This window comes from Oryctolagus cuniculus, chromosome 2 (genome assembly GCF_964237555.1).
Source record: "Oryctolagus cuniculus chromosome 2, mOryCun1.1, whole genome shotgun sequence".
In the NCBI taxonomy this organism is placed as follows: Eukaryota; Metazoa; Chordata; class Mammalia; order Lagomorpha; family Leporidae; genus Oryctolagus; species Oryctolagus cuniculus.
In genome coordinates, this window is record NC_091433.1 from 91,819,764 (window position 1) to 91,889,114 (window position 69,351).

Consider the following 69,351-nt stretch of genomic DNA (forward strand, 5'->3'; position numbering starts at 1 on the left):
ACAGCCAGGGCCCTGTTCTCAAGACCTGGGCGTTCCTGCTAGATTCCCACCCCAGCACCCCTCGGTCAGAGACGGCCCAAAGCATGCGACGTGGCCCACCTTTGCTATTGTGGGGAGCTGCACCTCACAGCCTGCACCTTGCAGCCCCCCAAGCCCCTGCCCTCTGGCGCATGTCCACCCGCGGCCTGGAACTTTCCTCCCTATAAAAGGAACACTGCCACTTCTGCAGAGCTACCATGTAGGGCTTGCCCAACCGCTGGGTCTGTGCCTGCCAAGGCTGATTTTTAAGTCCATCTGATGTCGCCATCGCCGGGCGGAGGGAGACAGCACACCATCTGGGGAGTGAACCAGTGGATGCAAGCTCCCTCTGGCTTCCTGTTCCCCTGCCCCGCTTTCTCTGTAACTCTTTCAAAATAAATAAAAAATAGGCCATTAAAAAAGAATTAGTAATTTTTTCCTAAACACAAGAGGTTATTCTTGCAAGATCATTCACATTTTCTGCTTGCAGAAGCCTGGGCGTGGCCTTAAGTTTGCAGTGGCACGGATCCCACTCCTGGGTGTGTCTCCCCCCTCCTTGACACCCCAACCCCCAACAGGTTGCATGTGTGAAAAGCCCCGGATGTCAGCTCCTGCCTGTTCCACCCTTGCTCAGCACAGATTCACCAGTGTCGTCCCAGCCACGACCTCGCTGGGTGTCCAGCCGTCAAGGGCTAGCCTGGGCAGTGTTGGAGCCTGGTGCTCACCATGCGAATAAGGACCCTTCCCTCACCCCACCCATAGTGCACACACCACAACTCCACCCTGGGTCCTCCTGCTTCCAGCCTTGAACAAAGCTTGGGATTGAGCCCGACTAGATGGGGGGACCACGGTTCCTCCAAGAGCACCCTGCCCCCTTGTGGCAGGTCCCAGGCTTAAATGGAGCAGCCATCACCATGGCCAGCACAACGCCTACAGACCCAGACCACTGTCCTTACCAATGCCAGGATGTGGGATAGTCCCAGCCACAGGGTCAACCATCGTTTTTCCCAGGTGAGAACCAGGGATGGTTATCGCTGCCCAACAAAAACAGCAGATGGGCCAACCAAGGTCATGAACATGGAACACCTGGCTGGAGGCGGGACATGTGGTGGGCGCCCTTGGCCCCTCGCATCTGTCACTTACCAGGTCCCAGCTTGCACGTGAGCTGTGCGACCACAAACGTGTTGGACTCCTGTACCCTGCAGGCATCCATCCCTTCTAAGCCTCTCACATGTGTATTTGGTTGAGAAAAATGGAACAGAGAGCTGGGAACCCCATCCGGTTCTCCCACATGAGTGACAGGCAACTTGAGCCATCACTTACCACCTCCCAGCATTCACAGGAAGCTGGAATCAAGAGCAGAGCTGCGACTCCAACCCAGGCACTCTGATATTAGGAACACAGACACCCCAGGCAGTGTCTTCAATGTTGTCCCAAACGCCTGCCCCATGATTTTTAAAATATTCTTAATTGATACATACATATTTATGGGGTACAGTGTGACATTTCAATCCATGTATACAAGATGCAATGATCAGATCAGGGTAATTAGGGGCCAGCGATGTGGCTTAGCAGGTAAAGCCACCGCCTGCAGTGCCGGCACCCATATGGGCGCTGGTTCGAGTCCCAGCTGTTCCACTTCTGATCCACTCTCTGCTGTGGCCTGGGAAAGCAATGGAAGATGGCCCAAGTCCTTGGACCCATGTACCCTCGTGGGAGACCCAGAAGAATCTCCTGGCTCTTGGCTTCAGATTGGTACAGTTCCAGCCGCTGTGGCCATCTGGGGAGTGAACTAGCAGATGGAATACCTCTCTCTCTCTCTCTCTCTCTCTCTGCCACTTCTTCTCTCTGTGTGTAACTCTGAATTTCAAATAAATAAGTAAATCTTTGAAAAAAAAATGGATCAGGGTGATTAGCATATCTATCACCTTAGACATTTATCATTTCTTTGTGTTGGGAACATTAAAAACCCTCTCTACTCCTTATTTTGAAATAGTCAGTTAATGGCTGTCAACTATGGTTATTCTACTGTGCTGTTCAATGTGAGAGGTTATTCCTCCCATACAACTGCACCCCTGAGTCCTTTAACCATCCTCTGTCCACACTACCCTCCTACATACACACACACACACACACACACACACACACATCACGTGGTTCCTCTGGGAACCACAACTTCATTCTCTTTTCCTTTGAGATCAACTTTCATTTCCACATGTGGATCAGAACATGTGGGCTGTGTCCTTCTGTGCCTAACCAATTTCACTTTACACGATGTCCTCCAGTTCTATCCGCATTCCTGTAAATGACAGAATTTCACTGTTTCCTGTGACTGAATAACTTCCCGTTGTGTGTATATCCCACATTTGCCTTTTCCATTCATCCACTGATAGACATGTTGGCTGTTGTGAACAGCACTACAATGAACATGTGAGTGCAGATGTCTATTTGACAGACTGATACCAATTCATTTGGGCATATATCCAGCAGTGGGACTTCTGGGTCATGTGGTAGATCTATTTCTGGGTTTTTGAGGCATCTCCATGCTGTTTTCCATAAAGACTGTTCCATTTGCATTCCCACCAACATTCCCCCTCTCTGCATCCTCACGAGTATGGAGGGTGAGTGTGCGTGTGTGTGTGTGTGTGTGTGTTTGATAAGAGACATTCTAACTGGGGTGGGATGACTCCTCCACATTCCCCTGATGATAAGTGATGCCGAATATATTTTCAGCTTTTGACATTTCTTGCAAGGCAGGTCTACTAGAAAAATCCCTCAATGTGTGTTTGTCTGAGAAAGTCTTTACTTCTCCCTCCCTTCTGAGGGACAGTTTTGCAGGGTATAGAATTCTAGGTTAGTGGGTTCTTTTCTCTCCATGCTTATTTTGCACCATTCTCTTCCCACACGGTTTCTGAGAAGACCTAAGAGGCAATATTTGCCTGTGCTCCTCTGGCTTCTTTCAGGATTTTCCTTTCTCTTTCACCTTCTGTAGTTTGATTGTGTCAGGTGTAGGTGTAGTGTTTCTGGCATTCATCCTACTTGATTTTTTTGAGATTCCCAGAACTATGATCTGATGTCCCACATTAATTGGAGAGATTCTCATCATTGTTGCTTCGAGTATTTCTTCTCTTCCTTCCTCTTCCTTTCCCATTAGTGTTCTCAAATACACATTTTTAAATACCTTGTAGCTATCACACCATTCCTGGATATTCTGTTCCATTTATTTGCTCTGCAGCTTAAGAGCATTCTGTGGAGAAGTCCTCAAGTTTATAGATCCTTTCCTCATCCGTGTCCAGTCCACCAATGAGCCCAACATTTCTGTTGCAAAGAAACATTTGATTCTTTCTTGGAAGTCCCACACGTGCCCTATCCGTGCTTGCCGGCTGTCTTACTTCACCAGTAGCTCAGGGTTCCATTAGAGCCTCAGCGTATTGATCATCACTGTTGGAAATCCCGAGTCTGGTGTTCCCAACATCCCTGCCATGGGTGTGTCTGCTTCAGATGCCTGCTCTGTCTCTTCAAACCGATGGTAGTTTTGCTTGTTTGCTTGCTTTTTTGTTGCTCTGTCTTTTGTTCTCAGTAGCCAGACACAGAGACTTGGAGAAAGTAATTGCTATACCAACAAAACAAACAACCCACTTAAGATGGGCCAAGGACTTAAGCAGACATTTTTCAAAAGAGGAAATCCAAATAGCCAACAGACACATGAAAAATGTTCAGGATCACTAGCCATCAGGGAAATGCAAATCAAAACCACAATGAGGGTTTTACCTCACCCGGTTAGAACGGCTTACATACGGAAATCAACTAACAACAGATGCTGGTGAAGATGTGGAGGAAAAGGTACCCTAGTCCACTGTTGGTGGGAATGTAAACTGGTAAAGCTACTATGGAAGACAGTTTGGAGATACCTCAGAAATCTGAATATAGACCTACCATATGATCCAGTTATCCCACTCTTGGGAATTTACCCAAGGAAAGTGAAATCAGCAAATAAAAGAGCTGTCTGCACCTCAATGTTTATTGCAGCTCAATTCACAATAGCTAAGATCTGGAATCAATCTAAATGCCCATCGACAGAAGACTGGATAAAGAAATTATGGGCTATGTGTCGCTCCCCCTCTTCATGGAGGAACGACACTAAACCCTGCCTAGACTTCCTATCCGAGTCATGGCACCATTATGTCACTCCCCCTCTTCGTGAAGGAACGACACAGGGTTTGCTGCTGGTTCTTCCCGGGTTGGCTGCCGTCCCTTCCACCTCCGTGGAAGGGCGGTTCCCCCTGGCCACTTTCCCCACTTCCACGGGGGAGTGGCATACCGCCTGCCAGCTCTCTCGGGGGCTGCACAGGTGTTCCTCTTAGATGTTCCTGGTGCATGTTGTCTCTCTCCTCCTTTATAGTCCTCTTCCACCAATCCCAACTCTGCTACCCACACGCCGAGTACGCTGCTCTCCTCCAATCAGGAGCAAGATCAGCTCCTGCAGCTCAGTCAATCAAATTGGCGAGAGGCAGCTGCGTAGAAGTTGTTACTCCCTTCTCAGCGCCATATTGTGGGAGAGCAGATGCATAGAATAAGTCTTAATTCCAGTAACTTAGTCTAGTCCGAGTTGCTCCCCACAGCTATGTACTCTATGGAATACTACACAGCAGTTAAAAAATGAAATCCGGTCATTTGCAGCAAAATGGAGGAATCATATGTTCTCCCTTATCTGTGACAACTAACTGAGCACCTAAAAGGAAACCTGTTGAAGTGAAACTGACACTATGAGAAGCAATGACTTGATCAGTCCTTGTCCTGACTGTCAAGGAACAACTTACTATTTTATTCTTTTTAGTATTTTCTTTTTCTACTTAATGCTATTGGTCAAACTCGTTACTTAACACAGAAGTATTCTTAGGTGTTTAAATCCAGTTGAAAATGTATCCCTGTAAAAAATATAAGTGGGAATAACAGAGGGAGGAGATGTACAGTTCGGCATACATTCTCACAGACTTACACTTGAGGGTAAAGCTAAAAATTTGCCATAGGACTCCAAATTCCATTAAGTTGGCAGGTACCAATGGCATCTTACATTTACAATGCAAAGTGTGTAATCTTACATATTAAGTGTGTAACTGATGGTATAGATAGAATTAAGTGTCAAAGGAATCACATAAATAAGACCAAGTATCTGGTAATAACAATAGGTAGAATTAAAAACGAGAGAATGACCCAACATGGGAAACAGGCCACACAGCAGACTCATAGAATGACAAATGCCCTAAATAGCACTCTGACCTCAGAATCAGCCCTTAAGGCATTCAGATCTGGCTGAAAAGCCAAGCATGGAAAGCCAAGACACTATGGCAAAAAATAATCTACATGAAGAATTTCTGTGAGGAGACCCACAGTGGAAAGAAGAGAGCATTAAAGAAGGATGTATTTTTCTCTGAAGGGAGGAGAGAACTGCCACTTTGCATATGGCGCAGTCTAAATACAAACAGAGTTTGTGAACTCAAGAGGCTTCCATAGCCTTGGCAGCTCATGACAAGAGCCTTGGGTGGTCACTGACATCAAAAATAAGAGTGTCAATGGTTAAATCAACAACAGGAGTCACTGTGCACTTACTCCCCATTTTGGACCTCTGTCCTTAATGAGGTATACTATGAGATTAATGGTAAAAATAGTCTTCAAACAGTACTTTATACTTTTTGTGTCTGTGTGGGTGCAAACAGTGGAAATCTCTACAAAGTATAAAGTTGGTTTTCTTTTTTTTTATTTTTTGACAGGCAGAGTGGACAGTGAGAGAGAGAGAGAGAAAGTGGGGAGCAACTGGGAGCAACTCGGACTAGACTAAGTTACTGGAATTAAGACTTATTCTATGCATCTGCTCTCCCACAATATGGCGCTGGGAGAGGGAGAAAACAGCTTCTACACAGCTGCCTCCAGTTCAACCAATAAACTGTAGGACCTGCTCCTGATTGGAGGAGAGCAGCGTACTCGGCGTGTGGGTAGCAGAGTTGGGATTGGTGGAAGAGGACTATAAAGGAGGAGAGAGACAACATGCACCAGGAACATCTAAGAGGAACACCTGTGCAGCCCCCGAGAGAGCTGGCAGGCGGTATGCCGCTCCCCCGTGGAAGTGGGGAAAGTGGCCAGGGGGAACCGCCCTTCCACGGAGGTGGAAGGGACGGCAGCCAACCCGGGAAGAACCAGCAGCAAACCCGGGGAGGGCCGAGCAGACAAAAGAACAGCGCAGGGTCCTGTGTCGTTCCTCTATGAAGAGGGGGAGCGACAGAAAGGTCTTCCTTTTTGCTGTTGTTTCACCCTCCAATGGCCGCTGCGGCCGGCGTGCTGTGGTCAGTGCACTGCGCTGATCCAATGGCAGGAGCCAGGTGCTTCTCCTGGTCTCCCATGGGGTGCAGGGCCCAAGTACCTGGGCCATCCTCCACTGCACTCCCTGGCCACAGCAGAGAGCTGGCCTGGAAGAGGGGCAACCGGGACAGAATCCAGAGCCCTGACCAGGACTAGAACCCGGTGTGCTGGCGCCTCAAGGAGGAGGATTAGCCTAGTGAGCCGCGGTGCCGGCCAAAGTTGGTTTTCTATATATAAAGATGATTAAAAACAATTCTTAATAAAAAATGGAATGGGAGAGGGAGTGGGAGGTGAGATGGGAGTGAGGGTGAGAGGATGGGAATGGGGGGAAGAAACACTATATTCCTAAAAGCTGTACATAAGAAATTTGTGTTCATTAAATAAAAACCTTTTTTAAAAAAGGAAAGTAATTGCTATAAACACGCCATTAGTATTTCAGTAGAAAGGTGTAGGGGGAAGGAGTGTTCTGTCCCATAAGAAGCTCTTGGTCTATTATTATTATCATTATTATTATTAGAAAGGCAGAGTTACAGAGAAAGAGACAGAGGGACCCTCCATCCACTGATTCACTCCCTAAATGGTCGCAACCACCAGGGCTGGTCTCCCACGTGGGTGGCAGGGATCCAAGCACTTGGGCCATCTTCTGCTGCTTTTCCAGGCCATTAGCAGGGAACTGGGTCCAAAGCAGAGCAGTGGGGACTGGAACCAGCACTCCAATATGGGATGCCGCATTGCAAGTGTTGGCTAAACTTTCTGCACCACAACATTGGCCCCAAGTCTTGGTCTTCCACTGTATGATGGAGTCTCGGGAGCTGCGTAAGTATTTCCAGATGAGCCCATGCTTAAGACTCTAAGACAGGAGAGCTGGAGAGGGCTGGACGTGGGCACCTCCATCCTCCCAGCTCAGTTAGCTTTGGATAACACTCAGCAGGTGAGGCTCTGGCTAAACAATTTCTCCTGGTGCAGACCTTGGTGAAATAGATGTTCTGCTGCCTTTCTTTTATTTTTTTAAGATTTATTTATTTATTTGAAAGGCAGAGTTACAAAGAGGCAGAGACACACAGAGTGGGAGAGAGTCTTCCATTCACTGGTTCACTCCCCAAATGGTTGCAACAGCCAGAGCTGCACCAATCTGAAGCCAGGAGCCAGGAGCTTCTTCTGGGTCTTTCACACAGGAGCAGGATCCCAAGGTCTTGGGCCGTCTTTTACTGCTTTCCCAGGCCATAGCAGGGAGCTGGATCATAAGTGGAGCAGCCGGAACTCGAACCCACGCCCATATGAGATGCTGATGTTAGAGTTGACCGCCCGAAAAACGTCACCAAGAGATATGTCTCTTATGCAAACAGCACGGGGAGGTTTTATTGATTATCCAGCATGCTGGGGCTGTCTGATCATCATGAGCGGAGCAGACCTGAATAACCAAAGGTTAGGGTTTATAAAGGCAAAAACCGCAAAATCAGGAGGGGGGGGAGAGAATACACGGTTGCTAAGTGGTTGCTAATATCTTACAATCAGCAATTATGACCTTAAGACATAGACAAATCACATCTTCATTATTAGCCCAGGTAACCCAGGTACAACCTTTCTACTTTTAAGCTTGAGCAATCATGCTAGGGGGTTTTTGTGCGTTGCCAAGGGTGATGTGGTGTACTGCTATTGTCCGACTATTTGAGATCATAGTTTCAGACCAGAGTCTCACGGTGGGGGGGTGCTTTCCCAGAATGGAGTCTCAAGTGCTCCAAAATGGAGTCCCTACTGTCAAGGTGCTACTTCACTCTGTCTTATTTTCACAGCTGCACCAGGAAGGTTTAAACCTGTAAGCTTAAGCTTAACTTTTTACACCCACACATATACAATTTTAACTCTTCATTCCCCACTCCTTGTTGTGAGGATCTCTAATCTTAGAGATTATTTCTTTTTTTTTTAAATGTGACATATTGTTGTCTTATGACCATGAGTTTAACATTTTTAACTTGTTTCCGCACGAAGGTGATGAGTCTATTTAACACACAAGGTCTTATGGTTACATTTAGGAGTAGAACAATTAAGGGTCCTGCTAGGGCTGACAGTAGGGTAGTAAGCCATAGGGACTGGCCGAACCATGACTGAAACCATTTCTGTTGAGTTTCCCTCTCCCGCTGCCGTTTTTCCAGTCATTTTCTGAGTTTGGCCATGGAGTTTCTAACCACCCCAGTTTAGTCGGCATAAAGACAACTTTTTTTTCTTTAGGGCCGCGCATACCCCCCCCCCCATGAAAATGAGATCCAACCCCCGCCTGTTCTGTAATACTGAAATGCAGATACTGGGCTGCATCTGGGAGATTGTGGAAGATTTCTCAGGCAGAAGGGGTGGGGATCTCCACCTGGCAGGTTATCAGGTAGAAGGGGGCAGGGCAGGACGCAAAGGCCAGGCTGCCCGTGAAACATTGTCAGGATGACTGAGGTGCAGATGCATATGCTGGACACATTAGGCCTTTATGTCACACACACATAAGCTCATAACTGACTTTCTGCCTAACATTTTTCCCTCAAGAGGTAATACCCAAAATTCTTCTTTGGGATTATGGGTGGAGTTCCATTTTCTGTAACTTTTTCGAAGCTGGCATGTGGGCGTCGAGGGGGATTTGGGTATTTCCTCTTGCTACCTGTCTTATGGTGTGCCACAGTGGCCTTGGAAAGACGGTGCCGCTCGGTCCAGAGGGCTGCTCAGGTCGTCCAGTGGAATGGGCTGGAAGCCTTGTCTGACGACCATTTGGAGTTAGCAGCTTTTAGTGTTTGACTGACCCTAAGCCATCCCCAGTAGCAGTGGCTGGAGCTGGAAGCCGGGCAGAGGCTGGGCAGAGCCAAAGGCTTTTTAGCTCGGGGCCACAGGGTCTGTGGTTCTGAACCAGGAGTCCTTCGACACCCAGGGCAGTTCCGTGTCCAGTGGCTGTGCTCTTGGCAGGGCTGACAGAAGGCATTTGCTATTACGACAGCTGCTTGCCCAACGCCCTGGCTCCTTATATCAGCAACAGGTGCACAGGTTTGGGGTGCACTGGCCTTGCTGGGTCTCCTTGATGGCAGATCACCATGTAAAGCAGCCACTGATTGGCCTGTTGCCCATCCCTACATTGCTCCTGCTGCTAGCTTGCTCCTCATTCCCCTGGTCTCTAATAAAGTGGACCATGGAGGCAGCCTCTGTGATGCCAGTCAAGGGGGTGCCCAACCCAACCCTGATTTTTGGAGATTTTTTAATATCAGGGTGAGCTAGAAAAATTATGGTCATGGGCAAATTTTGACACTTAGTATTTTCCTGCGAGTTAAGACCGTGCCCATGAGGAGAACTATGACCCTTTAGGTAAGATCAACTGTGGTGACCTGTTTGTATACTTTGAGGTCGTCAGTTTAACTTTTTATTTATTTTTTTAGTTTGGTTTAAAAGGGGAGTTCTGCCCATTTACCACGTACACTGAAAAATTGATCTAGTAGTTTAACCCTTTTTTGTTGTTGTTGTTATGTTGTTTGGGGCCCTATACTGTGGCCAGGCATTATTACAGAAAAGGTCAGTCATCCCTTACATAAGGTCTGGGGATCAAACCGTACGTCACAGTGGAGAGTCCTGCAGAACAGTAGTAACTTCCCTTCTGGAAGAGAAAAGAGAAGTGAGGCAGCAAGTCAGGTCTCTAGCCTGACTTTCTGGTCTTCACTGACACTGCAGGCAGCTTTACCCACTACGCCACAGCGCCGGCCCCTCTGTTGCTTTCCAAGTGGGTCCCTCTGCCTTCAGTCTGCTGGAAGCAGCAACTCACTGGGAGGCCCCGGTCGAGCTCCGGGGTGGCAGACTCCCAGAAGCGTGTACCCCCTCGCCTACTCTGGCCTCAGCAGTTTGCCCTGTGACCTCATTTCTCCTGTGACTCTTCCGCTGATTGAGCTGTTTGCTTGTAGGGACCGTGGGATGGCTCCCAAGTTTCTTTTATGCCGGACTGAAAACCGGAAGCTTCTAGTGGGAGGTTTTGCAGGAGGAGAGGAAGGGAGGGAGGCAGGGAGAGAGGGAGACCTTGCTGGATGTCTGATCTTTCCTGGGCACACCTGTGGCTCCGTGGGACCCTCCAGGCCAGGGTCTGGCCAGTGCATTGCGGTTGAGAGACAGGGAAACAAACCACAAGTTCCTCCCCTTGCAAGCTCCACCTGCTTCTTTTTGTTATTCCCAACAGCTTCCCTGTTTGTATCCCCAAGAGTACGGGTCTCTGGTCTGTGTGTTTCATGAACTTGATGCATCCTTTGGACGTTAGGAGTCAGCTCTGGGGCCTGAGGCTAAGTCAGGGTGTCTTGGTCTACACACAGTAGTCCAAGATCCCTCGCGCTCTCCCTATCCTGCCCACGTGCCCAGACCCTACCCTTGGTGATAATCTCCCCACTGGCTCCTCCCAGGTGCCACTAGAAACCAGTGCTCCATCTGGTCTACTTTTTGCGGAACAAGGTAAGATGGATCTGCTGGCCCAGATGCTTGGGTTAGTAACGGCACCCCCAAGGAGATGGATGGCCCCACCACGGAATGTGTGCAGAGCCCTGGATGCCGGCCAGGGGCTTGGGGAGCTAGGCCATTAGCCCCCGCTTCTGATCTCAGTCTCTCGGGCTCTGTCCTGGGGTGGGGAGAGATTAATTGAGCCCATGTCCTCAGGATGGGGGTGGGGGCGGCAGTGTGGGAGCAGGAAGCAGGGATGAGCTGCAGTAAATCAGACAGATGAGGTGTCGCAGGATCGGCCAGGGGGAGGCTTCTGCCCGCCCCCTTCCACAGCAATTAGCAGGGGCAGCGTGAGTCCTGAGACCCCTGCCCCCACTAAACAGGGCAGCTCATCTTGCGTCTTGTGCCAGCGCACTCAGACCCTGCCAGCAGCTCAGACTGCCTTAAGACAAGGAGAGGACCATAAAGACTGGGGATGGGATACCCCGGAGTGGGGAGGGGTGTTTTTGTCTACCTGGTGTGGTCTGGAGGGGAAAAGCCAAAGCTCACAACCAAAACATGACCAGGGAGCATTTCTAGAGGTCACAGTAATACAAGTGCATGAAGTGGGAACGCGGGTGAACTGTGAGTCGGCGGCTTGCCCCACTGAGCGCTTCCTGCGAGGAACTAGGCTAGTGGCTCTCAGCCGCGAGAGAAGAGCCATCATGGTTTTAATTCTGAGAAGCAGGGGCTGCATGGTGGCTCAGGCAGTTAAGCAGCCACCTGCAGTGCCAGCATCCCAAATGAGCACCGGTTCAAGTCCCGGCTGCTCCATTTCCGATCCAGCTCCCTGCTAATGCACCTGGGAAAGCAGCGGAAGATGGCCCAAGTGCTTGGGCCCCTGCACCCACATGGGAGACCCAGATGTGGCTTCTGCCTGGTCCATACCTGGCTGTTGTGTCCATTTGGGGAGTAAACCAGCAGATGGAAGATTGTGTGTGTGTGTGTGTGTGTGATCTTCCTCTCTCTCATTCTGCCTTTCAAATAAATAAAGACCAAACCACAAAGGTTTGGGCTCTAATCCCATATGGCACATTCCCAAATGCTACAGTCTCAAATGTTGAAATTCTGAAAAATCAAAATCCTAAAAACGTAATTCCCGGGAAAACCAATTTTAAAAAAATATTCAAGGGACAAGCATTGTGGCACATCCCATGTCAGATGACAGTTCAGGACCCAGACTCTCTGCTCGTGAGCCAGCTTGCTGCTAGTGCATATGGGGAGGCCGTGGGTGGCCCACGTATGTGGGTCCCTGCCACCCACACGGGAAACCCAGATGGAGTTCCAGGCTTCAGCCTGGCCCAACCCTGGCTGTTGCTGGCATTTGAGGAGTGAACCAGTGGATGAAAGGTTTCTTTCTCTCCCTCTCTGTCTCTCCCACTGTGTCAGTTAACATTTCAAATAAACAAATAAGTGAATATGTAAAAAAAATTTTTAAAGGGGGCCGGTGCTGTGGTGCAGTAGGTTAACGCCCTGGCCTGAAGCGCTCCACTTCTGATCCAGCTCTCTGCTGTGGCCTGGGAGAGCAGTGGAGGGTGGCCCAAGTGCTTGGGCCCTTACACACATGTTGGAGAAGCTCCTGGCTCCTGGCTTCAGATGGGCACAGTTCTCAATATTGCCGACCATCTGGGGAGTGAACCAGTGAATGGAAGATATTTCTCTCTCTCTCTCTCTCTCTCTCTCTCTCTCTGCCTTCTGTAACTCTGCCTTCCAAATAAATAAGTAAATCTTTAAAAAAAGAAAAAGAAAAAGAAGAAATGAGTGAAAAAAGGAAGAGTGAGTGCCCCCAACTTTGTCCCTGAGAGCATTTGAGATACACAGACCACCTGCGTCTTTGGACAGGATCCATCAAAAACTGCACTGGCTCAACACCACACGTGGACTGAGATGCCAGGAACTCTCACCAAGGCACGTGTACAAAAAGGACACCTCAGGGCTGGTGCTGTGGTGCATAAGTTAAGGCTCCACCTGTGGCGCTGGCATCCATATGGGCTCCAGTTCAAGTCCCGGCTACTCTACTTCCAATTCAGCTCCCTGCTAATGGCCTGGGAAAGCAGCGGAAGATAACCAAAATGCTTGGGCCCCTGCACCCATGTGGGAGACCTGGAAGAAGCCCTTGCTCCTGGTTTCAGATTGGAACGGCTCTGGCCATTGCAGCCATTTGGGGAGTGAGCCAGCGGATGGAAGACCTCTCTCTCTCTCTCTCTCTCTCTCTCTCTTTCTCTCTCTCCCTCTCACTCACTCTTTCTTTCTCTCTCTCTCTCATAACCCTGTCTTTCAAGTAAATAAATGAATCTTTAAAGAAAGAAAGAGAGAATCTATATTGATAGATTGTGGAAAACTACACACAATTAATACATAAGAGCTGAGGACTTTGGCAATCCTTAACCATATTCTGAAGACTTACCTTTCCATGAATAGCCCCTCTTTTTTATTATGATTCTCATTGGAAAACACATTCACATTGATTTTCTATGTGGCACAGCCGTTTCTGAACATTTTTCATGATTCCGTATCAACTGAGATGAGCATTCCAATTCCATTTTCCCATTGCTGTGCTGTGGCTGTTGGCAGCGTGCACAAATCCATTCCATGTGCACTCACCTCAAATACAGACCACAGCCTGGGCAGAAATACTGGTGATCACACAACACCCCACGTGCGTCTTTGTTTGGTTTTCATTGTTGTGGGTGTTGTTTGGAAAGGCAGAAAGACACAGAAGCAGAGAAGTCATCCACTTGTTGGTTCACTCCCCCCCAAATGCCCACGACACCAGGAGCTGGGCCAGGCCACAGCCAGGAGCCTGAAACTCAATCCAGGCCTCCCACATGGGTGGCAGGCACCCAAGCACTTGAGCCATCACCTGCTGCCTCCCACGATGCGCATGAGCACCAAGTTGGATGGGAAGTGGAGGCGCCAGGACTCTAACCAGGCACTCTGATACAGGATGCAGGCACCGCAAGCCCTGTGTGTCGTCTTACCCTACCTGCTGTGGGCCTAATTGTTTTCAAAGCAGTCAGCGACTTCACGATCTTCTTCAGATACAGCTCCAAGTCACTAAAATCCCCTGGACTTTGATCAGCAGCAAGGGATGTGGGCACAGACCAAGGCATTCCCCAACAGGAGCCTTTGCCGCTCCGTATCGTGTGGCCCGTCCCTCCCCCAGAACTGCTACCCCTCGTACAGGGCCTTCTGGTGTCATGGGAGCTGCAGTTTGGGGGGATTTCAGCTTTCTGGATTTCAATGTCCAGGATTTTGTCTTCTAGGATCGCGATCAGCACCAGAACCTCAAGACTTCATCCCGAAAACTGTGCGAGCAGAGGCTGAAAGTAGAGACACTGGGGGTCCTCATTGTCCAACCTGCAGCGTTGGCATACCACATGGGTGCTGGTTCAAGCCCCGGCTGCTCCACTTCCCATTCAGCTCTCTGCTGTGGCCTGGAAAAGCAGTAGAAGATGGCCCAAGTCCTTGGGCCCTGCACCCGCCTGGGAGACCCAGAAGAAGCTCCTAGCTCCTGGCTTTGGATTGGCACAGCTCTGGCTGTTGCAGCCATTTGAGGGGAGCAGCCCAGTGGATAGAAGACCCCCTTCTCTAGCCGGTGCTGTGGCTCACTAGGCTAATCCTCCACCTTGCGGCGCCAGCACACCGGGTTCTAGTCCCGGTCGGGACGCCAGATTCTGTCCCGGTTGCCCCTCTTCCAGGCCAGCTCTCTGCTGTGGCCAGGGAGTACAGTGGAGGATGGCCCAAGTGCTTGGGCTCTGCACCCCATGGGAGACCAGGAGAAGTACCTGGCTCCTGCCATCGGATCAGCGCGGTGCACCTGCCACAGCGCACCAGCCGCAGCGGTCATTGGAGGGTGAACCAACGGCAAAAGAAGACCTTTCTCTCTGTCTCTCTCTCTCACTGTTCACTCTGCCTGTCAAAAAAAAAAAAAAAAAAAAAAAAGACCCCCTTCTCTCTGTCATTCTGTCTTCCAAATAAATGAAAGAAATCTTTTTTATTAAAGAAAAGATCATAGAGACTACCGTCAGGACCAGCCGTGAGGCCAATCACTGGCTGCCTTAGTGAGTCTGTTTCCCACAGCCTGGGTTCCAGCTCTGCTGTCCCCACAGCAGCCCCCTCTCCCCGCCACCTCCAAGGAAACCCTCCTTGCCCTGCTGTCACTCAGGAGCAGCTGAAAGACAGGTTGATCCTGAAATACTTACTGGTTGACTTGCAACTCTAAAGAATCTCTCATTTTGAGACATGACGTTGAAATTGCCCTCCCTCCCCCCGAAATAGACCGTCCTGGGACAAGGCGGGGAGAGGGCGTCCCTAACATCAGCCCAGGGAAGGAGGTCACTTTCTGTTTGCACTGTGGGGATAGACCCTTGGCTCAGAGCAGTTGTCACTGCCTCCCATACGCCCTACAATGCTCCCTTAGCTTGTAGCCTAAGATTCTGCGCTTAGTATCTGCCTAAATTGGAACCACATTGGAAGGTCTGGCACTCTCGCTTTGTTTTGTTGTGTTTTTTTGTTTTAATAATAGCCTTATTGAGCTCCAGTCCACATACCACACAATCCACCCATGTAAAGTTACAATCCAATGGATTTTTTTAGTATATGCACAGAATTGCACAACCCACACCACAAGCGATTTTCAAACGTTCTCATCACTCCCAAAAGAAATTTCATACCCACTGACAGTCATTCCGCATTTCTCCCAACCTCAGTCCTAGGCAATCACCAATCTACTTTCTGTCTCTATGAATTTGCCTACTGTGGACATTGCAAACAATAAAATCATGCAGTATGTGGTCCTTTTGTGTCTGGCTTCTTTCACTCAGCACAATGTTTTCTTTAAAAAAAAAAAAGACTTATTTAATTTATTTGAAAGACAGAGTTACAGAGAGAAGTAGAGACAGAGAGCGAGGTCTTCCATCTGCTGGTTCACTCCCCAGATGGCCGCAACAGCCAGAGCTGTGCTGATCTGAAGTCAGGAGCCAGGAGCTTCTTCTGGGTCTCCCACGTGGGTACAGAGGCCCAAGGACTTGGCCCATCTTCTACTGCTTTTCCAGGCCATAGCAGAGAGATGGATCAAAGAGGAGCAGCCGGGACTCGAACCAGCGCCCATATGGGATGCTGGTGCTTCGGGCCAGGGCTTTAACCCATTGCACCACAATGCCAGCCCCAGCACAATGTTTTCAAGGTTCATCCATGCTGTTACAATTAAATAGATGGAGAGAGAGAGATGATAGATATAGCTGATAGATAGATATAGATAAATGATAGATTAGATAGATAGATATGGATAGATGATAGATATGATATATCAGTGTTATATCTATGCTTTACTTCTTTTAGTATCTAATATTGTTCTATTATATGGCTTTGACATGCATTTTTTTAAAGATTTATTTATTTATTTGAGAGTCAGAGATAGAGAAAGAGAACTAGGTCTTCCATCCAATTGTTCACTCCCCAAATGGCCACAATAGCCAGGGCAGGGTCAAGCTGAAATCAGGATCCAGGAGCTTCTCCATGTGAGTGCAGGGGCCCAAGCACTTGGGCCATCCTCCTCTGCTTTCCCAGGCCATTAGCAGGAAGTGGGATCAGAAGTGGAGCAGCAGCCAGCACTGTGGCGTAGCAGGTGGAGCCACCACCTGCAGTGCAAGCATCTCACGTGGGCACGTGTTTGGATCCTGGCAGCTCCACTTCCAGTCCAGCTCTCTGCTGTGGCCTGGGAAAGCAGTGGAGGATGGCCCAAGTGCTTGGGCCCCTGCACCCTCCTGGGAGACCCAGAGGAAGCTCTTGGCTCCTGGCTTCGGATCAGCACAACTCCAGCCATTGTGACCAGCTGGGGAGTGAACCAGCGGATGGAGGACCTATCGCTCTCTGCCTCTCCTTCTCTCTCTCTGTAACTCTGACTTTCAAATAAATAAACAAATCTTTTTTTAAAAAAAAGTGGAGCAGCCAGGACTCGAACCGGTACCCATACGGGATGCTGGCAATGCAGGCAGAGGCTCTACCCGCTACACCTTTCATGAGTTGGTGGACAGCTGAGATGTTTGCACTTTTAACTCTTATGCTGATGCTACCTACCAAGGACGTCCTCATGCAAATGTTTTCATTTTTTTGGGGGGGGTCACACCTATAAGTGGAATCACTATACCACGTGCTAAATCTAGCCTGCACTATTTGAGGACTCGTGGTGCTGCACCATTGCATGTTCCGGCCAACAGTACAAAAGATGCCGGTTCCCCCACGTCCTCACTTGCTATAGTCTATCTTCTTGACTGTAGCTATCTTAATGCAGATGAAATGTATTTCATTGTGTCTTCTGTTTGTTTTATTTGGCAGACAAAGACAGAGAGAGAGAGGGATAAAAGAGACAGAAAGGGAAGGGATTCCCCTCTGCTGGTTCACTCCCCAGTGCCCACAACAGGTGGAGCTGGGCAGGCATGCCACAGCTAGGAGACTGGGACTCAATCCTGGTCTCCCAGGGGGGTGGCAGAAACCCAATTTCTTGAGCCACCATGACTGCCTCCCAGGGTCTGCATTAGCAGGAAGTGGGTGGCAGGAGCAGAGCTGGGACTCGAACCCGGGTCCTCTGACGTGGAATGCAGGTGTCTTAACCGGCAGCCCAAGCACTTGCCCCTGTGATTTTGCTCTGCATTTCCCAGGTGGTGAACGGTGCTGGCCAGCTTCTCATGTGCATATCGGCCACTGTGTATCTTCTGTTTACCTCTTTCAAGTCCAGCTTTCTCCTTAGAGAAGACAGCAGGAGGGGCCAGCGCTGTGGCGTAGGGAAAGTCGCCGCCCGCAGTGCCAGCATCCCCTATGCAGCGTCTTCCGGGTCTCCCATGCGGGTGCAGGGCCCAAGCACTTGGGCCGTCCTCCACTGCTTTCCCAGGCCACAGCAGAGATTGGAGCAGAGGTGGAGCAGCCGGGACTCGAACTGGGGCCCATACGGGATGCCAGCACTGCAGGCGGGGGCTTTGGCGCCAGCCCCAAAATGTATTTCTTTAGATACTTCCCTAATGTGACAATGAATATCCCCATGAAACCAAAGGTTGTTTTAATAGCAAAACACAGGGGCTGGCACTGTGCACAGTGGGTGCACCACCTGTGACACTGGCATCCCATATGAACTCCAGTTCAAATCCCGGCTGTTCCACTTCCAGTCCAGCTCCCTGCTGTGGCCTGGGAAAGCAGTGGAGGATGGCCCAAGTGCCTGGGCCCCTGCACCCCATGGGAGACCTGAAAGAAGCTCTTGGCTCCTGACTTCAAATTGGCTCAGCTCTGGCCATTGCAACCACTTGGGGAGTGAGCCATGGATGGATGATGGTGTGTGTGTGTGTGTGTGTGTGTGTGTGTGTCCCTTTCTCTCTCTGTCACTCTGCTTTTCAAATAAATATATTTCTTTTAGCACAACATCAAAAAGTTCTCATTTAATTACCTCACTCTCCTACGCCTCAGTGCATGCCAGACATAACAACTTTCTTCCCAAGCATAGAGGAACACAGGGAGTGGCAACTTAGCAAACACTACCTTAGCCAGGCAACCAAGATTCACACTGTGGGTGACAAACCATGTTGATGATACATGGCCCCCATATGATATGATGACATGGAATTTCCAATTCTAGTATCTTCCCCAAAACCCATAACCAGTCTACTCATGAGAAAATATCAGGTAAATCCAAGCTGAGGGGCCGGCACTGTGGCATAGCAGGTAAAGCCACCGCCTGCAGCACCAGCATCCCAGATGGGTGCCGATTCAAATCCCAGCTGCTCCACTTCCGATCCAGCTCTCTGCTGTGGCCTGGAAAAGCACTAGAAGATGGCCCAAGTCTTGGGCCCCTGCACCCATGTGGGAGACCTGGAGGAAGCTCCTGGCTCCTGGCTGCGGATCGGTGCAGCTCTGGCTGTTGTGGTCAATTGGGGAGTGAACCAACAGATCTCTCTCTCTCTCTCTCTCTCTCTCACCCCCCCACCTCTCCTCTCTCTGCCTCTCTTCTCTCTGTGTAACTCTGACTCTGAAATAAATAAATAAATCTTAAAAACAGATGCATTTACTAAATAAATGATCAGAAACATCCTCAAAGATGTATTCATCAGTGCAGAGAACACGAACGCTTGCAAAAGTGAGACAAAACAGATAAGCAGCGATATAGAGCAGACTAATTAGACATATACTACATCCAAATACAGGAACGCCGAGCAGCCATTTCTAAATGACGTCTTGAGGGATGTTCAAGGGTGTGAATGAGGGGACGGCCTTGTGGAGCGACGGGTTAAGCCGCTGCTTGCCGTGCTGGCACCCCAAGTCAGACGGAGCACTGGTTTGAGCCCCAGCTTCTCCGCTTGCCATTCAGCCCCCTTCTGATGTGCCTGGGAGGGCAGTGGAGGATGGCCCAAGTGCCTGGGATTTGGAACGCTTTGCACCAAGTTACACACACTGGGTTCACCTGGAGAAACTGAAAACACACCCACAGCTAAGCCCCTCCCCTAGAAGCAGCAAATTTGAAGATTTCTTTAGAGTTACGGAGAGAGAGGGAGAGACAGGAAGACAGGGAGATCTTCCATCCCAGATGGCTGCAACGGCCAGGGCTGGATCAGGCCAAAGCCAGGAGCCCAGAGCTCCATCCAGGTTCCCCACGTGGGTGGCAAGGTCCCCAGCACTTGGGCCATCGTCCACTTTCCCAGGCACATTAGCAGGAAACTGGATCCAAAGTGGAGCACCCGTGACTCCAATCAGCACCCATATGGGATTCTGGCATCGTAGGTGGCGGCTTCACCTGCCATGCCCCAACACCAGCCCCAAGATTGACTTTTACTTGGCATGGGAACTAGAAGATTCCACAGGCCAGGCACCAGGAAGACTCCCACGAGAATCCACAGCCAGCACCCCAGAGCTGGCCAAGCAGCTTGGGGCTCGCAGGGCCCTGGACCCAGGGTGCCACTCTGCTCCCCGCCCCACCCACCGCAGCGCCGTGCATGGGAAAGTGCTGGAGGACAAACTTGACACAGCGCAGGCCCTCCCGGGGGCCAGGCTGGGGAGAGGCTGCTTCTCCAGCACCAGCACTTGACAGATTAAAAGCTGAAGGCGGACACTGTTTACATCCAGCCCGCTGCTCTCCTTCTGCCGCTCGGGTCTGCCGGCAGGGCACTGTCGCCTCTCAGAGGTCTCCGGGAGGCCACACCAGCACGGGTTATACTAAACAGAAGCCCGCCCGCACCCAGCAGCAGCTCCCCCGGGCCGGGCTGCTCCCTTTCATTCAGCTAAACTGTTTCTAAACAGTGTCATTAGAACCAGAGTCCATTTATCTGCAGCCTGGGGATCGTCCCAAGATGTAAACCGTCTCCAGCTGAGCCCTGCGCCTCCAGGAGAGCTGCTTCCTGTTACAGAGGCTTCCAGCTCCGGCCTGCGGGGACCGAGAAGGAGCCACAGCGGGAACAGGAAGGGGTGAGGAGGCCACCGCTAGGTCACCCGGGTCCTTCCCCGTGCCTGCAACACCGGAAGATGGAAATGCAGGCTCTCGGGCTCCACCCCAGGCCTGCTGACTCAGCATCTGCACTCACAGACCCAATCCACCTGCACGCACGTTGAAAAGCACGGTGTCACACTCCGAGTGCAAATTGGAACCCCCAGAAGACTTTTTTTCTTCCCAAAGTTACAAATGTTTCCACCCCACCCAAACAGATTCTGGCTTCGTTGGTGAGATGTGGCCTGAACAGAAGATGTTTAAATTTTAGTGTAGGGATCAGGGCTGTGGTGTAGCAGATAAAGGTGCACTTGTGGTGCCAGCATCTCATATGGTGCTGGTTCGAGTCCCGGCTGCTCCACTTCTGATCCAGCTCCCTGCTGTGGCCTGGGAAAGCAGTGGAAGATGGCCCGAGTCCTTGAGCCCCTGCACCCACATGGGAGATCCAGAAGAAGCTCCTGGCTTCGGATCAGCTCAGCTCCGGATGATGTGGCCATCTAGGGAATGAACTAAAGACACCCTTCTCCCTCTCCCTCTCCCTCTCCCTCTCCCTCTCCCTCTCCCTCTCCCTCTCCCTCTCCCTCTCCCTCTCCCTCTCCCTCTCCCTCTCCCTCTCCCTCTCCCTCTCCCTCTCCCTCTCCCTCTCCCTCTCCCTCTCCCTCTCCCTCTCCCTCTCCCTCTCCCTCTCCTCCTCCCTCTCCTCCTCCCCTTCACTCCCCAAGGCAGGCCACAGACACTAGGATGTCTCTTCCCCCAGGCAGCGTCTCCGTCTTTGTCGGACCTGCCTGGCCTGAGACTCCTGCTCTGACAGTAACACCCATTTCCAAAGGGACCGGCCGCACATCCCTGGAGGAGTGAATGCTGCAGAGACCAAAAAGAATTGGAACAGGAGGCCCTGCTGGGTCTCCCCATTCCTCGTGTTAGCAGTCGTGCCTGTGCAGTGAAGTCTCCACAGAAAACCCGCAAGGACTAGGGTTTGCAGGGATCCTGGAAGCTGGCCGTCCAGAGAGGACGTGGAAGCTCTGTGCCCTCACCCCGGCTCTGCATCGCATCGCTCCTTAGAGCCCTTAGAACAAAGCAGGCTCTCTGGGCCGTGGCAGCAAATTAACTGAAGTGTGCGCACGCATGCACGTGTGCACACACACACACACACACACACCCCTGATGTCATGACAGCACAGTAAGAGAAACCAAGTCTGGGGCAGGTGTTCCTACCCACGAGACCCCGATGAACCTGCCACCCCCACAGGAACCAACCTGAGCACTCCAAAAATACTGCACCTGCCTCCATCCCTGAGCCCACGGCTCCCCAGACGCTGCCCCGCCCCACCAGCCCTCTGCCTACTCGGCCCCACCCACTGTGGGCCCCTGCACAGGCTGATACTCCCACCTTCCAACCACAGCTCTGTGGAGGATGAGCGTGTCCACTCAGGGATCTGTGCTTTCCGCAGGATCCCCCTCATCCGAGCCCAGCCCTGCTTAGGAAGCATTTCCTGGCCGCCCCGGACGGCAGAGACCAGTTTCCTCCTCCTACCGCGCTCTCTCCCTCCATGTTCCTCTTGCATCTCCCCCGACCCCACCCCGCAGCGGTCAGTCTCCTCTGAATCTCCAAGCCTTCTGGGAAAGGAATGGGGCTGGAGAAAAGCCGACCCCTACTCTGCACCTCCTTCCCCTTCTGTTTTCTGCCTCTCTATCTCTGTAAGACCACAGAGGCTTGGGGCTAGCACTGTGGTGCAATGGGTTAAAGCCCTGGCCTGAAGCGCCGGCATCCCATATGGGTGCCAGTTTGAGACCTGGCTGCTCCACTTCTGATCCAGCTCTCTGCTATGGCCTGGGAAAGCAGTAGAAGATGGCCCAAGCCATTGGGCCCCTGTACCTACATGGGAGACCCAGAAGAAGCACCTGGCCCCTGGCTTCATTCAGATTGGCGTAACTCCAGCCATTGTGGCCATTGAGGAGTGAACCAATGGACAGAAGACCTTTCTCTCTGTCTCACTCTCACTGTCTGTAACTCTACCTCTCAAATAAATAAATAAATAAATCTTAAAAGGGGGGGGCGCTGTGGCATAGCGGGTAAAGCCGCCGCCTGCAGTACTGGCATCCCATATGGGTGCCGGTTCAAGACCCAGCTGCTCCACTTCCGACCCTGCTCTCTGCTATGGCCTGGGAAAGCAGTAGAAGATGGCCCAAGTGCTTGAGCCCCTGCACCTGTGTAGGAGACCTGGAAGAAGCTCCTGGATCCTGGCTTCAGATCGGGACAGCTCCGGCCGTTTCAGCCAACTGGGGAGTGAACCAGTGGATGGAAGACCTCTCTCTGCCTCTCCTCTGTGTGTGTAACTCTTACTTTCAAGTAAGATAAATGAATATTAAAATAAAAAAAAAAGACTCTCCTGCAGGTGAGTTGAGACCTGAGGCTCCACCATGGCCAGCTCTGTGTCTCTGGACCAGACAGAGGACAGCTGCATCCTGCAATGGACTGGGTGTACCAGGAAAAAGATGGCCAGGCAGTCAGACCAAAGCACACCTTGCTGGGTGTAGCAACATGACCACATTTTTTTTAAAGATTTTATTTACTTATTTGAAAAACAGAGTTATGGAGAGAGACAGAGAGGAGGGAGAGAGATTCTATCTGCTCATTCACTCCCCAATGGTCACAATGGCCAGGGTTGAGCCAGGAGCCTGGTACTCCATCTGGGTCTCCCATCTAGTTGGTGGGGGCCCAAGCCCTTGGACCATCTTCCACTGCTTTCCCAGGTGCATCAGCAGAGAGCTGGATCGGAAACGGAGCAACCTAGGCCCGAACCGGTACTTGGATACGGGATGTTGGCATCACAAGTGGGTGCTCATCCCACTGTGCCACAATCACGGCTCCAGGAGTATGACTGGATTTGGACAGGAAAGGAAAGGATGGCCCTGGAAATCTAGAATATTCGGGACTTTGGAGTGACCTGGGCAAGGAGCCATTTGTGAGCTAAACCATAAAAGTACAGAAAATGGGATGAAGGCAGCCAGTTTAATTCTGCATTTCTTGTCATTCCACAGCATGTGTCTAATCAAAGGGGGCAGAAGGCCTTCCATGCCAGCACTGATCAAGATGGCAGTTAAGATTTGTGTCTCGGAGCCTTTGCTATGGCGTAGCGGGTAAAGCTACCACCTGCAGTGCTGGCCTCCCATCTGGGCACCAGTTTGAGACCCGGCTGCTCCTCTTCCAATCCAGCTCTCTACTATGGCCTGGGAAAGCAGAAGAAGATGGCCCAACTCCTTGGGCCCCTGCACCTGCGTAGGAGACCCGGAAGAAGCTCCTAGCTGCCGGCTTCATATTGGCACAGCTTTGGCTGTTGCAGCCAATTGGGGAGTGAACCAGTGGATGGAAGACCTCCCTCCCTCTCTATCTCTCTGTCTCTCTCTCTCTCTCTCTCTCTCTATATATATATATACACATATACATATATATATACATATCTGCCTCTCTTTCTCCCTGTGTAACTCCGACTTTCATGGGTACTTCTTGGTTTAGATTAAAACCGAGGTGATTAGGAAACAGAAATGCTGCTTTCAACTCCAGCATTAATGAAACAAGAAATGGTCCAGGATGTCTTTCGAGTTATTCATGCGGGCAAGTTTCTCAGAAATGCTATTTCTGAGCCCCAGGGCTTAAAACATTGTGTTCAAATTTATTGTCACCGAATCCCATAATTCTCAAAGAATAACTATTGCCTCTTTTTCCAACAATTTCACGAGCTTTGATGTTAGAAAGGAAATCACTAAAAATAGACACACAGAGGGACTCAGCGGCTGCAGTAACAACTGCCCGGAAGGGTCATTGAACAAAATCACCTTTGACCTTGCTTGTGTCCTGTGAAGGCAGGACACTGGAGGTCAAAGGTTAATTGGTCTGCAAATGATAATATGCTTATCAGCGAAATAAGCAGAGAAATAAAGCGTGAGTAAACCCAGTATGTTCTCACTGCCTCAGGAAGAGTTTTGTTTTGTTCTATTTTTTTTTTCCTTTTGGTGGGATAAAGGAACCGGTGCCAATACAAACTTCTGTTTCTTGTCCTCTCAGCCGCCCGGGTCACCGTGTTATCTCGGCCCCTGGGACAAGCTTTGAGAGGCTTTGGATCCTCTTCACACAAAGTTCATTAACTGCGTTTCCAGATATTTCCCCCATGCCCTCCTGCCACCCGCCCCCGCCCTGTGTGAAACAAAAGGGTTGTGTAAGTTCAGGCGGGGCTCGGTCCCCGGGAGGCAGCCTTCCACTACAAGTCTGCAAAAGTGGCTTCTCACGGCACACTCACGGGCACCGGCTGTGGGACATGAGGCGGTCCGTGGGGTTAGGGGTCTGTGGGCCCCGCAGACAGAGCTGGGATGTCCCCGCACATGCGGGTTTCAAACTGTGGCTGGGAAGCTTCTATCCAGGCCGGCCGGCCGGCGTCCCCCACTACAGCCTCCTGTTCGGTATGTGTGAGCCTGTGGTTTTAACCACAGCTTCAACTAAGTTGCAATCTTCCACCCAGAGCCAGCAGAGGAAGGGGCTGAGCCCCTAAGGGAGTCCGGGCTGCCTCCAAGAGACCCCCAGCTGTCTCCATGGGCCCCAAGCCAATCAACACAGCGTAGGTAAAACCCCTGTCCAACGGGGCACCCCCATAGAATGACCCCGATGAAAAGACAGCAATGCCTTAAAAACCCTGGTCTCCTCTCCAACCAGACTCTTTTCTGTCACTTTGCAAGCTGAAATAAAGTTTTTGCCTTTTTTTTTTTTTTTTTTTTTGCAAAGTGTTTCCCGGCTTCTTATTTCCATACTAAGCTGAGGCAAATCCACGAAACTTGCCCCTCCGTGGCCAGTAACAGGACCCAAATCCTCCGGGATTTCCATTTGTGCTTCTGGAAGGCAGCGGGGGGCTCACGGATGTCTTCAATCCCAGCAATGCACCTGTGAAAGCTTTGCATTAAAGAACAAGGACAGGAGATCTTGGGGAGGGGGGGCATGTGGGCAGGAGGAGGAGGAAGAGGGGAACAGCTCCTTGCAGAGAGAGTGCTGGACCCCACAAACCCACATCACAGTAGGGGCAGCCTCAGCTGAGGGCAGCAGACCTGGGACTGGAAGTGGGGGCTGCAGAGCCCCAGGACCCTGCGGAGTCTCCCTCTCGCCCCTGGCCTCCATCTCTCCATCTGTGAAGGGAAGGGGCAAGGTCAGACGGCTTCTGTCTACTCTGGGATCGCTGCAGTGAGGCAGCTGCATGTTATGCATCGATAAGGACGCATTTCAAAGCAGATCCATATGTTTTTAATTAAATTCCGTTTGCAACGTCTTTATAAATGCTCAGGTCTAGGAGATAAGACATTAGGAGATAGTGGAAACACATATATTAAAGCCACATGGCGCCAGGAAAAGGCCAGGCCTAATTAAATAGAATTAACCCAGCAGCTGGTGAGGACCAGGGACCTAGAGTCGGAAAGATCTGAAGAGGGAGGTCCAGTTCGGTCATCATCAGAAAAGTGGGAGAGATTTCAGTGGAAATCGGCTGGAAGCAGGAATGCCACCCTAGAAACTGACATTCCAAGTGGGAAAAGCCAGGGAGATACATAGTTCAGGAGCTGGAGCCCACTCCTTCCCCGCCCTTGTAATCCCATCACCCCAGCTGTCAATCAGATGACTCTTCCCCAAGATGCACCTCCCTAACCTGGGACCTGGGGGCAGTACTGTGTAACCACGCCTCTTTTTGAAGTTCATAAGAAGCTTGGGAGGGCCGATGCTGTGGCATAGCAGGTAAAGACACAGCCTGCAGTGCCGGCATCCCATATGGGCTCCGGTTCGAGTCCCGGCTGCTCCTCTTCCCGTCCAGCTCTCTGCTGTGGCCTGGGAAAAAGATTTATTTATTGGAAGGTCAGTTATAAAAAAAGAGAGAGAGATTCCTTAATCTGCTGTTTCACTCCCCAAATGGCTGCAAAGGCCAGGGCTGGGCCAAACCAAATCCTGGAGCCAGGAGCTTCATCATGGTCTCCCACGTGGGTGCAGGAACCCAAGCACTTGGACCATTCCGCTGCTTTCCCAGGCACATTAGCAGGGAGCTGGATTGGATGTGGAGTGGCCAGGGCTCAGCTGGTGCCCATATAATATCCCAGCGCTGTTGGCAGCAGCTTTACCTGCTATGCCACAATGCCAGCCCATGTGGTTTTTTTTTTTAATCAACTGTGCATTTTAGAGCAGCTCAGTTATAGCAAAATCAAGCAGAAAGTACACAATTGCCACGGATCCCCTGTCTGCACGGACACAGCATGAGCACCCCAAGTCTGCAGTGTACACATCCGGGCTCAGGCCTGGGGCTTGACACAGGTGTACACCATGTGGCTGCATCACAGTGTCAGACGGCAACACAGCCCTAAAAATCCACTGTGCCCTGTTTCCGCCAGCCCACCCCCAGTCTCTGGAAACCACTGGTGTTTTTTCGTGTCCGAACTTCCATCTTTCCAGATTGGTTTCTTTTCCACTTTTACCCACATGCATTTCAGTGTCCCTCATTTCATCGCGTGGCTGAGAGCTTGTTTTTTTATCTCAGCACCAAATAATAATCCATGGACCTCAGGACGGCACCGCAGATCACTAGGCTAATCCTCCACCTGCGGCACCGGCACCCTGGGTTCTAGTCCCGGTCGGAGCGCCGGATTCTGTCCCGGTTGCCCCTCTTCCAGTCCAGCTCTCTGCTGTGGCCAGGGAGTGCAGTGGAGGATGGCCCAAGTGCTTGGGCCCTGCACCCCATGGGAGGCCAGGAGGAAGCACCTGGATCCTGGCTTCAGATCAAAGCAGCGCGCCAGCCATAGCGGTCATTTGGGGGGTGAACCAATGGAAGGAAGACCTCTCTCTCTCTCTCTCTCTCTCTCATTGTCTAACTCTGCCTGTCAAAAAATAATAATAATAATCCATGGACCTCAACACACCACAGTAGTTTGCCCATTTACCCCCTGAAGGACACCTCGGGTGGTTTCCACATGCTGGCGATTTTGAGCAAAGCTGTTATGCATGCCTGCAAGGCAGGGCTTTGTGTGACCATACATCTTCAACAGATTGGGGCACACGCCAAGGAGTGTGGCGGCTGCACCATATGGTCGGGTGTCCTTGGTGCTCAGGAGCCCGCCGGGCTGGCTTCCGAAGCGGCTGTGCCGTCTTCGCATTCCCACCAGCACGGAGTGCGAGCTCAGTCCCTGTGGCTGCTGGTGCTGGGGGTTCCGGCTGTTCAGATCCGGGGCTGTGATTGTTCCCGTGTGGTTTATTTCGCCGCCCCCTGATGAGGCGCCGCACACCGGGCAGGTGCTTGCTCGTCACCCGTTTCTCTTTTCCCACTTTGCAGTGAGGTGGCTCCTTCCCTGACACTGAATCTGGAGCACTCCTTGTATGCTTTGCACACCAGTCCTTTATCAGATTGTGCCTTGTCTGCAAACATTTTCCCTCCCAGGCTGGGGCTTCTCTTCTCTCGTTCTCTCCACCGTGTTTTCACAATAGTCCACATCTGGTTAGAATGAGCAAGGTCCACCTTAAAGGGGAAAAGTCACCAAGCACGACCCCTGAAGATGGATGAGAGGGCCAGCAGGGGGTGGGGGGAGCAGAGGAGGGCGGGGCACCTGACTGCCCAGGAAATCTCAGACTGCACAGCACCCAAGCCGCCTGTCCTCCTGCCGTTCTTTCCACAGTTCCCCTTGCATCGGAGGGAGAGCCCTGCCTGCGGCCACCCTTCAGTGCCACTTCTTCCAGGAAGCCCTCTGCGAATGCTAATCTGGCACTTTGGCTTTGTGGGCCCTTGCCCCCGGGGAGCTATGCAGAGCCTGCGCTGTGTTCTGCCGGCCGCCGGGCCCCTCCGCCTCGTTTCCAGCTGAACCCCAGAGTCCAGCATGAGATCTGGCCCGGGGGACCAGCGGTCAAACAACCATTCCCGGAGATGCGTGGGCGTGCGTTGGCTCAAAGCGCCACCAGGGACGGAAATCGACCGGTTCTGGAGGTTAGCGGTCTGGAATTCAGCGTGGGCACCGCCAGGCTCCCTCAGTAGGCTCTAGGGAAGGGTGTGCTCCAGGATCCTCTCCCTGGCCCGTAGCAGCACAGCTAGCATCTCCGTATACCTTACGGGACGAGGGCTCGGGTCCAATGGCCTCGAATTAACGAGATCACCTTTGTGAAGAGCCCCGGTCCCTGGGACTTTGGACTCCACCACATCACTTGTGGGGGCGGGATGGGGAAGCCCCTTTGACCCAGACCGCTCATCCACAAGGCTTTGCAACTTGTCCTGTAGGCAGACAGGCCCTTCCACCAGAGGGCCACACGATCCACCTTGGGTTTTGAAGACGTCATTCTCTGAGCGGCCTTTCAAATCCACGGTCTGTTAGAAGGAAGGAGCCCACAGATCCTTTCTGAAACCTTGAAAGGTAGAGAGAAACACACAAAGCAAGGTGGAGGGAGGAAGCCCAGGGGCTCCCCACGCCTGAGCAGCAGCCCCAGTGGCAATGGAGAGAGAGAGAGAGAGAGAGAGAGAGAGAGAGAGAGAGAGTTCCAGGCGTGTCCTGGAGGCGGCACAGGTGCAGCGGCTGGCAGGGGCCAGTTAGAGGCAGTGCCAGGCACTGTTAGGGGAGCAGCAAAAGAAGAGGAGGATGAGGTCAGATCGGGGCTGGCAGGGCCTGAGATCTCCACCACCACCACCCCCGGGGCCGGGGGGGCGGGGAAGGGCGGGGCTGTGGCCCTGAACCTCCAGCCTACAAATGAAAAACCAGGAGAGGGAGCAATGCCCTCGTTCAGCACCAGAGATAAAAGCGTGTGGATTGCTACACAGCAAAGAGACCCTTGTATTCCTTCAAAGATTGATTGATTGATTGATTGATTGATTTGAAAGCCAGAGTGACAGAGAGATGTGGAGAGGGAGAGAGAGAGAATCTTGCATCTACTGGTTCACTCCCCCAAATGGCTACAATAGCCAAGTTGGGACCTGGCCAAAGCCAGGAGCTAGGAACTCCATCCTGGTCTCCCACATGGGTAGCAGGGGTCCAAGGACCTCAGCCATGACTGCTGCTTTATAAACTTTAACTCTGAAATAATCACATAGTGCTGGGTGTTTGCTGTAATGGTTAGGGCTCTGCTTGGGATATCTACCTCCTATATCAGAGTGCCTGGATTCAGGTTTCAGCTCTGCTTCCGATTCCACCTCCCTGCTCACACAGACCCTGGGAGACAGCAGGTGGTCTGGCCAGTATTTGGGAAATAAACAGGGGATAGGAAATCTCTGTGTGTCTGTTTCTTCTTCTCTCTACTGCTCAAATAAACACAAATACATTTTTAATTTTGTTTTAAACCACATCAAAAGTTGCTTTTTTTAAGATTTATTTATTTGAAAGTCAGAGTTACACAGAGAGAGGAGAGGCAAAGAGAGAGAGAGAGAGAGGTCTTCCATCCGCTGGTTCACTCCCCAGTTGGCTACAACGGCCAAAGCTGCACCAATCCGAAGCCAGGAGCCAGGAGCTTCTTCGGGTCTCCCATGTGGATGCAAGGGCCCAAGCACTTGGGCCATCTTCTGCTGCTTTCCCAGGCCATAGCAGAGAGCTGGATCGGAAGTGGAGCAGCCAGGACTCCAACCGGCGCCCATATGGGAAGCCAGCACTTCAGGCCAGGACGTTAACCTGCTGCGCTACAGCACTGGCCCCCAAAAGTTGCTTTTAAAAAGCCTTATAGGAGCCCGTGTTGTGGCATAGCCAGTTAAGCTACCACCTGCAGTGCCAGCATCCCATATGGGCACCAGTTTGAGTCCCGGCTGCTCCACTTATGACCTGGCTCTCTGCTATGGAAAAGCAGTGGAAGATGGCCCAAGTGCTTGGGCCCTTGCACCCATGTGGGAGACCTGGATGGAGTTCCTGGTTCCTGCCTTCGCCTGGCCCAGCTCTGGCTGTTGCAGCCATTTGCGGGGAGCAATCCAGCGGATGGAAGACCTCTGTCTCTCTCTGGCTCTCTGCAACTCTGCCTTTCAAACAAATAAATAACTCTTTAAAAAAATTGTGTTTTGGGGGCTGGCACTGTGGCACAGTGGGCTGAGCCTCTGCCTGGCCATTTGGGGAGTGAACAAGCAAATGGAGGACCTTTCCTCTGTGTCTCCCTCTCACTGTCTGTAATTCTACCTCTCAAATAAATACATAAAATCTTTAAGAAAAAAGTGCTAGGTGGATTGAATAAAAAGAGAAGGCCGCATGGGGCTGGGCTTCTCCCCATGCTCAGAGGTGTGGGATGAAAGCCTGTTGTCCATGTGGCCAGGACTCACCCTGCAGGACGCACGGCCTCCCAGGGAACACCTGCTTCCTACAGCCTCCTCACGCCGGGCATCCTGAGCACGTGGTCCGACAGTCCTCTCCCACTGCCCGCTCCCCACCAAGGCCTCCGATGACTTTTGGCAGGCTCTGGCCCTCGGGGAAACCCCGCCCCTGCTGGGAACTCCCTGGGCCCCCCTCTGCACCCCAACTCTTGCCTTCCCACTTCTGCACAGGAAGACACCCCCTATGTGTATAAAGGCCTGGATATAAACCCACCTTGGGTCTGTGTGGACAGTGGCTTCCTGATCATAGATCAAGGCAGCAAATCTGACAGTGGAAATGTGTTTTGGGGTAGGAAGGCCTTGGCCCATGTCTTCAGTTACATGGTGATCTTTCCTAGAAATTTTTTTTAATTAATTTATTCAAGAAAGCGGAGTTACAGAGAAAGGGAAAGACAAAAGAAAGGGCTTCCATCTGCTGGTTCACTCCCCAACTGGCCAGAACAGCCAGAGCTGCGCTGATCCGAAGCCAGGAGCCAGGAGCTTCTTCTGGGTCTCCCATCTGGGTGTAGGGGCCCAAGCACTTGGGCCACCTTCTACTGCTATCCCAGGCCATAGCAGAGAGCTGGATCGGAAGAGGAGTAGCCAGGACTCGAACCAGCACCCATATGGGATACTGGTGCCACAGGTGGAGGCTTAGCCCACTACGCCACAGTGCTGGGCCCCCAACAGCATTTCTGAGCCCATGGTTTTGAAAGGTGAGGAGCTTCTACACACTCTATACAGGGTTCTGTGTCTACAGCCTCAACTGCCCGCTGCTCAAAAAAAAAAAAAAAAACAAAACCCAGCACCCTCCGCCACGCCAGCATCCCTGTGCCGTTCCTGGCGGGGGGGGGGGGGGACCTTCACTCCATCATTCTTCATCTGGATTCTTGTCTGGCCCTGAGCGGCCAGCTCCCCTCGCTGTAAATGCGTCTCCAGCAGCGGATGACAAGAGGTTGGTGACTTCACTGCCCCAGGAGCCAGGCTCAGGAGGAAGTCTGCAAGTCGGAAGTGGACAAACAGCCTCATTCCCCGCTGTGCCGTCGCCCTGGGATGCACAGGGTGGACAGAGCTGCTCGGGAAAGAAGCCTCTGTGTTGGCAGGAGTTTGCCCTTGAGAAGACCAGCTGTGGCTCGGCTCGGAGTGGCCCTGGAAGGCTGTGCTGGGGGAGCCGGGAAGTTTCCCTGCCTAGCAGTACAGAGTTCAAGCTGTGCGCTCTCAGAACTGGGTGCTCCCCGGGCCCTTCCAACTGGAGGGAGCTACACTTTTGGCTTTTTTATTTTTAGGGAAATCATAACTACTCGTTTATGTGAGAGGCAGAGAGTGAATCCTTTGGTTACTCCCCAACTGCCTACACTGACTAGAGGGCTGAAGCCGGGATCCAAGAATTCAATTCAGAACGTCCCACGTGGGTGGCAGAAACCCAGTCGCTTGAGCCATCACCATTGCCTTCCAGGAAGCTGGAATCAGAGAGGGAGCGGAGACTCGAACCCAGGCACCCTGATATAGGCTGTGAGCATCTGAACTGACGCTCAACTTCTAGGACAAAGGCTGGCCCCAGGGGCCATGTTCTAAAGGAAATGCTTTCTTCTTCCCCTTTTTTCTCTTTGGCCAACACTGACATCCAATGAGGCCCCTCAAGAGATTCAGAGGCCAAGTCTTCCATTCCAGGGGTAAGGTGCTATGTTCCCACCCATGCCTCTCCCTTCTCCCAGCCACAATGGACTACATACTTTGTGAGGCCCGGTTGCAAAATTGAAAAAATGCAGACCTCCGCGTTCGGAAATTATTGGGAATTCCAAAATGACAATAGCAGAACAGTGAGCCACGCAGAGGGGCCTTCCAAGCAAAGAGCCTCTGTGAGTGTACAGGTCAGGTGCCCACGATGCCAGCCCTGCTCCCAGCTCCGTGATTCTGCACCACGCTGATGAACAGAGAGTCGGCAATCTCCAAACGTTCTGCCTGCTCCAAGCCTCTGTAGATAAGAGAGGTCTTCAGTGTGAGCCTAAATGATTTGGGCAAAGGACCCTTCCTACTGAATTCATTCCCGCCGCTCTTCTCCCTCACAATGAAAGGCAGACACAGGGGCCGGTGCTGTGGCGTAGTGGGTAAAGCCACTGCCTACAGTGCCAGCATCCCATATGGGTACTGGTTCGAGTCCCGGCTGCTCCACTTCCGATCCAGCTCTCTGCTATGGCCTGAGAAGGCAGTAGAAGATGGCCCAAGTCCTTGGGCCCCTGCACCCATGTGGGAGGCCCAGAAGAGACTCCTGGATCCTGGCTCCTGGCTTCGGATCGGCGCAACCCTGGCCGTTGAGGCTATCTGGGGAGTGAACCAGTGGATGAAAGACCTCTCTCTTTCTCTCTGCCTCTCCTTCTCTCTCTGTGTAACTCTGACTTTCAAATAAATAATCAGGTATTGCTGGCGCCGCGGCTCAATAGGCTAATCCTCCACCTAGCGGCACACCGGGTTCTAGTCCCGGTCGGGGCACTGGATTCTGTCCCAGTTGCCCCTCTTCCAGGCCAGCTCTCTGCTGTGGCCTGGGAGTGCAGTGGAGGATGGCCCAAGTGCTTGGGCCCTGTACCCCATGGGAGACCAGGGGAAGCACCTGGCTCCTGCCATCGGATCAGCATGGTGCGCCAGCCGTAGCAGCCATTGGGGGGGTGAACCAACGGAAAAGGAAGACCTTTCTCTCTGTCTCTCTCTCTCACTATCCACTCTGCCTGTCAAAAAATAAAATTAAATAAATAAATAATCAGGCACAGGCAGTGCTTCCGAGGGGAAAAATGTTCAGTCTGAAGCTGGGACACATGTTCTGGATAAGAGGATTTAGACAGGGAGGAACAGACGCTTTCAACCCAGGTATGCTAACAACGTCATCTCAAAATGCGATGAAGACAAATGAGCTTCAGAGCCGGAAGCTGCCTCAAAAGTACCAAGGCACACAGGAAAGCAAAGTGACAGTGAGCCTTGGCATTCTGCCCATTGTACAAGTGCATCCTAGAGGAACCGGCACTGTGGTGTAGCGGGTAAAGCCACCACCTGCAGTACCGGCATCCCATATGGGTGCTGGTTCAAGTCCCAGCTGCTCCACTTCCCATCCAGCTCTCTGCTATGGCCTGGGAAAGCAGTAGAATATGGCCCAAGTTCTTGAAGCCCTGCACCCACATGGGAGACCCAGAAGAAGCTCCTGGCTCCTGGCTTCGGATCGGCACAGCCCTGGCCCTTGTATCTATCTGGGGAGAGAACCAGCAGATGGAAGACCTCTCTCAGCCTCTGCCTCTCTGTAACTCTGTCTTTCAAGCAAATAAATGAATCTAAAACACACACACACACACACACACACACACACACACAAGTGCACCCTGGAAAGCAGAAATGAAAGTGAGGAAAATGGATGTGGGTGCCTACTCAGGGCTGCAACGCAGCTTGGAAGGGACCAGCAAAAGGCCACAGTGGGTAACACAGGGTGGCTTTGGTCAGCAACGTGAGCAGAGCTGAGGAGGGCTGTCAAAGTCTTCCTAGTGTGAGGGTCTCTTTCAGTGCAATTCAAATCTTTACGGAGGGGCCCGGGAGGAAGTGGCAGAGCAGGAACGGGACAAAGCAGGGGACACCCAGGAGCCCAAAGGGAGAGATGGCCGGCAGTGTGGGAGCTGTGTGTAAACAGAGCTGAGGACGGTTATACGGGGTGAAAGCCCAACCTGAGCCGATGATACAGAGTGGGAAGCCTGCTGAAACAAGCTAGTGTGATTTTGTCCCGGTTGCCCCTCTTCCAGGCCAGCTCTCTGCTGTGGCCCGGGAAGGCAGTGGAGGATGGCCCAAGTGCTTGGGCCCTGCACCCCATGGGAGACCAGGAGAAGTACCTGGTTCCTGCCATCGGATCAGTGCAGTGCGCCAGCCACAGCATGCCAGCCGCGACGGCCATTGGAGGGTGAACCAACGGCAAAGGAAGACCTTTCTCTCTGTCTCTCTCTCTCACTGTCCACTCTGCCTGTCAAAAAAAAAAAAAAAGAAAAGAAAAAAAAGAAAGAAAGAAAAAAGAAAAAAAGAAACAAGCTAGTGTGTTCCCGTAGGGAGTTTAAAACAGACCCAACAATATCCAGCAGCAATTGATGCATTTATGGGAATGTCTCCCGCTGAAAATGAGAACGTTCCAGGGTCCTACACAAAGACTGAGGCTTCAGAGATGAGATGCTATCATAAGGGAGACAACAGAGGGATTCGTAGGAGAACCTAAGCTCTTCTCTCCTACACACCTCTCACCTGACCCCACCTCACCACACCCAAGCAGACACCAGACTCCTACTCCAGGTACAGTCATCGCCCTCTGGGCACAGGGACTGGAGTACTCTGCTACCTCCCCTCCTCCAAAGTTCATTCACCTGCTACGATTTCGCTCCTCCCACCAAGAAGGTGGGCGTCAGGGGGAGGTACATTCTCTATACTCCACTGAATAAGTGCTCGATAGATGTTTGGTGGATGAACTCATCAGCAAAGCATTTCTTTTTCTTTTTCTTTTTTTTTTTTTTTTTTTTGGACAGGCAGAATTAGACAGTGAGAGAGAGAGAGAGAGAGAGAGAGAGAGAGAAAGGTCTTCCTTCCGTTGGTTCACCCCACAAATGGCCGCTATGGCTGGCGTGCTGTCCCGATCCGAAGCCAGGAGCCAGGTACTTCTCCTGGTCTCCCATGCGGGTGCAGGACCCAAGCACTTGGTCCATCCTCCACTGCACTCCCTGGCCACAGCACAGAGCTGGGCTGGAAGAGGAGCAACCAGGACAGAATCTGGCGCCCCAAATGGGACTAGAACCCGGGGTGTCGGCGCCACAGGCGGAGGATTAGCCAAGCCTATAGATCAACATCTCGACGTCAGCTCCTTAAACTACTAAAGGGATTTTGAAAACTATATTGAGTGAGATGATAGTTGGGAGCAGGCGTAGACTCATGGATTATTGATCATGTCTGATTCAGATTACAGTCATGCATTACTTAATGTTGGGAAATGTTCTGGGATGTGCCTTGGAAGGTGACTCTGCCATTGCAGGAACACCCCATTTACTGGAACCTAGATGGGACAGGTCAATCATTCAGTGTGTGACCTCTTGACGCAACCAAGAGACTCCACGCACGAGATGCATAACATACAATAAACACAACACACACTGTCCGGGCTGCTGCCAGCACAGCACAGTGCAATGTTTTGAGCCAACTTTCCTCCACTGCCCCTTCCAGCCTGTTCCTGCACTTGCTCTTTTCCATCCCTTGATTAAAATCTCTAGCAGGTCCGATAGCTTTTCTGGTCCCTCCCGGCCAACCGCACAATTCCATTTCTGTGATTAAAATCAACCATCAACATTCCAACCTCAGTTAGCTCCAGCAGAGCCAGAGGCGTGGTTGACTTGGGCTCTCTTCCTTCCCCATGTTGTCAGCCATCATTTTTTTTTTATCCTTTCAGGGTCAAATCCAATGGGGAGGGGCCGGCGCTGTGGCATCACAGGTAAAGCCACCGCCTGCAGTGCCAGCATCCATATGGGCGCCGGTTCTAGTCCCGGCTTCTGATCCAGCTCTCTGCTATGGCCTGGGAAAGTAGTGGAAGATGGCCCAAGTCCTTGGGCCCCTGCACCCACGTGGGAGACCTGGGAGAAGCTCCTGGGTCCTGGCTTCGGATCAGCGCAGCTCTGGCCATTGTGGCCAATTGGGAGTGAACCAGAGGATGGAAGATTCTCTCTCTGCCTCTCCTTCTCTCTCTGTGTAACTCTGACTTTCAAATAAATAAAATAAATCTAAAAAAAAAAAAAAAAGGAGGCCATTTATGTGAACAGTTTGTGAAATACTTCCTAGGGACCCTGGAAATCCATCAATGAAATGGGGTAAGACAAGGAAATTGTCTACATAATCATCCAAGGGCATTAACATGCTATAGCTACAAGTTTCTTTGATCACTAAAACTGAATAGGGGGGAAAAAACTGAACACGGGTTAATGTTACAAAATTCCAAAGTGCACTCAAACGCATTGATGAGGCTAGAGTTGTCGTAAACCACTCACCACCATTAACCAAAAAAAAAAAAAAAAAAAAAAAAAAACCAGGAAGAAAAGATGCGAAAGAGGAGGAGCAGGGGGAGGAGGAGAAGGGAGCAGGAGAATGAAGAGAATGAAGGCTGCTGGGACTGGAATCTTTCGCCGATGCCACGCCTCTGACCCAGGCACATCTGTAGACATGCATTGCAAAGGGATCATCATTAATCAGGTGCAACAAGGCAGGAAAACAGCCACTGTGCCAACACACAGGCTGCCAGAAGCTTCCTCTGGGTCTCCCACGGACTCGGGCCATCTTCTACTGCTTTCCCAGGCCACAGTGGAGAGCTGGATCAGAAGTGGAGCAGCCGGGACTCCATATGGGATGCTGGCGCCCCAGGCCAGGCATTAACCTGCTGTGTCACAGCGTCGCCCCCCCCCCCTTTTTTTTTCCGGCTTTGTGATGCTGCAAAAGTGAGGCACATTCAGTAGAAACTGTGCTTCAGATTTTGAATTTTGACTTCCTTTGGAGCTTTGCATATGGGGTGCAATTCTCTCTCTCTCTCTCTGTCTCTCTCTCTCTCTCTCTCTCGATGCTGGGCCGCAGCGGTGAGCACAGCCCCCAGCCAGCACAGCTATCGCAAGCAGAGACAACCCAGGGTCTGCAGAGCGCCCTGTTGCAGAGTGCTCAGCGGGTTGGGTGGACTCAGTGCATCCTTGATTTACGATGTTTCTGACTTTCCGTGGGTTCACCAGGACACAGCCCCATCGGGAGCTGAGGAACACGCATGCTCCTAATCCAGTCACATAACCAGCTCTGCTTGGAGGAAAGCAATTCCACAATCACATATCTGTGTCACTTGGTATTGGACAGAATCCCAGCCCCCATCATCAGCCCCAAAATAAAGGTAGACAGAGGAGGCCGGCGCCGCAGCTCACTAGGCTAATTCTCCACCTGTGGTGCCGGCAACCCAGGTTCTAGTCCCGGTCGGGGCGCCGGTTGCTCCTCTTCCAGTCCAGCTCTCTGCTGTGGCCCGGGAAGGCACTGGAGGATGGCCCAGGTCCTTGGGCCCTGCACCCACATGGGAGACCAGGAGGAAGTACCTGGCTCCTGGCTTTGACAGCCATAGCGGCCATTTGTGGGGTGAACCAACGGAAGGAAGACCTTTCTCTCTCTTTCTCTCTCTCTCTCGCTGTCTAACTCTGCCAGTCAAAAAAAAAAAGGTAGACAGAGGAGAGAATCCACCAAGCTCAGATTTTACCTCCTTGGGTGAAATCCAGGGGTGGCTTCTGAGAGATGACAGGTGACAGGTGAGGAAAGAAACTTCATTCTCTTGATTCTTACTGGGAGCCAAGAACTCCTTGAACTTGAACTTACCCATTCAAAAAAAAAAAAAAAAAAAAAAAAAAAAGCTTCTCTTCTAACCCAGGTACTTTCTTCAGCCGGGTTGGGGGGTTGGGTCTTCGGTTCAATGAGCTTCTCCTGGGGGCTCTGAGTTCCAGGGAAGTCTGCACGTCACTCTGCCCTGTAGGGGGGGATGTGGACTCTTGTTCTGGGGCCCTCTAGAGCTTGGCCTGCAGGTCTCCGGGCACCACTGGCTTGTAGCAGGTGCTGCATTACCCTTCCCACCACGCAGAAACCTGCAAGCCCAGCCAAAGGCCTTCGCCTTGCACAGCCCCTCGTCCCAAGTCCCAGGCTTCTGCCAACTCACCAGATCTCTTGGTGCTCCCAAGAGAGCACCTGGTTCCTCCAGGCACAGATGCACCACCTTCGGCCACGTCAAATCTCATGTCCCGCTGGCGCCGCGGCTCACTAGGCTAATCCTCCACCTTGCGGCGCCGGCACACCGGGTTCTAGTCCCGGTCAGGGTGCTGGATTCTGTCCCAGTTGCCCCTCTTCCAGGCCAGCTCTCTGCTGTGGCCAGGGAGTGCAGTGGAGGATGGCCCAAGTGCTTGGGCCCTGCACCCCATGGGAGACCAGGAGAAGCACCTGGCTCCTGCCATCGGATCAGCGCGGTGCGGCGGCCATTGGAGGGTGAACTAACGGCAAAAGGAAGACCTTTCTCTCTGTCTCTCTCACTGTCCACTCTGCCTGTCAAAAAAAAAAAAAAATCTCATGTCCCCAGGATGACACCTGTGGCCAAAGAGGGACTTCTGTTCTGAACTGTGACAAGGAACAAGCACTTCTTCTCTGTCCCTCCCCCATCCAGATTTTCCCAGGAGATAGACATGGAGTGCACTTAGGGAGGGGGCTGGACAATGACACAACACTACCCACCGCCCGCGATTCCCACTGAACAAAAAGCAGGAGTGAATGACGCACTAGGCCGGAAGTGGGGGTGGGCTACAGAGGCGCACAGGAATCTCTGAGGAAGGTGAACTCACATCTTGGCTCTGATGGTCAGAACCCAGCCAATTGTCCACTTTCTCGGCAGCCGAGTGTCGTTTGCCGTTTAGACCTTATTAAAGCTGCTTTTAAGACACAGGGGGCCGACACTGTTGCAGCAGCGGGTTAAGCCACAACTTGCAACAACCAAGCGCCGGTCCCAGCCCCAGGCTGCTCCACTTCCCATCCAGCTCCCTGCTAACGCGCCTGGGAAAGCAGCAGAAGACTCCGGAGTGTTCAGGCCCCTGCACCCACGTGGGAGACTTGGATGGAGTTCCAGGCTCCTGGCTTCAGCCCGGCCCCGGCCCAGCTGTTGAAGCCATTTGTTAAATGAACCAGCTTTTGGAGTATCTCTGCCTCCCCATCTCTCTGTCACTGTGCCCAAACAAAACTAGTAAAACACAGTAAGTGGGACGTACACTTAGCCTGGTGGATGCAACCCTATGTCTCACGTGGACGTACCTGGGTTCAATCCCCGTCTTGACTTCCAACTAACTACAGGCAGCAGGTGATGACTCAAGTGCTGGGGCCCCTGCCACCCACGTGGGAGGCTGATACAGTTCCCAGCTACTGGCTTTGGCCCCATTTGAGCAGCAAACCAGCGGATGGCTCTCAAGTTAAAAAAAAAAATTAGAAATGATAAAAATTTCAATATGCACAAGGTAGGATCAGACAGCGGGGCTGTTACTCTGTTGGTCAGGAGGCACAGGCCCGGGCAGGGCGGTCTGGGACCGTCGTCGCTGGCAGCAGCCAGGACACCGAGGGCGGAGGCGGAGGCCGAGGCCGGACACCGGACCACGGTCCAAGTCTCCAGGAGTTCCCCGAGGGGCCAGTGGGTGCCCGGCGGTCCGCTTTCTATTTCCAGATATGGGCGAGCAGTTGGGTTTCTGTCTGGGTTATTATTATTATTATTTTGGGGGCAGAGCTCTTTGGGTTTTGTTCGCTGCGTTTTTGTTTTGTACTCGAGTCGCGAGATGCGACTCACACGTAGGCGACTCAGAACGAAAACAAGCCCTTAGGAGCAACTAGCAGGAACGCCCTGGCCTCCACCGACACCGACAGGAATGCCACCCTACAGGCCAGCTTCCGCCCGGACTTCCTTCCGCCCGGCCGAGGGCGGGGCCTGCCGGGACACGCCCCCCAGTACGCCCCGCACGGCAGCCAGCGGCCTGCTTTACGGTCGGAGGGCGGGGCGGGCCAGCGGCTTGAGGAGAAGGCCTAGCTGAGGGGCGGGGCCGGAGGCCTTTTGCGGCAGGACGTAAGTGACGGTGACGGCGGCGCGACAGCAGCTGGAGGGCAGAGGAGGCGGGTTGGTGCTTCCCGGGCCGAACCGGGCTGTGGGGGGCGCGGAGGCCGTACCGGGGCGGGGGCTCAGCATGGGTGCTGGGGAGCGGGGCGGGAGCGGCCTGGGGCTGCGTTGGGCGGCGGGTGGGCCCGAGGGCTTGGCGGGCCAGAGCCCGGGGTCCCGCCCGGGCGTCTGACCCGTGGTGCCCCCTCCCCTCCCCGTGACCCCACAGCGCGGCCGGTCCAGCCCTCGCCATGAGGCCGCAGCAGGCGCCGGTGTCCGGGAAGGTGTTCATTCAGCGAGACTACAGCAGCGGCACCCGCTGCCAGTTCCAGACCAAGTTCCCCGCGGAGCTGGAGAACCGGGTACGCAGCCGGGCTCCCTGCACCTGCCGCGCGGCGAGGGCGCGGCCCCGGGGCGGGGGCGGGGGCGGCGGCGGACGCCGGGGGCCGGGCGGGGACCCGTGTTTGGGGAGAGGAGCGGTGCGGCGGAGCCCCGGGGCGACGGCCTCACGGCCCCACCCCGCGTTGTTGTTGACCAGGGCGCTGAACCTGGCTGGGCAGGTGTGGGCCGCGTCCTGCTGCCTGCCCACGCACGGAGGAATCCCCGGCTTCCTCGTGACCGGCGCTTCCGGCCGCTGCAGGGGCCGTCGGGGGTTTCCCAAGTGCTGCAACCCGAAATGGGGGCGTCGCTGGGAGTCGCCGGCTGGGGCCTGGGTAGTGCTGGCTTTGCAGAAGTGGGAAGCGGGGCTGGCTGTCTGCTGTGTAGCCAGACCTAGAAAAGGCAAAGCGCCGTGTCGTGGTTGTGACAGGTGCAGCGGGTCCTAACGGGGTGGGGGGCAGCGTGGCCCCCGGTGGGTGACGCGGCCAGGGAGACTCTAGTTGGCTGGTTGGCCGGGAGCGAGTTTGGCGGCTGCTGATCCTTTGGCTGGGAGGCTGAGGGCCTGAGAGGTGACACTGGCGTGATTCGGGCAGTAACGCTCAGACCTGGGCCTGAGGTCTCTAGCTGAGGGCGTAGGTGCACCTGCTCGCCCGGGACCGGAAATCCGCCACTGTGGTTTTTCCCCAGCTTGGTTATACCACCGGGCAGGGTCGTGGGTGGATTAGAAGCCCAAGCGTGCCCGTTCAAGGTAGGGGTATAGCGAACCTGTGAAATGCCACTCAGGTGTGTGGGCAGCACGGCCGGGTGAAGAGGTAGAAGCTGAGCAAGTGGCCTCGTGGCCGGGGCTGCTGAGCGCCGCTGTTGGACCGCTCGGGCCACACGGTCGGCATGGATTTCTTAGTGTGAAATAAATGTTTTCTGTTCAAGCCTCCTCGGGGAGACTCTGAGATTCATGAACTTTCAAATCAGAATGTAAACTCTGCTTTCTCCACCACAGTCCTTTGGATGTTACAAGATTCCTTTGTTTGTAGGTTTTGGAGTCAAACTTTTGCTTCCTAGTTGAGCCAGATGTATGGGTGTGGGTGCGTGTGGTTGGGTGCACATGCATGTGTGTGAGCGTGTGTGTGTGCCTGCATGTGTGTGTGTTTGGATATCTGCACGTGTGTGTCTGCGTGGGCCTGTGTCCGCGTGTGTGTATGTGTGCATATCTGCACTGCGTGTGTCTGCGTATGTGTGTGGATATCTGCGCGTGTGTGTCTGCGTGTAGTGTGCATGTCTGCACGTGCGTGTGTCTGTGGATATCTGCACGTGTATGTGGGCATGTGTCTGTGTGTAGTGTGCATATCTGCATGTGTGTCTGCGTGTGCATGTATGTGTGCATGTCTGCACGTGTGTGTCCACATGTGTGTTTGCGTGTGCATGTATTGTGCATGTCTGCACGTGCCTTGTCTGGATATCTGTACGTGTGTGTCTGCATGTGTGTGTATGTATGTGTGTCTGCACGTGCCTGTGTCTGTGTGCATGTCTGCACGTGTGTGTCCGTGTGGGCATGTATGTGTGCATGTCTGCACGGGCCTGTGTCTGGATATCTGCACATGTGTGTCCGTGTGGGCATGTATGTGTGCATGTCTGCACGGGCCTGTGTCTGGGTATCTGCACATGTGTGTCCGTGTGGGCATGTGTGTGTGCATGTCTGCACGTGCGTGTGTCTATGTGTGTGTGTGCATGTCTGCAGTTGCGTGTGCCCATGTGCCTGTCTGTGTGTGTGCCCATTGTGCGGGTGCGTGCCTGTGGGGGGCAGCCTCGCCCTTGCGGTCTAAATACGGCAGTGCGATGCAGTTAGCATGCTGCCCGATGGGTGTGGGAAGTGGACGTTTCTAGATCCTGGAGCCCTCCTACTGCGTGGACTTCTCTTGGCCCAGAGCTGACGTGCTGAGTACTACAGCGCTCGGCAGTGCCTTTGAGTGCTCTTTTTTTTCCTTGTTACATCTTTAGGATAAAACACACTAGCTTGTGTTTTAACCACTTTTGCGTGTGTGTCTGTTGAGATTACATGTAAATTACAGGTTTAATTTTTCCTGGCTTGCTTGCCTTGTTTCTCTCTAACTTGCCCTGGAAATGTTGCGGGTTGCTCCCCCACGGGGGCTGAGTCGCCCTGTGGGAGGACATGGCAGCCCTGCCTTTCAGTAGTGGGAGAGGCTGACGCACAGATGTCTGGCGTGAGAGCATCCGTGTGTCCTTCCAGGAGGGAGCGAGGGCCAGGCGTTGTTCTCAAGTTCACTTTCGCCTCTGCCCGAGAACCCAGGCCTTTGTGCTCGGGCTCTCCCGCCGGAAGAGTTCTTTACCGGAAGCTTAATTGTCACTTCTGGCAGCAGGCAGAGGTCTCTGTCACCCGTAGCCCGGGGAGACGGCCGTGCGTGCGCTGTGGCTGAGGCAGGTGACCCTGCCCTCTGTGTCTGGTTGACCGGCACCGTCAGACCCGCGGTGCCACGGACACACCGCACGTGGAAAGGCGCGCCGGATTGCTCTTGGCTTCGGGACTCACAGGGCTCCCTGGCCCACGTTGGCACATGGCCCCGGGCTTCCCGCGCCTCCAGCTTCTGATGCCGCACCTGCTGCCTCCGTGCTTTCAGCTCCCTCTCTTTTCTCATAGCTTTCCAGAAGCTTCTGCTTACCTCTCCTTTTTTCTAGTCTCTTCTTTTTAAAAAAAATTTATGATTTATTTGAGAGGTAGAGTTACAGATGGAGAGAGAGAGAGAGAGAGACGGGTCTTCCATCTGCTGGTTCACTCCCCAAATGGCCACAACGGCTGGAGCTGGGCAGACCCAAAGCCAGGAGCCAGGAGTTTTCTCCGGGTCTCCCGCATGGGTGCAGGGGCCCAGGGACTTGGGCCGTCTTCTGCTGCTTTCCCAGGCCATAGCAGAGAGCTGGATCAGAAGAGGAGCAGCCAGGACATGAACCAGCACCTGTATAGGATGCCAGCGTTGCAGGCAAGGCTTAGCCTACCAAGCCACACCGCTAGCCCCTCTTTCTGGTCTTAACAGTAATTCTAATCTGAAAGAAATAAGGTGTTTCCGGGTTGGAGCCCATGGTTTTGACTCCTATGTAAGAAAGTGTATCTCAAAGGACGTTCTTACCAGATCGGAATGAGCCAGGCAAGGCAGATATGCTTAGAGTCAAAGCAGGAAACCTGACCGCGCTAACGAGGGGCACGTGACCGTGCCAGCAGCACCTGTGTCCTGAGCGCCCTCCTCAGGCCGCCTCCCAGGATGGGGGACCGTGAGGGACGCACCCTCGCTCGCCCCCGTCTCCCCCACCCAGCTTTGCCCACAGCTCAGATGTATTCTGGGAGGTTGGAAACAGGCCCGGTGCCTCCACTTGACAGCTCATGAAGCTTTGCATGCCGCTGGCTCCTGGACTCTTCCTGGCTTTCTACCCAAAGGGCAGGACTGGTCACCACTGCTTCTGGCCCAGGGGATTTAGTAGCTTAAGGCTGACCATACACTGTGACACACCCTTAAACTGTGTTCTAGAGGGCCGGCGCTGTGGCACATGGGCTAGCGCCCCGGCTTGCGATGCCCCGGCTTCAGATCAGCCCAGCTCGCTGTGGCCTTCTGGGGAGAGAACCAGTGAAAGGAACCCCGCCCCCCCACCTCTTTGTACTCTGCCTCTTGTAACTCTGCCTTTGAAATAAATAAATCTTTTAAAAAGAAATTACGTTCTTGGGACTGGTGCCCTGGCCTAGTAGGCTGCATCTCTCTGCCTGTGGCCCCGGGATCCCACGTGGGCACCAGTTCGAGACCCGGCTGCTCCTCTTCCGAGCCAGCTCTCTGCTGTGGCCTGGGAAAGCAGTAGAGGATGGCCCAAGTCCTTGGGTCCCTGCACCCATGCAGGAGACCCAGAAGAAGCTCCTGGCTCCTGGCTTGGGATCGGCCCAGCTCCGGCAGTTGTGGCCATCTGGGGAGTGAACTACATGGAAGATCTCCCTCTCTGTCTCTCCCTCTCTCTTTCTCTAACTCTACCTTAAATAAATAAATAAATAAATAAAATATTTTTTTTAAAGATTATGTACTTGGATATATTTTATCTCAATGAGTATTTAAAAGACTTCAGGAATGAGAGGATTCTTAAGTAAGTAGTTACTAGTTTTAGGAATACAGGAGGTGTTTTGTGAGAGAAGACCTAGGGTGAGGACAGATAGATTGATTTGTTTCCAAGAACGAAAGGGTTTCAGTGACATACAAGGGTATGCAGAAAATATCAGGAAACATGGAATAAGAGATAAGTGTTTTCTGCTGTAAAAAAAAAAATGTTGGAATGCATGCATCCCGCACAAAGGGGCTTCAACATTTTCTGCACATAAATAAGCTTGCCGTTTAATTCCGTGTTCCGTTAACAATTTGTCATACCTCGCCTTCCACTAATGTTCCTTGAGAGCCCTGGGATAGGGTATCGAGGCTTCCGTGGACCAGGTGCTGTCAGGAAGGAAGTGGAAGCCAAGGACCAGAGTAAAGAGCTGAGTGACAGTAGCCGCGTCCGCGTGGGAAGTAGGAGGGACGCGCGTCTCGGTTTGAAGATGCGATTTTGCCTTGCTCAGTGGTGCAAGCTTTTTACGTGGAAGAGATGGTGTAAGCAGAAGGCAGAACCTCACCTCCTCCTCCTGCCTCTGCGCCAGTCAGTCGCAGTCTGGGTGCTCAGTGTGGCATCCCTCGCTCTCCCCAGATGCAACCAACTTCTCTTTCCTTCTCTGCCCCACCATTCTTTTTTATTTTTAAATAGATTGATTTATTTATTTGAGATGGAGAGACAGAAAGAGAGGTCATCCATCCGCTGTTCCTCTCCTCAAATAGCCACAATGTCCAGAACTGGGCCAACCCAAAGCCAGGAGCCAGGAACTTCTTCCAGGTCTCCCACACAGGTGCAGGGGCCCAGGGACTTGGGCCATCTTCTACTGCTTTCCCAGGTCATAGCAGAGAGCTGGATGGGAAGTGGAACAGCTGGACCCGAACAGGCGTCCATAGGGGATGCCGGCACCATAGGCACCATAGGCAGAGGCTTAGCCTGCTGCGCCACAGCCCCAGTCCTGCCCTCACCATGCATTATATGTGCTCCCCTACCCTGCCAGAGTACCATGTTTCTCTGTGTGCGCTCCTGAACCTGCAAACGTGGAGCACTGAGACAGCGTCACTCATCTCTTCCCTGACGCCTGTCATGGTGTCTGACAGCAGGTGCTTGGGGGCTGTGAATGGCAGTGAGTGCGAGGGGCTGCAGTGTAGGGCTGGCTTCCTGGAAGTTCGGTGTGAAGGAGAAAGGTGGTCTGTTCTGAGCCTGGACTCCCCCGTGGCCGGGGAGGGCTCACGTTAAACAAAGCAAGAGCGCCTTCAGCCGTTGAGTCCAGATTTCGTCCCCTCGGAAGTGGCTGGCGGTTAACCCCAGGACTGGGGAGAGCAAGCACTCCTGAGTTGCTGATTGTGTTTCCCAAGCTTTACCTTTCAATTCTTTCTTCCCTCCAGATTGATAGGCAGCAGTTTGAAGAGACCGTTCGAACTCTGAACAACCTGTATGCCGAAGCGGAGAAGCTCGGAGGCCAGTCCTACCTTGAAGGCTGTCTGGCCTGTTTAACAGCCTATACCATTTTCCTGTGCATGGAGACTCATTATGAGAAGGTAAGGCCGCCGTGTGGCCCGCGGGCCTCCGAGGACGACGGCGAGGAGGGAGCTGTGACTCGTGTCTGTTACACGGGCGAGCTGGCATGAAGTGTGTGGGGTCACTTATAACAACGGTGATGATAATGACTTGAGTGCCGCTGTCGCTCCTCTGTCCAGTCCTGAGTCTATGAGAGACATGTTCAAGTTGGCACGGCCACTCGGGAATCCACACATGGCCTGCGCTGAAGACGCAGGGAACCTGTGTGTTCTCCTTCCCTCGGCTTCCTGAGAGCCCTTGCACTGAATTTCCCCGGATCTCTGTCTTCGGGCCTGTCTTCCACCTTAGCCCTTGTCTCCGCTTTCCCACGGCCTGACAGACAGAGTTGCTGGCCTCTCAGCGGGAGGTGAGCAGAAGCCCAACTCGCCAGCTGCCCATTTGTCTCCTCAGTGAGGGCCTCTGCTGCCGTCCCAGTCTGTGTCCTTGTCCTCTGTCTCCTGGACGAGCGAAGGAGCCCCTGCCTCTATCTCGGCCCTTTGGTTTCACAAGCCGCCTCCCGCTGTCTTCCCAAAACGCAGGCTCACTTCCTCACCGCTTCTGCCGAGTCAGAGAGCCTCCCTGACTTCCGGTGGTTGCCGTGCGCGGGCTCACGGCTGCTGCCTGCTTTCCGGTTCTCCCCCTCCCCCTCCCCCTCCTCTCTTGGCCAGACTGGACCACTCGGTGGCCACTGGCCCGTGTTCTCCTCGGTGGAGAGTGCCGTTCTTCCCGTGTCCAGGCCGCCCCCTCCCGGCTTCGTCTGCCTCCCCCTTCCTTTCTGATGCCTGGTGCCTGGGCATCGCAGACGCCAGCTGAGTGTGTGCTGAGTGGGTGGCCACTCCCAGCAAACCCGCGCCTGTCACGAGGTCCGACACTGTTCAGAAAGCTAAGGTGTCTCTGCCCCACCTGGTGGGACCGTCCCTGTGTCTGGGGCTCTGTGTGGTGGAGGGCGGATGTAGTTGCTGGGCATTCGTCCCCAGCATCCAGACGTGTGTCCTTACTGTTAGGTGGTTCACCTCACGCCTCACGCAGGGTCTGTGCTAGTTATGACCTTCCACACCACAGACAGGGGGACTTCAGAAAGCTCGTGGAGAAATGGCGTGAAAACCAAACTGGCGAGTTGAGACACTTTAGCAAGCGTGATGCCACCCGTCTCAGACACCCTGGGAGAACAGAGGGGCCTGGAACTGAAGCACGGCAGTGCGGTCGTCTGCCGTGTGGGCTGAGGGAAAGGGGCGCCCGTTAGGATTTTTTTTTTTTTTTTTTTGAGGTTAGGAAGCAAAAACAAGTGAAAGGAGCCAAATCAGGACTTAACGTGGATGCCTAGGAGTTTGTAGAGAAACTCTGGCCGAGTGAGCCACGCTGGGGAAGGTGTCCTGGGTGGTGTTTGGCTAAAGCCTTGGCCGACTTTCCCAAAACGCCACTACTCCTAAGAGGGTGATGTGGGTCTTTGGCCTTCCAGAAAGAGTACCCTGAGCATCCCTAGAGCTGCCATGACCTGTCGCTTCTGCTCGCAGCTCTCGCTGGCCGTGCCCTGATGGTGCTCTGTCTTCAGGACTGTCTCCTGTTGCACTTCTTCCCGGAAATGCTACAGGACGTCCATGCGGAGTTTTCAGGTTTCTCTTGACAGCCCAGCGCTTACCTGCAGCTGTGTGTGGGCGCCCGGGGGCGGCAGGTTTGCTTCCCTTTGGTTGTGCCATGGGAATCGTGTCAGACGAAGCACCGGGGAGTCCTGTGGTGTCGGCTGCTGATTCTGCTGGTCGTCACCAGTCCGCTTCACTTGGGCTGACGCGACGCTGGTTTTTCCCTTGCAGACTCAGGTTGGTGCTGCCACCGTGGGCCTCGTCTTCAGCATGGTCTCATCCCTTCTAAAAGCAAGTTGCCCGTTTGTAAACCGTTGCTTGCTTTGGAACATTGCTCCCCTAACCGTTTTGGAAAGCAAGTTACTCTAAGCAGTTTGCCAGGGCCTGGACTAAGCAAGGCAAACACAGTTGCTGACCTTGTGCGATTTGTAATTCGGTGGTAACAGCTGCCAGGAGCAAGGAAAACCAAAGCAAACTAAAGCGTGCTGGGTGCCTGGAAGGGAAGAACCAGGGAAGAGACCTGGTTCCCAGGGTGCGGTCAGAGGTGGCCTCGGAAGCGGTGACAGTGCCGGCACCACAGGAAGCAGGAAAAGCCCTGGGCCGTTCAGGCAGAGGCCTGGTGGTGTGGCAGGAGAGGGCCGAGGCCGGCCGCAGTCAGCTTGGAGCCCAAGCGGGAGCTGTGTGGTGCAGCAGAGCGCAGTCCATGGAAGCAGATTAGGCCCTATTGTCAGCGTGCGGGAAGCTCCTCAAAGGCTTTAAGCAGGAGGGGCTGCCGTTTTCCCAGCAGCCAGGTGGCGGTTGGAGCTCCTGCAGCCCTGGTGGGGTGCCTGGGCTTGATCCCCAGCTCCCAGTCCCAGCTTCTGCGGACGCACACCTTCGGAAGCCGCAGGCTCCTGCCTCTCACGTGGGAGACCTGGTGGAGTTTCCAGCTCCAGACCCCGGCCTGGCCCAGCCTCCGCCTCTGTGGACATTTGGGGAGTGAGCCAGTAGGTGGGAGCACTCGCGCGTGCGCTCTCTCTGCCTCCCAAGTAAGTCAGTAAACATTTTAAAAAATAAAAGGCTTTAAGCAAGACAATGAAGCGATCCAACTTGGTTTTAAAGCCATCCCTGTACATGTGAGAAAACAGCCTAAGAGCGGATGTGGGGAAACCAGTTAGTTAGGAAGTTCTCACAGAAGCCCATGCCGTGTACCAGGATCGTCTGGCTGGGGGTCAGAGCAGTGGGAGAAGGTGAACAGAGGCAACGGGTGTGTTGGCAGCAGAGCCAAGACCAGTGAGGAGGGGGGATGACCACGCGGTCTCCTGGGGACCATGAGCGGGCAGGAGCTGTATGCATGACAGCTGGGTCACCTGGGGGCGGTGACTAACAGCACAGTCCCCTGGGGTGTTGCCAGGTCACATCTTCCAGGGGCGCTGGCCCTGCCTTGGGCAGTAGTAGAGACTGTGCCTTTTCAGTTTGTTGCTAGTTTAACTTAGCACTTACTTGTCCACTCACGTTGGATGATATAGATGCCCTTGGCTCCAGCTCACATCAGTTGTAAAACGAAATTGGTGATTGGCTGTGTGCCAAGTCGTGTCCTCGTTGTGGGACACTGGACAGGTTCATCCCTGGGTTCCGCTCAGCTGTAAATAGACTTTAGAATTGCCAAATTTGCCTCACATATGTTAAGTGCTTAGTAAACAGGTTTCTGGTAGACTTTAAAATGAAGTCGCCGTCTCTGTAAGTTTAGTCAGGCATCTGTGAACTCGTGAATGCAGGGTTTCGTTTGAAGGACTCTTTTAGCCAGCTGCTAGTGAATTAGGATGCTGAAACTCTTAGCAGGTCTAGAATCCTTTTCACTGGTAATCTTGGAAATTGGTTGATTATAGGTAATATTGTAAGCAAATCTTTCTTTTTATAGAGCAGGTATCCTAAAGCAAGCAAAGACCAAATCAAGTTAAACAAGCCTTAAGGCACGCGCACACTTTTAAAAACAGGAACTGGGCGTGATGAACTGGATCATGCAGAGTTAGCAGAAACAGTCATAAAGAAGGTGCAACATGCTTAGACCTTTAAAAGAACGACTGAAATACACATTTGTGTTCTTGATAAAAATGTAAGAACAGCCACCCTCTCCCTCCGCAGACTGTCCCCCAGAAATCTCTGTGGCTTGAGTCATTTGGTCTCTGTTGTGTTAAACACTTAAAATTTCCAGCCTACAAGCACCAAACCAAATATGATAGTGCTTTTGCACTTTGTCACGTGGGTTAATTTTTTTGAAACTGTAAATGGGCCTTTTAAAACTCACTAGAACAATCACGCATTTTTGCCTCTATAACGTGCTGTTTATTGATTGCAAATGAGGATAAAGACCTCAGTGTTGTTTCTCCATTGTTGCTGCCCGTCACGAGAGAAAGCTGGGCTGGTGGGAGGCTCTCCCCGGTAGCTGTCCACTGCCCCGGACTGCCCCAGACGTCATCTGTGAACGCAGCTGGGCGGGCACTTGGGTGCTTGCAGAGAATACTGAGCGCGTCCCTCCGCTCTTCCAATGTCTCCTAGGCTTTCTCAGGGCCCACGGTCGTCTTTCCTGGGGTTTCTTTGGGTATCATTTTTGTAAATAGCATCCAGAGCCGAGTTTCTGGTGGGTGGCTCGTTTTGAGGTTGATTTGCCAAAACTGGTATTGGATGAGTAACATGTCACTTTCGGGTGCCCTGGGGGTGAGATTGTGCTTTGGCCTCCGGTTGCAGTATTTCCCTCTTGTTGATGCTTTCCTGTTGCTAAACCCTAAAGGAGTTCAGGGCAGTGTTGCCTGCACCAAAATAGCCTAAGAGGATTCAGAGCTTATGCAGGAAGAAGCCGAGTCGTTTGCTTTATGAACTGATAGCCTCACCCAGTACACGAGAATGTTCTCAGTCTAAGTGAAAAGCCTGCCCACCGGAGTCGTGCTTGGGTCAAATAAAGGAATGCTGTTTCCTCGCTAGCAACTTTCTTCCCAGAGAGAGGAGGAGGCGCGGCCTCTCAAGGAGTCCTTTCTTTCGGAACCAGCCGGGCAGGCGGCTCCGAGGGCCTCCCTGGTGCTGAGGAGCTGCGGTGGAGGGAGACGCGGTCTCCGGTTTCCCGCCTGGCAGTGAGCAGTGAGCGCGGGAGGCAGGGGGAGAGCGGCCTGAGAATCCCAGGCTGGGCCCGGTGCGGCCTGCTTCCTTCGGCTCCTTCTCCAGGGATGATTGACAAGCCCTGATACACAGATAGCACTCAGGGGTCTGCTCCTAGACACCAAGCACAGCTCGGATTCCCTGGGAGCAGGAAACGGGAGAATGGTAATACGCATTGCTTCGGGTAATCAGCTGGAAAGAAACCCTCTCTTTTAGAAACACTATTCTTAATTTACAATAACAAAGACCATGCAGCTTTCTCTCTCAATCAATTCATGCTCTTTTTTTTCCATGCAACACAAGATTGTATTATTCCCAAAAGTGTAACCTGAGCAAACTATTTATTTTCCTTCAGTGAGAAAGTTTTTTAAACCCTCCAGGGGTTCAAATTCTAAATGAGTTGATACCTAGGCATCTAAATTGTAACATCCGAATTTGTTAGTTTGGCCTGGTGTTCTGTACCCACCCTGAGCTCACTGCTTAATTTCCAACTTGACTTTCGTGAAGTTCTTTTTTTTTTTTTCCCTTTAAGTTGTGCTCACATTTGTGACTCTATCTTTGGCTGGTAGTGTGAATTTAAGGAAATATTATAGTAATTTAAAGGGCTGGATCAAAGCCCCTTTGAACGTTGGAGCCAGAAAGGGGTTATGGTGACTCAAGCCTGAAATAAAACATGGAACTCTTTGATTGTGGATATAGCTGCTGAGATTTATTTTCTTCTAGCTTATCTGTCCCGGGATTGCCCGTGTTAAAGCTGGGGATCTGGCGATTTCCGGAAGTTCCTTTGTATCCTATCTGGCTTTTGTCTGCATGTGCTTTGACTTTTACAAGCTTAATACTGAACTTATAAACTGGGGCTCCTGTCTAGGAAGCGAGCAGAAAACTGCAGGGCGTGCTGCCCGCGGCGCTGGAGCCGAGAGGAGACCCTGCCGTCCCCGGCAGCGCCCTGCTTCACGGAGGGAGTAAACTCCGCCTGGAGATGGCCTGAAAGTGGCCGTGCTGCCCTTCGTGGGCCAGCGCAGGTCAGGCTGGAAATGGATGAGCGTCTGTGAAGGAGAGGAACATGGCCTGAGTGTTACAAGGGGGAGCCACAAAGTGTCCTTGACGTCAGATGGCGCAGGTGCTAGGAGACCAGGAGTGGGCGAGAGAAGGGTGGCTGGCCGCGTGTGCTGGGCGAGGGGCGGGCGCTGGTTCCCACCGCGCGTGCTGGGCAGAGCCGTGTTCGCCACCCACGCCTCCACGCAGCAGCGCGAACGTGCTGTGCGTGTGTGAGCGGACGCTCCCGGGGAAGTCTGACGGAGTCTGTCGTTTGTTTTTCCTGTCAGGTTCTCAAGAAAGTCTCCAAGTACATTCAGGAGCAGAATGAGAAGATCTACGCCCCGCAGGGCCTCCTGCTGACAGACCCCATCGAGCGGGGGCTGCGAGTTGTATCCTTCCACGCGGATCCCCAGGGCCCCTCCCCGCCTTGGCTTCCCGGGAGCGGTCTCTGCCCCGGGTTGTTTAGGATTCCGCCTGCCCTCCCCCGGGCTCCCAGGGCAGGGCGCGGGCCTAGGGGGTGGTGTGGGTGATGCGTTTCAGCTGCAGGCCCTCTGCGCCCAGGCCCTCTGCAGCATGTACACTCGTTCTGTGTGGCGAGGCCCGTCAGCCGAACGCGGCGCAGCTCCCGCTCCCGGCCGGGCCGCGCAGCCGCAGCTGCCCCAGCTGCCCCGTGTATGATTTCATTGCCTCTGACATTCGGTGCATATTTCCAGAGGCAGGAAGCCTTGAAACTCACTAAGTGAATTTGGTGACTGAAACTGCAAAAGAACTAATTTAGTTTGATAACTGAAGTAATGGGTAAATAAATTTGTTTTAGAGCCGAGGTCACGTACTGCAGGCCTTCCAGCTGATACTCATTTCAGCGGTTTTACTGCACCGTGCAGCAGCTGTTCTTAAACTCTGAGGGGTCACGAACCCTCTCCCGGGAAAAAGTTTTCCTGTAATTTCAGGGCCTTTTGTCTTTAACCCCTGAGTTTGTCACCTTCGTGGATTCTCAATTCTGCAGTTTCTCCCCACCAAAAAAAAAAAAAAAACACACACACTAAATCTGCAGTAGAGTTTTTGCACGTGGAATCCAGAGGTACCTCAGAAAGTTCACGGAAGACGTGCATTGTGAAAAAATGGCCCACCTCCGAAACCCCTTGCAGCTCCACGTTTGCATGAGCCTTGCGGAGTGCGCTTGCTGACGTTCAGCCGGCCGGCGGGAGGCACCGTGTGTTGCTTCCAGTGTTAAGACCGTTTGATAAGGACGCAGCAGCCGAGCAGGTAGGAGTGGTGTCCGTGCGGAGCCCACTCGCCTCCTGCTGTAGCTGCCCATCCGTGCCACGTTCCGTGCCGTCCTTTTCCTTAACAGCCGCGCTGTGCAGATTGAAATCACCATTTATGAAGACAGAGGCCTGAGCAGCGGAAGATAAGCCCTAGAAGCTAAAGGTAGAGACCGAGTGGCGTGGTTTGCGTGCAGTCTGTGCGCCTGGGAGAAGTGTGGCCTCTCCAGAGCGCGTGTCGTGAGTCGTACCAGTGTGGCGGCGTACTCCCAGACAGTCGCCACAGCCGCAGGACGCGTAACCCTGTCCATAACCCAGGCCCTGTCTGCTGGGAGAACTGGATCCGGATCCGTCCCCATCGTAACCCAGGCTCTGTCTGCTGGGAGAACTGGATCTGGACACTCCCGCATGTTTTCAGACTGCTTTTGTTACCTTGTCTTCCACAGAGAGTTTTTCCTTAGTTCACAACTACCCTAAGAATTGAAGCAGCTGGGTTTTGCGTATGTGAGTCAGTTGAGCGAGTCCCCTGCCTGTGTGACAATGGCTTTAATAAGAGGAGGAGCGTTGTGGAGGGGGAGTGGGTATTTCATGCGTTACACGAGGCTACTTGGGAGCCCGACAGCACGAGCCTCACCCGGCGGCTAGAAGAGACGGGGCATTCCTCTGTTTCTGCCAGGGTGGCTGTACCCCAGAGAACGTCCCGTGGTCCGTGAGAGACAGATCAGCGACACGGAGACCCGCGGGCGGAGTGCTGCTGGAGCTGGAGCTGGCTCGCACCTCCTCTGAGCAGCGGAAGGTGGCGCTTGAGGGCGTGTGCAGCCAGCAGGCACAGTGGCCAAGGTGCACCGAGGCTGACCGCGTGGCCCGTCAGAGGGCCGGGTCCAATGCCGGCTTCCCGCTAACATCTGCACTGGGAGGCAGCAGGCCCAGCAGGCGGTGGCTCAAACAGGTGGCGTTCCCACAACCCAGATGGGAGACCCAGATTGGGTTCCTGGCTCATTAATGGTCCTGCCCTCATTACAGGCGACTGGGGAGTGAACCAGCAGATGGAGATGGCAGATCGATCGCTCTGCCCCCCAAATAAGCCAGTCAGTCTCTGAAGAAGGCAGTACTGCACGCCTTGCTGTCCAGCAGCAGGAGTCCCCACCGCGAGGGCACCTGCCCTGCACGCGGGCCGGGCGTTGCGTACATTGTACTTCCGGAACAGCATTCTTTCCCTTCAGAGAGCAGCGGATTGGGGTGGGAATAGGTGGGTGGGTGTTCCAGGGCCACACAGTAATGCGCAGCAGAACATGGCACGTAACCCCTGCTTCCCGTGCCACACTCCTCTCAGCAGGGGCTTGGAGAGGGCTTTCATCGGAGCAGTCTAAATATTTAGCCCTTTCTTTTTTGCTGGTCCTTAAGAGTAGATTTTATCTGAGCCGGTTCCATTTATTCAAGGCTGCAAGCCTTCCAGGGCTGCCACTGTCCAGCGCTCCCGAGCGCGTCCCCGAGTTCCTGAGAGCCGGAGATGTAAACAGTGGCCTCCCTCTCCGCCGTGTGTTCCGCTTCTTTAGGAAGGCTTTGTTTGGGAACTCCGGAGTGGCGCTCTCGTGTGTGGTTCTCGCATGGCCCGTGTGTGTGGTTTGTTTCATCCGCTGCAGCCGCGTGGCCGCAGCGCGGCCCATGTGTCCCGACTCATCCCGCAGCCATCACGGCTTGGTGCACGGTTTCTCCTGAGCTGGCACGGGGTTGTGAGCGATTCCACACCAGGGGCCACTCTCCCCACAGTCAAACAGCCGTGAGCCGTTGACGGGAAGGATTTACATTAGGACTTCTGGACAGTTTCATGAATGCAAATATTTTTGTTCAACACAATTTAGTTTTCAGAGCTGCGTGTTCCTGGGGTCCAGGAGTCAGTGTGGGCTGAGGTGGGGTGGGAGGGGCCGTAAGAATGATGTATTCAGTTCCACAGCTTCTGCCCGCCGGAGCTCCCTGTGGAAATGAATGATTTCTCAAAAGAATACGCAAGCCGTGGGAATGGGCTTTATGTTGCTTTTTACCAGTTTAGTTTTGCAGTACCTTGTGTGTGTCCTTGTTGCTGCTTTAGTGATCTGACATACTGGTGATGTTTTGTCTCTCGATGCGGATGGCGGTCTATGTTTGGGGGCGGGGGGGGGGGGTATGTGGTTATTCTGAAGCAGTAAACTCCTGAGTGGCATAAACACGGCTCACTGCGGCTGGCACTTCGCAGTTCTAAAGGCTTCGCTTTGCTAAGGCGCTCTTCCCTCTGCGTCTGCAGACGAGGAAACAAAGACACAGAGAACTTCAGTTCCCTGTCCAGAGCAGCTCGCTCTCCAGGCAGCCCGGGGCCCGGCTCTCTGACACAGCTGGGCACAGACGTCAACAGGCAGGACCGCGGTTTCTCGGCCGGCGCGTTGGGTGCTCGTTTTAACAAGCAGCGCACGTCCGAGTGTCTGAGCGGCGAGAGGAGCCCGGGGCTGGCGTGGCGCAGGCCGCGTGTTAGGAGGAGACACAGGCGTAGACGGTCCTCCTCGGCACCCTTCTAAAACCTTGCCTCTTCCCCCTGTTGCAGATCCCACCTCCAGCCGGGCCCCTTGTCTGTCCCGGCCGACCGCGTCCCTGTCTCCTCTCCAGAGCATCATTCCTTGTCTCTGCCGCCAGAGCCACGGTGCCACTCACTCCAAGGACTGACTTTCTGACGCCCGCACCGGAGTGGCCCCAGTCGCTCAGCGCCCACTCTGTGCTCCACACTGTAGGACTCCGTGACCTTAGGATTTGTTTCTGAGAAAACACAATGAAGCGTTCCACTTCTGCTGGTCTAAAGCCATCGAAGACAAGACGTGGGGCAGCCCAGGGCAGAGTTGGCTTCCTGCCTGCCCCCGGGACAGCTGGCTGTGTTGGTTCCTTGGGCCAGTCCCCAGGTAGCCGTCGCCCTGGGCAAGGCCCGTCTCGGCTCACGTCGTCGGGGCTCAGGGCTCCCGGTGAGCGGGTGGTGTCTGTCCAGGGTTGTGCCTGGGGTGGGCGGGGTCTGTGGTCTTGCCATCCGTGTCCCAGGTTGCAGAGAGCCCCCAGTTTTGCCATGACTCGTATCTCATAAGCCCCGTCTCTGCTGTGCGGTCTCTGACACTGAAGCTCACCAAGAAAGCTCCGTGCCGTGTTGTGTGTTTCGTTATAGTGATGAGCCCTCATTAAAGCAGTATTTCATGCCGCGCCCCGGAACTCGGAGCGTCCTCTGGCGCTGTCGCGTCACCTCGAATGTTGCTGGGAAGATGTGGTGTGCGTTGCTCGTCCATTACCAAACTCAGTAAGCACAATAAAGCAGATGCTGGACCATCAAGCGCATAACCCCGCCGCGTCCCTGAGCGTGTCAGACACCGTGTAATGCATATTTTAATTATAGTTTTGTTATAACTTATGAGAAATGACGATTTGATAGGAATGATACTGTGTATTGCTGATTTTTAACGACCTCCCTGACAAACCTTGGATCCCCGCACCTCCCTTGCACGCAGCAGGATTTTTTCCCGTCCAGCGAGGTCAGTGCTTGCCCAGGCGAAGCGCTCAGGTCCGAGTCGGCGTGGGCAGCTTTCCCTCTGGCCGGGGGCTGCTCTGGGAGGAGGGACGAGGTGCATGAGGAGAGAATGAGGCAGTGAGAGGTTCTGCTTCCGGCGATGTCGTAGGTGCTAATACTGGATCTCACCGTGCAGATTTGGTTTCTTCTCTGGGTCTGTTGGTTACTCCGTACATCCCGTAATCTGTACTGTTTCACCTTTGTTACCTGATAGCCTGTAGTAGTCCGTCTGTCTGCCTTTTCAACCCATTGCAATAACTTTGCTGAAATATTAACACGTTAGTAAAACTTTTCTTACACAAATCGTCTCTGTGTCGTATTTTGGTGTGATGGGTGAGTGAGTGGCACCGAGTCTGGTGGATAGGCAACACTGTGGGGCTGGCTTTGTGTGGGGAGTGGGGGAACAAACACAGCCATGTTGTTTCCAGAAGCGCTCCTGGCGTGGTGGTTGGAGCGACCTGGAGCACCCCAAGGCCCCTTCTGCTCAGGGCGTGGCACTCACCCACACCGACCGCATCATGGCTCTGGACTCGGCTGAGTCCGGGGCTGGGTACGCACGTGCTCCGGCAGCTCACCCCAGAGGGTCTGTAGCTGGGAAGTCGTGGTGCCCCTATGTCTTCACCTCGGTCCCACACCACGCAGGATCACCCTCGGGTGGACACGACACCCATGAAGGGGCGTTTCTTGTCCAGGTGGGTCCCACAGCGGGCACCTGGACGTCTTCAAGGTCAAACGACTGTTCTTTCTAATTTGCTTTCATTCTGTTTTGAAAAGCAGAGAGCCCTTGCATCGGCTGCCTCACTCCCTAAGTGCCTGTGACAGCCAGGGCTGGGCCAAGCCGAATCCAGGAGCCCGGAACACAGGTCTTCTGTGGAGCAGGTGTGGACCCAAGAACCTGAGCTGTCCGTCCTCTGCTGCCTTCCCAGGGTGTGTGTGGGCAGGAAGCCAGGACAGACCGGGCACTGTGAAATAGGTGTAGGATGTGCCTAGTGTGACTGAACTGCTGCACCGGATGCCTCCAGACCTACTCTGGCCCAGCACAGGCACCCCTGCCAGTCTGTCCCTGCTGGACCCTATTTTAAGATTTATTTAGAGTTGACGCTGTGGCGCAGCAGGTTAAAGCCCCAGCTTACAGTGCCAGCGTCCCCATATGGGCGCCAGTTCGAGTCCTGGCTGCTCCACTTCTGATCCAGCTCTCTGCTATGGCCTGGGAAAGCAGTGGGAGATGGCCCAAGTGCTTGGGCCCCTGCACCCACGTGGGCCACCCGGAAGGAGCTGCTGGCCAGTGATTAAAAGATTATTCTCTGTCTCTGTCACTCTGCCTTTCAAATAAATAAATAAATCTTTTAAAAAGAAATGCTGGTGTAAGTCGGACACTACATGGAAGTCGGAAAACAATGACTAAGCCTGTGGCTCAGACTTTGTCCTTTCTCTCTCTACACACGCACACGCACACACACACACACACACACACGCTGGCGTGGCCGAGGTGCACTCTGGAGGCGAGCTGTAATCACAACTGGAAAGTGCTCTACATCTCTCCCGAATTCCTACAGCTGCTCTTCAGGGCAAGGCTGGACATTTCCTGATAAGGTGTGAGCAGCCCTTTGTACCCGTTTGAGCCCTGCTCCAGTGTTACAGGAAGTTACAGGAACTACATGGAAACGTGCTTATCACTCATTAGCAGATAAGGCGAACCAGGCAGCTTGTCACCAGAGACGACAGGAGAAATGCCAGCTGAAACAGGGCGAGCGTTTGTTCTTGGTGGAGGAGGACAAACACCTATGAATGCTACCACTGCACGGTGGCCAACTCCAGCCTGCAGACGTGTGGTGGAGGAAGGATTTTATTTCCCCTACAGGAATTTTATTTCCCCTACAGGAATACGTGATTCTTTTTTTGTTTTGTTTTTAAAATTTATTTTATGTTTTTGAGATTTAGAATTACAAGACAGAGAGGTCTTCCACCTGCTGGTTCATTCCCCAAATGGTCATAACAGCCAGAGCTGGACTGATCTGAAGTCAGGAGCTTCTTCTAGGTCTCCCATGTGGGTGCAGGGACCCAAGCACTTGAGCCATCTTCTGCTGTTTCCCAGGTGCATTGGCAGGGAGCTGGATTGGAAGTGGTGCGTATGGCATGCCGGTGCTACAGGTGGAGGCTTAACCCACAATGCCACAGCACCAGCCCTGCAGTAAGAGATTGTGTAACCGGAAGTTTTTTGTTTTTTGTTTTTTGTTTTTGTTTTTGACAGGCAGACTTTAGACAGGGAGAGAAAGAGAGAGAGAAAGGTCTTCCTTCTGTTGGTTCACTCCCCAAATGGTCACTACGGCCGGCGCGCTGTGCTGATCCGAAGCCAGGAGCCAGGTGCTTCCCCTGGTCTCCCATGGGGTGCAGGGCCTAAGCACTTGGGCCATCCTCCACTGCCTTCCCGGGCCACAGCAGAGAGCTGGCCTGGAAGAGGGGCAACCAGGACAGAATCTGGCGCCCCAACTGGGACTAGAACCTGGTGTGCCAGCGCCGCAGGTGGAGGATTAGCCAAGTGAGCCGCAGCACCAGCCTATAGGAAGTCTTGTGCAGTGTTCAGCACTTGGAAATGTGTGGCGGGCGGCACACATCTGAGTGACATATTTTCTGGCGTGGATTGTTGGGAGGGCCGACAGTAGCCCCCTCAGCCCCAACTGCTACACTCCAGGATGCTGTAGGAGTCCAGCAGTGTGTGGATTTTGTTCCAAAAAGAGTAGACGCAGCATCTCATGACCAGAGCGAGGGTTACATCTTCATTGCATGCTGTGTCCTGGCCACACTCCTCGAAGATGCAGATGGAGGTTGCATGGAATTCCACCTGCATCCGGGAACTCCTGTAGCAACTTCTTGTGCTCTTTTCAGATTTTTAAGCTCCCATTTTTGCAAAAAGAATGCTTTTAGGGAGCCGACGCTGTGGTACAGTAGGTTAAGCCTCTGCCTGCAGTGCCTGCATCCTATATGGGCGCCAGTCCTGCCTACTGCACTTCCGATCCAGCTCTCTGCTGTGGCCTGGGAAAGCAGTGGAAGATGGGCCAGGTGCTTGGGATCCTGCACCCATGTGGGAGACCCAAAAGAAGCTCCTGGCTCCTGGCTTTGGACTAGCCCAGCTCCAGCCATTGCAGCCATTTGGGGAGTGAACCAGCGGATGGAAGACTTGTCTCTCCTTCTCTTTCTGTAACTCTGCCTTCAAATAAATAAAAATAAATCTTTTAAAAAATGCTGTTACAAGTCGAACAGTACCAATGATTTTTCATAGGGGACCAAGGTCAAGTTAAAACAAGCTTGTGCCTGCAGCTTTTTCTGGGTTTCCCTTTCAAATTGCATCTAGGCCGGTGCCGCAGCTCACTAGGCTAATCCTCCGCCTTGCGGCGCCGGCACACCGGGTTGTAGTCCCGGTCGGGGTGCCGGATTCTGTCCCGGTTGCCCCTCTTCCAGGCCAGCTCTCTGCTGTGGCCTGGGAGTGCAGTAGAGGATGGCCCAAGTGCTTGGGCCCTGCACCCCATGGGAGACCAGGATAGGTACCTGGCTCCTGCCATCGGATCAGCGCGGTGCACTGGCCGCAGCGCGCCGGCCACGGCGGCCATTGGAGGGTGAACCAACGGCAAAGGAAGACCTTTCTCTCTGCCTGTCTCTCTCACTGTCCGCTCTGCCTGTCACACACAAAAAAAATAAATAAACAAATTGCATCTAAGCAACATGCAAGTATTTATTAACCTGGTCATCACTTAACTCCGTGCTGTCAGCTTGTTCCTTGGTGAAGCAGCTTGTCCTCACGCTCCTAAATATCCTTTCTTGGGAGCATTTCTTTCTGTTTCACTTAAAAAAATTCTTAGAAAACAGAAAGGTGGGGACAGGAGTCCCCCAAAACCGGTTTGCTGCTGCCAGGTCTGCAGTTCCGGATCTTCTCGTCCCTGCTCATGTCCATCCTGTCTCATCTCGGATTGTCACAGACCGCTCACTGCCAGGAAATGGCTGATTTCTCCCGGGAGTGGCCAGATGCCAAGCAGCAGAGGGTAGAAGCCGGGATTCTGTGGCACACAAGGGCACGGCCGCGCAGCTGGTAGTAGGACTTGTTCTCCCCAGGTAGAGGGCTGATGAGCCTGGCTCCTTCAGGTCCCTCTGTGTATGTCTCTCCTACGATGTGTGATTTTTGTATTTAGGCCAGCTGGGGTGTTTTGAGGGCCATGTGCTTGGCAGAGCGGCCTGCGTGTACGTGTTAGTGTGCTTTCACTATTTCTGTTGGGAGCCAGGAGCCGGGAGCTTCTTCCGGGTCTCCCACGTGGGTGCAGGGGCCCACGGACCTGGGCCATCTTCTGCTTTCCCAGGCCACAGCAGAGAGCTGGATTGGAAGTGGAGAGGCTGGGACTTGAACTGGTGCCCACATGGGATGCCGGCGCAACAGAGGCAGGAAGGAAGTGCACCCTGTCTGCTACAGCAAGAGAACATGAGTCTGCTCCGCTCACGGGACAGACAAGCCTCCTTAGGAACCACGGCGCCTGTCCGCCTGGTCATCCAAGCCCCAGTGAGGGCTTGTGCGGAACTGGACGGGCCGCTCCAGAAGACGAGAAAACGACCCCCACAGGGAGTCAGATGCGCTACCGTGGGGGTGCTCGAGGCATCGGTGTAGGGACAGACAGACAGCAAGTGGGACAGACAGAGACCTGGGCACAGATCCGAGCCTCCCATGTGGCGGTCTCCTTCTGCCAAGTCCATGGGCCCCTACGGCATCTTGGGCTGCAGAACACCCCGCCCCCGAAATGAGAGTCTGAAACAATAGACCGCGCTCCCAAACCTGCCACTTGGACGGGGCTCTGCAGGGAAGGCTCCTCTCTGCCCCCTTTGCGTGGGAGCCGGGTCAGGTTGAAGTCTGGCAGCTGGGATCAGCTAAAGGTCCCTTCACTTCCGACTCACTTCCGACGGAGGACTGGGCAGGTGGGTCTGCAGGGACTGCGGCCGTCCGGCTCTGGGTCTCCGCTTGACCACCGCACAGGGACTCTCTCTGGGCAGCTGCAGGGCAGCCAGGCTTTGCACAGGTCAGCTGGTGCTCCAGGCCAGGGACGCCACTGACGCGGCCAGCAGGCGGAAGCAGCCCTGCACACACACACTGATACTTCATAAACTATGGGAACTGGAGCTGGAAGTGTATGTTGGTCCCGAAATTGTGGAAATCAAAACAGAGAGAGAAAATGCACATCATGAAAAATGGTGGATGTCACAGCTTTTGGGGCACCAAAAAAATTGTGTCTTTAAAAATATATATATTCACTTATTTAAAAGGCAGAATTATAGGGAGTGGGGGTCTTCCATCCCCTGGTTCACTCCCCAAATGGCTGCAGTGGCCGGGGCTGGGCTGATCTGAAACCAGGAGCCAGGAGATTCTTCTGGGTCTCCCACGTGGGTAGCAGGGGCCCAAGCACTTGGGCCATCTTCTACTGCTTTCCCAGGCCACAGCAGAGAGCTGGCTCGGAAGTGGAGCAGCCGGGACTCGAACTAACGGCCCCAAGCGCTGTGGGCGGAGAAGACGGCCCACACCCTTGAAGCGTAGGCCGTCCCCGGCGGTGTCGAGGCGCCCCCTCCCGACCGCGCGTGGCGGTGGGCGGGGCTGCCTGGACGCCGCCGCCGCCGCCGCCGCCGAGGCCCCGCCCTCTGGTGGGCGGTGTCGAGGGGAAGGCTTTCCGGGCTCCTCCCCTCGGGCAGTGATTGGTCGGCGCCGTGCGTACGCGGTGACGTCGTGCCTGCGCGGGAAGTTTCCGAGAGGAGCGCGGGACCCGAGGCTCCCCAGGACGCGCGCCTTCTCGCTTCCCGGAGCCGCTGCTTCACGGGCCGTGCCACCGACCGTTCCCGGGCGCGCTTCCGCCTGCCAGGTCTGCGAGGGAGACCCCGGGGGCGGGTGGGGGAGGGGCGCCGCCGTGCGTGCCCCCGGCCTCCGACCGCCGAGGGATCCGGCCGTGGCAGGGCCGCGGCGTGCAGGCTCCAGGGGGGCGGTCGCGGGGCGCCGGCCGGGACCCATTGCGGGCGCCGGGTTTGGACTCGCGCAGGCCATGACGGAGGAGCTGGATGTGCTGGGACACGACTCGGACGGGGGTAGTGACGAGGTGATCCTGACTCCCGCCGAGCTCATCGAGAGACTGGAGCAGGTGAGCGTCTCCAGCCTTGGCGCCGCCCACTTGTGTGTGTGTGTGTGTGTGTGTGTGTGTGTGTGTGTGTGTGTGTTTGTAGTGCAGATGTCAGGGTTAGAAAGTGGAATTCAAGCAGAGGCTGGATCTGATGACTTAAACGGGGAGGGGGTGGGGTCGGGGGCGGACGTCCCTTAGAAGCCTCGTAAGATCGGACTCAATCTTCCGTGGGGTGGGACAGGGACAGCTTTGAGTAGAGCCGTTCACTCAGCAAGGATCCAGTTGGTGTCTGAGAGACTGAGGTGTGGCCAAGACTTGTAGGCTCCTTTTTTTTTTTTTTTTTTTTTTTTTAAGATTCATTTACCTGAAAGTCAGAGAGAGAGGTCTTCCATCTGCTGGTTCACTCCCCAATAGGCCACAATGGCCAGAGCTGCGCTGATCCAAAGCCAGGAGCCAGGAGCTTCTCCCAGGTCTCCCATGCAGGTGCAGGGGCCCAAGCACTTGGGCCATCTTCCACTGCTTTCCCAGGCTATAGCAGAGAACTGGATCGGAAGAGGAGCAGCTGGGTCTCAAACCAGTGTCCATATGGGATGCTGGCCTTGCAGGCAGTGGCTTTACCCCTTATGCCACAGCGCTGGCCCCGACTTGTAGGATCTTTAAGATTGATTTATTTGAAAGGCAGAGTTACAGAGAGAATGGGAGATGCAAAGAGAGACCTTCTATCTGCTGGTTCACTCCACTAATGGCTCTAGGGCTGGGACTGGACCAGGCTGAAGGCAGGAGCAGAACTCCATCTGGGTGTCCTACGTGGGTGGCAGGGCTCCAAGCGCTTGGGTCATCATCTTCTACTTCCCAGCTCATTAGCAGGGAGCGGGATCAGAAGTGGAGCAGCTGGGACTCGAACCGGTGCTCGTGGGATGCTGACGTCACAGGCAGTAGCTTAACCCACTGTGCCACAACACAGGCCCCAGCGTCACATACCTTAGTTCTTTGAAACAACAGGGAGTTTCAAAAGGTTCGTGGGAAATGAAATTACAAGATTTCATTGGTGCAAAAAAAAAAAAAAATCTGAAATCCATGCATACAAAAGATCCTCTAAAAAGTTCATGAAAAATGGGGATGGTGAAAAACAGTACATGCATTTCAAAGCTTTTTTGCACCAAAATAAACATCTTTTAATTCTATTCTCCATAAACTTTTTTTTTTTAAGATTTATTTATTGGGGCCAGTGCTGTGGCATAGCAGGGTAAAGCCGCCGCCTGCAGTACCAGCATCCCATTGGGGCGCCGGTTCGAGTCCCAGCTGCTCCACTTCTGATCCAGCTCTCTGCTATGGCCTGGGAAAGCAGTGGAAGATGGCCCAAGTCCTTGGGCCCCTGCACCTGCATGGGAGACCCGGAAGAAGCTCCTGGCTCCTGGCTTCGGATCAGCCCAGCTCCAGCCGTTGCAGCCATTTGGGAAGTGAACCAGCAGATGGAAGACCTCTCTCTGTCTCTCCTTCTCTCTCTGTGTAACCCCAACTTTCAAATAAATAAATAAATCTTTAAGAAGAGAGATTTACTTACTTGAGAGGCAGAGTTACAGACAGAGAGAGGTTTTCCATCTGCCAGTTCACTCCCCAAATGGTTGCAACAGCCAAAGCTGAGCTGATCTGAAGCTAGGAGCTGCTTCTGGTTGTCCAGGGGCCAAGGACTTGAGCCATCTTCCACTGCTTTCCCAGGCCATCAACAGGGAGCTGAATTGGAAGTGGAGCAGGTGGGACTTGAACCAGTGCTCATGTGGGATGCCAGCAGTGCAGGCAGATGCTTAACCTTCTGTACCACAGCGCTGCACACACACACACACACACACACACCCATAAGCTTTTTGAAGTGCCCCGGTGTCTACAGTTTCCTTCCCGTGAACAGTCACACGTTACATACCGTGAGGGGTGTGTCCCAAGACACACATGCGTCATTTAGCGATTTCCTCATTGGACAGGCGCAGCCAGAAGGTAAGGCCAGTTACTCAGGGCAGCCTCTTGATGAGGCCAGGATAGCTGCGGTGCAGTAGGTCTGCTTACCCAGGGTCCTCACGTAGTGATGTGTTCCACGGCGACGTCGCTAGGCGACAGACCTTCCCAGGCCAGCTGTGAGGTGACAGTTCCCGGCTGTAAACACGCAGCTCCTCCTTGCCTGAGACACGATGCGGCTCCCGAGTGCACCGTCTTGGGTCGCCTGTGTGCTGTTGACATGTTTAAAAGGATTGACATCCTTGAAAGGCATAATGCTCGTGAGAGAAGGGTGTTCCGGGTGCTGATTCCACTCCCCAGACACCTGCCAACAGCTAGGGCTGGGCCAGGCCAAAGTCAGGAGCCAGGAACTCCAGTCTGGTCTCCGGCGTGGGTGGCAGGGCCCGAGGCACTTGGGCCAACATCTGCTGCTTTCTGTGTCGCCAGCCCCAAGACCGTGGATTGAACACATTTCTCACTGAAAATTTCGAGAAGCTTCTATCCAAAAGAGTCCGGCTGTCCTATCAGGAAAAGGTTAGGAAGTGCTGTGTTGAGACGCCAGCAGGTGTCCTGAAGCTGTGAGGGCGGCTAAGCACAAAATTGAGGCTCGTGGTGGCCTCTGAGGAGGGAAGGACACACAGAGGACTCTCAAAGTAATAGTAGTGTTCTTGAATGAGATGGTGTGCACGCAGGTTTTTTTTTTTTTTTTTTTTTTTTTTTTTTTTTTTTTTAAACATTAGGCGCTGAGGTGCAGCAGGTTGGGCTACAGCCTGCAGTGCCGGCGTCCCACGTGGGCACTGGTTCAGGTCCCGGCTGTTCCACTTCCAATCCAGCTCTCTGCTATGGCCTGGGAAAGCAGTGGAAGACGGCTCCCATGCTTGGGCCCCTGCACTCACGAGGGTTCATTCCCCAGATGGCCACAACAGCCAGGACTGGGCGAGGCCAAAGCCAGGAGCCTGGCACGCCATCTGGGGCTCCCATGTGGGTGGCGGGGGCCCACATACCTGAGCCATTCTTCGCTGCTTCCCCAGGCGCATCAGCAGGGAGCTGGGGCTTCAGCTGACACTCTTCTCTAGGCTGCTTCTGCCCCAGGCAGTGGCTGAACCGCCGTGCCACAGTGCCGGCCGGAGCCACGCGTGTGTTTTTATCCGTGCCCATGTTTGATCTGTAATTCATGAATACTTTTGTGCCTGGGTAACATTGAATCCGCTCTGTTAAAATGAAAGCCTGCTGTTTGTAAGCCCTGCAGGATGTCTGGCCTTTCTCGTTGGTTACACCTGGTTAGTTTGGTGTACCTGCTACACCGTGGCAGGTGGCCCAGTACCTCTCACACGCTTAGGACAGCAGCAGCCCCCAGGATCTAATAATGTTATCTTGAGGGTAACAGCCGAGAAGCAGGGAGTCGAGGAGGTGGGGGAAAAACGGGCGAGCCTGGTCCCCTCTGCTAAAGCTAGACTTCCTGTCCCTGGGAGGGAACTCGGGCCCTGAGCAGTCAAGGAGCGTTGTGGCCTCTTGCTCCAACCCCGCACAGTGGGTGACGTCCTCTGTCCTGCAGAGGCAGGACAGCCGTGTGCCTTGCCTGGCACATGTCATGGTCAGGAATAGGGGCCCCTTGGAGTCCTGCTGTGTTACCTCTGAGTAGGAATTAGAAGCGGTGCGGCGCCCCCTGGTGGGCAGCACCGGTGAGGGAGGTGGGGTGTGGCGTACAGGTGGAGTTAACGTACCCAGGGACTCCTTTTCACTGGGGGCTGCGTCCGCAGTGGCCCGCACGGCCTCCCGCTGAGAGAGGGCGAGATGGAGAAGCCATGGCGAGGTCTCGTTAGCGGGCAGAGCGCCTGCAGGACCCCCGGCAGGCAGGCATGCAGGCAGCCAGGTTCCTTCGTGCGAGCGGCGCTGGTTCCTGCGGGGCGCTCCTGACGTTGCACGCTGGGCACTTCGCTGCCTGGTGAGAGCGCCGCTCACCTTCCCCGCTGGTCCTTGCCAGGCCTGGATGAATGAGAAGTTTGCCCCTGAGCTGCTGGAGAGCAAGTGTGAGATCGTGGAGTGCATCATGGAGCAGCTGGACCACATGGTAAGCTCCGGGGGGGGGGGGGGGGGCGGGCGAGCAGAAAGCTGCGGTAGAGCACAAAGCCTGGAAGCAGCGGGAAGCGAGCTTCCGGTGCAAGGCCTAGACCCCCGCCACCCGCCACCCCAGCCCCACAGCCCTGCCTGAGCGGGTGAGGCCACCCTGGGCCTGGGCGTCGCTCGCTAGCCGCCGGAGTGCCTTGTGATGTTCCGGCAGGTTTGTTTGTTTGAAGATTTATTTATTTAAAAGGCAGAGTTATAGAGAGAGCGGGTGGGAGAGGTCTCCCACCCGCAGATTCACTCCAAATGGCCAGGGCTGGACTAGACCCAAGCCAGGATCCCAGAACTTTGTCCAGGTCTCCCACTTGGCTGCAGGGGCCCAAGGACTTGGGCCGTCTTCTGTTGCTCTCCCAGGCACGTTAGCAGGAAGCTGGATTGGAGTGGAGCAGCCAGGCCTTGAACTGGGGCCCGTATGGGATGCCAGCATCACAGGAGGGGGTTTACCCTGGGCCGCAGCGCCGCCCCCTCAGCTGGTGTGTGCGGCTGCTGTTTCGGGTCCTTAGACGTCCCCTGCAGTGTGCTGCATTATCCTTACGATTGAATGGCAGTCAGTCATTTCAGAACAGCAAATGAGTATTTCTTGAACTTTATATAGTCATGCATGGGGGGGGGGTTTATTCTTATCTATTTATTTGGAAGGCAGAGAGACAGAGAGAGAGAGAGACCTCCATCTACTGGGTCACTCCCCGAATGCCTGCAAGAGCCAGGGCCAGCCCAGGAGCCAAGAAGTTCTTCCAGGTCCCCTGCATGGGAGGCAGGGAGCCAGGTGCTTTGGCCACCACCTGCGTCCCAGGTGCCTCGGCGGCGGAGGGGAGACTTGGTCCCAGCCACTCCAGTCTGGAGGCGGCATCCCGAGAGCAGCTCAGTCCTGTGTTCTTTGTGCGATTACAACATCAGCAGGGAACGAGAGCTCCCGCGAGAGTTTCTGGCTTGCCCTTGACTCGGACAGAACCCTCGAGCCTGCCACACTGCCGGCGACTCAGCCCTTGGACTTAAACGTTGTGTTTCTTATGAACGTCGGCTTCTCTTTGCGTAGGAGAGCAATCTCAGGAGAGCCCCGAAGGGGGACCTGAAGGTTAGCATCCACCGGATGGAGCTGGAGCGGATCCGCTACGTGCTCAGCAGCTATCTACGGTGCCGACTCACGAAGGTGGGGCCTGGGGCCGCCTGCGCAGACCGCGTGTGTCCTGGGGAGCCGCTGGCTGGGGGCCCAGGGCCGGAGATGCCGCTGAGAGCCCCTGTCGGGGTAGCTGGGGGGGCAGGGGCCGGGGGTTCATGTGGGCAGCCTAGGTGGTATGCGTGTGTTAACACAACCCTGGGGACTCCGTCTGCATCTTCAGGCCGTGCATCTGAAAGGTGGGTGCTGCCCTCTAGAGCCGCAGTGCGGGCAGAGTGTGCACTGGTTACACAGGGAATACTGGCCAGAGGAGACCTAGTTTCAAACATCGTCTCGCCTCCGTCAGATGGACAACGTCAGTGTCGTGGGCCATGATAACTTGATATTCTGCCACAGCTCTGTGGCCATGTAACTTAAAAAATGAAGTCATGAGCTTTTTTTTTTTTTTTTTTTTTTTTAAGATTTATTTATTTGGAAGGAAGAGTTAGAGGGATCTTCCATCCATTAGCTCACTCCCAAACTGGCCACAGCAGTTGGGGCTGGGCCAGGTCAAATCCAGGAGCCTAGAATTTCATCCAGGTCTCCAGCCTGGATGGCAGAGGCCCAGGCACTTGGGCCATCCTCTGCTGCTCTCCCAGGCACAGTAGGGAGCTAGATAAGAAGTGGGGCAGCTGGGGCTGGTGCTCTGGCATAGCGGTAAAGCCACCACCTGCAGTGCCGGCATCCCATATGGGCGCTGGTTTGAGTCGCGGCTGCTCCTCTTCCAATCCAGCTCTCTGCTGTGACCTGGGAAAGCAGTGGAAGATGGCCCAGGTCCTTGGGCCCCTGCAGCTGCATGGGAGACCTGGAAGAGGCTCCTGGTTCTTGGCTTCAGATCAGCGCAGCTCTGGCTGTTGCAGCCATTTGGGGAGTTAACTGGCAGATGGAAAGTTTCCTCTCTCTCTCTGCCTCTTCCTTTCAAATAAAATAAATTGTTTAAAAAGAAAATAAAAATAAACT

The 69,351-nt window shown here is 53.6% G+C and overlaps 2 protein-coding genes and 1 long non-coding RNA gene across 4 annotated transcripts in view; 2 read left to right on the plus strand and 1 right to left on the minus strand.

Moving 5' to 3' along the window:
• Positions 1-25,595: 25,595 nt before the first annotated feature.
• On the minus strand, positions 25,596-28,762 carry LOC127487269 (uncharacterized). Its single transcript, XR_011386889.1, has 2 exons — positions 28,644-28,762; positions 25,596-26,183 (listed from the first exon to the last, which is right to left on the minus strand). It is a non-coding gene; the product is annotated as an uncharacterized lncRNA (long non-coding RNA).
• An 11,514-nt stretch (positions 28,763-40,276) lies between these two features.
• On the plus strand, positions 40,277-57,285 carry GOLGA7 (golgin A7). 2 transcript variants are annotated; one of them, XM_051832304.2, is made up of 6 exons: positions 40,277-40,351; positions 40,560-40,692; positions 46,222-46,374; positions 52,431-52,532; positions 53,511-53,574; positions 55,984-57,285. In XM_051832304.2, exons 2-5 carry the CDS (start codon positions 40,582-40,584, stop codon positions 53,556-53,558), a joined length of 414 nt encoding a protein of 137 aa, XP_051688264.1. In that variant the 5' UTR covers positions 40,277-40,351; positions 40,560-40,581; the 3' UTR covers positions 53,559-53,574; positions 55,984-57,285. The 2 variants fall into 2 exon arrangements, with proteins under 2 accessions (XP_051688264.1, XP_051688265.1); XM_051832305.2 differs by lacking the exon at positions 40,277-40,351 and having other exon boundaries at positions 40,434-40,692.
• Positions 57,286-62,716: 5,431 nt separating this feature from the next.
• GINS4 (GINS complex subunit 4) overlaps positions 62,717-69,351 on the plus strand; it is an 11,967-nt gene continuing 5,332 nt past the window's right edge. Inside the window, exons 1-4 of the mRNA XM_070069675.1 lie at positions 62,717-62,870; positions 63,045-63,143; positions 67,096-67,182; positions 68,272-68,385. Coding sequence (XP_069925776.1) covers positions 63,048-63,143; positions 67,096-67,182; positions 68,272-68,385 — 297 coding nt within the window. The 5' untranslated portion in view covers positions 62,717-62,870; positions 63,045-63,047. The remainder of the gene's footprint in view (positions 62,871-63,044; positions 63,144-67,095; positions 67,183-68,271; positions 68,386-69,351) is intronic.

Excerpts from the sequence above, each read along its gene's own strand:
- GOLGA7 (XM_051832304.2), top strand. The coding sequence starts at position 40,582 with ATGAGGCCGCAGCAGGCGCCGGTGTCCGGGAAGGTGTTCATTCAGCGA. Across the intron at positions 40,693-46,221 it reads CCGCGGAGCTGGAGAACCGG|ATTGATAGGCAGCAGTTTGA; the intron begins GTACGCAGCCGG and ends TCTTCCCTCCAG. Across the intron at positions 46,375-52,430 it reads TGGAGACTCATTATGAGAAG|GTTCTCAAGAAAGTCTCCAA; the intron begins GTAAGGCCGCCG and ends TTTTCCTGTCAG.